The sequence below is a fragment of the Mastigoproctus giganteus genome, chromosome 7 (assembly GCF_048544385.1).
Source record: "Mastigoproctus giganteus isolate SK-2022 chromosome 7, ASM4854438v1, whole genome shotgun sequence".
NCBI lineage: Eukaryota > Metazoa > Arthropoda > Arachnida > Uropygi > Thelyphonidae > Mastigoproctus > Mastigoproctus giganteus.
This window is the reverse complement of record NC_143581.1, coordinates 59698234-59770322: the sequence shown is the minus strand read 5'-3', so window position 1 is coordinate 59770322 and position 72089 is coordinate 59698234. Positions and strand designations below refer to the sequence as shown.

At 37.4% G+C, this 72089-nt stretch overlaps 1 protein-coding gene and 1 non-coding gene across 2 annotated transcripts; one reads left to right on the top strand and one right to left on the bottom strand.

Moving 5' to 3' along the window:
* The first annotated feature begins 13154 nt into the window (after positions 1-13154).
* Positions 13155-26353, top strand: LOC150082938 (uncharacterized). The gene is made up of 4 exons (XM_090376922.1): positions 13155-13264; positions 15233-15970; positions 20804-20952; positions 26107-26353. Exons 2-4 carry the CDS (start codon positions 15240-15242, stop codon positions 26262-26264), a joined length of 1038 nt encoding a protein of 345 aa, XP_090233048.1. The 5' UTR covers positions 13155-13264; positions 15233-15239; the 3' UTR covers positions 26265-26353.
* An 11924-nt stretch (positions 26354-38277) lies between these two features.
* LOC150082937 (5S ribosomal RNA) lies at positions 38278-38396 on the bottom strand. Its single transcript, XR_016547242.1, has one exon. It is a non-coding gene; the product is annotated as a 5S ribosomal RNA (ribosomal RNA).
* Between the last annotated feature and the right edge of the window lie 33693 nt (positions 38397-72089).

Here is a 72089-nt window from a genome sequence, read left to right as displayed (position 1 = left end):
CTACAGGATTTTACAGATGTTACAAAAGGTGTTCAAAATGTTGTCCTTGCATCCGTACGCAGCTTTGTAGCATTCTCTGCATTGAGTTGCGAATCCTCTCAGGCATTCCTGGGTCATTTCTGATTTGCTGAAAGGCTCCTTCAACCCTACGCTGCAATTCCTCAACTGTGTTAATGTCAAAAGTGTACACCAAGCTTTTTAAATGACCCCAGATTCAAAAATCCATAGGATTTAAGTACTCTTCGTTGCTGTAACCTCTTTCCATGTTGACTATACTTTGACAAGTACTAGTATGCCTGCTACGTTTCAGAGCGTTGAGGGGGGGGGGGGAAGGGAGAGAATGAGCATAACCTAACCTAAACAAACAAGTCAGTGGTGGATCCTAACTCTGTACAGTTCACCTTGTCAGTGGTGGATCCCAACTAGAAATGTGCAATATCTCGAAAACGATTCACTTAAGGAGCCATGAAACACCCTGTATAGTGAGCAGAATTAACATAGCGAGTAGGTAAAATATATACAACGATCCAGCACAAGGATCTCAAACAAAAGCAACAGTTCGTTTTCTGCACCTTATTACAAATATTACTAATTATAAAATGTGATGCAGTAATCCAAGGATTTTTAATTAAAATACTGTAAGAACATTGCAAAACTGATTGCAAAACACTACAACTGACAACCCAAGTTTCTTCAATTTGCTTCTGAGAAGACAGTGCACGTGACTGATATCAGAGACGTGTAGTATGGTTTGACAACAGCGAAATCTATTCCCATTAACTGTAAGTTGAGTCTGAGAAGTGGAGTTTATATGAAACAACTGAGAACCGCTGAAAGCCTGGCCTTAACACATCATTTTAACATTTGCCTCTAATGATAACTTTCTTGCGAATTTTTATCCACACGAAAATCTATTTATTTCTTCAACTGTTTCTTGTAGTCTGTGAAAAGGTGGAAGCTGACGAGAAATTTTTCTGTGTAAATTTTCTTTGCACGCTGGTGTACGTTTTTTGTGCACTCTAGTGTGGGCTTGAAACATTGATCTAGCATAATTAATGGGAATTGGAATTTGTACATTGCAATAAGAGGAATTAACTGGGGAAAAAAAAAAAAAAAAACATGACAGCCGTTTCCTCTTCAGAAACACTGAAATTTGTTATCCTTCAGGAATATCATATCGTTTATAATTCTCTTATTAAAGCCGACCAACCCTGCACCATCCCAAAATAGAAGACAATGGCTGGGGTCCCAACCACTTTGGATTTGAGAACCAACAGTTTTCAAATGTACTTATCCATCAGACAGCACACATCTGTGACAGAAACAATGTTGTTGGGTAAATCAAAATGTCCATTCACATGAAAGTTGGTTTGGTTTGGTTTTTTTTTTTTTTTTAGGAGCATTAGCAACTAAGGCCATATTGCTCCGGGGATATGCGGTGGTTATTTCCTGACCTTTCCGCATCCTCCGTATTTGGTGGTCACGGGCTCGAACCCAGGTCTAATCAAGAAGCGTGTGCTACGCACTACTGCTCCTGCCCACCTGGCTACGGAGGCGCCTTCACATGAAAGACAGAGAGCACCAGTTTCATTTGTATTATATGAAAAAGGACAGATGTTTTCTGTTCTTTGTTCTTTAAATTAACATCAACAGTCCATGAGACGTCAGTGAGGTGTCTCTGAACTGCGTTATGAGACCATTTTAAGATAACACAGAGAGAGAGAGAGAGCGTGCGTGCGTGTGTAAACCACGCAACCCTTTCCAGAGACTGATTAAAGTTCCTCCCATAAAGACGGGATTCTCATTCAAAGCCATTTTCATAAATGAGGAAGGAAAGTGATCATAACCACTGTGCTAACCGTGAGAGCAAGAAAACCAAGATAAAAGTTTCTGATAAAATGGGAAACCATGCAACATGGTCTACACGTTTTATGTAATAGTATTCTTCAAAGTGCACCAGAATTTAAATCCACATTAGCCAGAGAGAATGATATCAGGTAATATGGTATTACCTGATATCATTCCCTATATTACCTGATATGACTTGAATTATGTAGATATATATTCTCTTGATCAAAAGTTACTAATTCACCACACGAGAGTTTAATTTTTCAGATTGAGGTTTTTTTTTTTATATGCACTGATGCAAATAAGCTTTAACCAACTCGTAATAATCTGAATGTTCATTAGCGCTTATTGCGCTAAATTATAATATCTGGATCTCTTATCCAATGCCACATTTATGTAGTGTGGGGTCTTGACGCACATATTTTGAGAGGTTCTAAAGTCACGACGACCCTGAACCAGACTATTGTTCAGGGCCCCACTCTGAATTTTTTTTTTTTTTTTTTTTTTATGAAAACCCGAAACATGAGAGGTATTAGAACCTTTAGTACCGTGCTTGGATTGCAGATTGAGAAGGCGAAAGAAGATATTTGTTGACATTAGACTTGAACTTCTGTAGACTGTAATTTTCATATACGTATGCAGGAAATACGTATGCATGTTCCAGAAAACGGCAGTTGAATGAATAAACGAGGAAGATGAAAAGTTGGTTCTATGAGTTTGAAGTTGGACAGTAAATGGATGTTGGCGGCACGTGTTCGGACTGTTTTGAAAGTGAGAGCGAGAATTATAGAAGCCAATTCAGAAGAACAGTGCCCATAGAAATATCTGTAAAAAAGGCATGCAGCAGAAACCGTACGTCTATGAGAAAGAGAATGGAGAGACTCTGTTAGAGATGAGTGAACTTAGGTGGATATAGGACTGAAGAAACCACCATTGCATCTCACTGAATCCGGCCTTGCTCTTATCCCATCATGTACACTTTCCTAGCCAAAGGCTGTTCAAGGATGTAACTGCTTTGTAAATAAACTCATTTAACTCATTTAATAATAACTAACGCCATAAGGTATCGATATATCGTGCCTATCAGTTTGACAATATAACAGCCCAAGCAATCTCGCACGAGACCCGACTAATTCACCACACGAGAGTTTAATTTTTATGATTGATAAGATCTGTGGTTAAAGACCCGGTCATTACTATCTCGACAAGAATGGTATCCTAAATGGATCTCAGCATAAAGCAGTTGGGTTTAAGAAATAATTGACATTATTTATCTAGATTTTAGTAAAGCTTTTAATACGGTTACTCATGACAAGTTATTGTATAAATCAGAGCAGGTCGGGATAACAGAAATGATCCATCAGTTGATTAGGGGTTGCTTGAAGTACAACAAGCAGAGACCGGTAATAAATGAGAATTCTTCAGAATGGATTGGAGTAGCGAGTGGGGTCCCTTAGGAGTCAGTGCTCCTACTTTTCTTGTTTCTTATCTTCCTAAGTGATACTAACGAGAAGGAATACAGTGGAAGCTGACGAAGTTTTTGCTGGCGACTTTATTAAAAGCTAAGAGTATGGTTAACGATCAGAACTAGGTTCTTTTGCTTCGGAAGAATTTGAACCGACTACAGGTATGGTCTGAAAAAAAAAAAAAAAAAATAATAATAATAAGACAGCTAAAATTTAATGCTGCCAAAATCAAAGTACTGCACTTGGGGGAACAAAAATCCCGGAGTAGTTTACTAATTAGATGGAGGGAATTTAAAGAATGTTCAGGATGAGAAAGACATGGAGTTCACAACATGCAGTGTAAGTAAACTGCAAGAAGGACACATGGTGTTCATGATTTATAAATTTGTCAAATAGACAGAAGGGGTTATTGCCCCTCTCTATAAGACGATGGTGCGATCACACTTGGAATACTGTATCCGAACCTGTAGGCCGCATCTAAAGAAACAAAATTTATGGAGAAGATGCAACGAAGGGATGTTAAATTAATGAAGGGTGCTAAGCCCTATTTCACAGCTGCTGAAGGATTAGCTTGCCTTAGAAGATGTGGTCTTCAGAGCTTAGAGACTATACATCCGGGGGTAGGAGATTTGATTGAAGTGTATAAGGCTTTGGGAATTATTTAAGTGAATGAAAAAAAAAAGGGATATTTACACTGGTGGGTGAGACAAGAAAACCAGATGGTACAAATATAAAATCATAAGGAGTAATAGTAGACTTGATCTCATGGCGTTTACCTTCAAACAGCGTGTCGCGGAACGTTGGAATAAGTTACTTGCAACGTTGGCCAAGGCGCAAGTTTGGGAAAAATTAAAGGAAAATGGATAGACACTTTCTGATTTATCATTTTATTACAAATATTAACACTAAAATCGAAGTCTAAAGTCTTTTCTAAAATAATATAGTAGTTTTTGGTTATTTATTTCTTTATTTAGAAATCAAGTATATAAACAGAGACGGAGATCATAGAGTACACAATAGCATAACAAGCAAACGTAACAATAAAAGAAAAAGTTAAACAAGAACAAACAAGAATAAAAGTGCAATTAGATACAGCAGTTTCCTTTTGTTTAAGGCCCTACCAGGAGGAAACCAAGTCCATGGTGCATTAGTTACTCTGTTCTAGTTCAATTATCTTGAGAAGCGGACAGTTTTCTGAGAGAGCTATAGTTGACATATGTTAGCAAACGTTCAATTAATGAAGAATTTTTTGACGTCTAATTTGGTAGGAGGATTATGAAATATAGGCATTTGATTGGTAAATGAACACAGGAAGCAGATTCAAAAGTTCGATAGGACCAGAGATGATCTTTTAGAATTTGATATCAAAGACTGATCGTAAGAGTTAAGTTGGTTAAGAGGTCGTAAGGTATTCTTGTTTTTTGAGGCGGTCTCCAGGGTTTCCCCTATGTACCGCATTAGTGTCTGATAAACAAATTTGCCAAAGCCGGCAAGTGTGAATAAGTGTTGGTGTGTAAACTTTGTGTGTGTTTGTTGAGTGCCGGTGCTTAGCAACTTCGCAGCCAGAGGGCAGTGATCCCAATAAATAATGAAAAGGAAGGAACATAGCGTAAGAAGTAGAAGTAAGGAAATGGATGTAAAAGAAAAGGAAAGGAAAGCAAGAGGATGAAAAATAGGCATCCCCAGAAGAGGAAGTCATCAAGAGATTAAAGATTAAAAGATAAAGCTTACACAATTCAGTAAGGCCACATTGCCAAATTAAAAGTAAAACTAATATACTCATTATTTATAAGGCCAACAATTTTACATTTCTCTCAACTAAAGAAGAATAGACAAAGCACTATTTACAGCAATAAATAAATACCAAATTTGGTTATCAAAACTACAATCACTTTTGGAGATAAATTTAATTTAGCTCTTGTAGGAAAGGCGCTTTCACTCCTGCATATGGGAAGAAATCAGAACACTCATATTAAGACAGTAAAGAAAACTAACATTCTACAACGAAGCAATAATGATGAAATCAGCTTTAACAGGTAAACTGCATCCATTTTAGAGGATACACTTTCGTTAACCCTATCAAGTAAGTTAACCAACACACATACACCTAAAAGAGAACAACATACACCATGTATCCTTTCCATGCTTAAATCGTCAAGTTTCACATACTGCCAAACAAAACAACAATAAACACAAACAAATCAAACCTTATCCTAAGTTTGGTCCTTGCAATCAACTCAAGACCAAAACAGAAAAAAAACATTACTCACTCTAAGGTAGATACAGAGACCTAAGGATCTTGTCTCATTCCTAACTACAGCTTGGACAAACCAATTATGAGTTCCCACAATACTTCTATGAGCCAAAGTCGCATACATGGAAGAGAAATCCAACCATGTACAAACTAAGTCTCATATAGAGTAACTAAGTATCAGCAGTGCAATCCAGGTTCAATAAACATAATACTCAATAACATATCACTTTGGAAAACAATAAAACCAATCATCTAGGCCTATAGTTTAACGTTTTGCAATACAGTACAACAAAAATACATTTAATACTCTTTAATGAATACATTTAACAATCTTTCCAAGTTTTATTCGGTCCAAAGATTATATACAACTATGTACAATGTTCCATTCATGAAACAACTATCTCATATCCAATCATTGTCTATTATTAATCTTAGAATCCAAATACATACTAATAAAGTAATGCATCACAATCGTGTTAGTCACTTCAAAGTATATCTCTACTCATTATAGATTTTCTTCTGTTAAACAGCTTACCTGCATATTCATATAAAGCCATAAAACTATTCTTGTTCTCTAAAAACTGAGTCCAATTGAACGAATTAAAATCCCAGTTAGGATTTGTAGCTCACGTCTAATATCCAAATATATATTACAGTCAAATAACAGATGCTCCACAGTCTCAGGGGCACCACAATGACAGAGGAGAGTTGACCAAATCAAAAGAGAATAACTTGCTGTTAAGGTTCCCGTGGCCTGTTAACAGAAACGTAACATTAAGACCAAGATTAAACCAGTTCATCTGTTTATTATATTCCGAGACACGAGGAATGAATTTATTTGTAATTCTACCTAACTTTGATTCACTCCAGTCACTCCGAAGCCTAGCAATATCATTTTTTCCGGTAAACAGAGATTCAGAAAGTAATTCCCTAGAAAAATTACCTCATATTGTACGGGCATCCAACAACAGAGAACCTGCAGAGCCACGGTCGAAACCGTCCTGCAGGCCCTAGATACAGCCAAAAGGAAAAAGCGCTGCGCATGAAAAAGGTACTTTCTAACTGAACAGTGATTAACTTTGGAGCCCCAGGCACCAGCAGCATAGCAAGTTATTGGTAAAAATAAACAAGTATAATACAATTTGCGAGTAGCGGGCTTAAGGCCCCAGACATTTTTGGTGATACTTAAAATTTTACCTGTCAACAACCTTGATCTTATGTAATACATATTTAGCATGATTAACAAAATTAAAGTGGTCATCCAACATAATTCCCAAATATTTATAAGTACGAGGTAATTTTAATTGCTTCACAATGAAGCTTAATATTGGGGGGTCGATTTAAATTTAAGTAGCCTTTTAACAACACCTGATTAGTTTTAGGGATTGAAATTTTTAATTCATGTGTTAAACACCAATTCTTGCCTCGCTTAATGAAAACTTAATGCCACTCGAATGAAAACATATTCGGCTTTATGAGCAGTAAAACAGGAGATCTCCAACTTCCATAACCCAGACTTTATCAAATACATTCTTCGATGCGTAATCCCAATTCCTTTATATGCCTCGACTATATTGTCCTCAGCACCTTTATCATACCAAGCCAGGTTCCATTCCCTGGAATACTGGATTTTGAAATAAATAAATAAATTTTCTGTTTATACTCTGGCACAACAACCAAGTCAGTAGAGTTTACAGTAAATCGTCAATACAAATATTTATCGTATTTAGTAGTCGCAGGCTTGAACCCCGGTCTACTCAAGCAACGCGTACTATGCACTCTCGCTCCTGACCACTGGGCTACGTCAGGCCTAATGGCTTAATAAGGTTGCCGGGCTAACACCTACAATCTCAAAATCTGTTCTGGTAACCAATCTTAATACGCTTCCTTGGAGGTATCACATCATCTCTAGGAACCTTCTTATCCTCTCTCAGCTTCTATCCGGAAAACTGAGCTCACCTGATATATGGGATATCATCGCCAGACCTTCAAGACAGGAGAAGATGCCGGACCAACACATCCCCATACAGATCGAAGCTGCGTAGCATGTCCTCCCTGGACAACGTTTCCATATAACTCTTTCCAAATATTGAATAGATTAGCCATAGACGTTGAGAAGCTCTGCAAGAACAGAACCAACAGATCTTCCATTCTTGCAGACAATGTATGCCCTCGTCATGCTCTAGGTGGACTCTCTGAGATGTCCGCTATCCACGCTCTGTTGTATCTGTATGTACGTACTTTTATTTGTTGTATCTTTATGTATCTTCACCAGAGGCTGTTTAAGGCCATGTATTGTATCTGGGCTCTGTACAGTACACAATGCATTTGTTTGTCATTTATATTTAATCTCTGTATGTAACTCGTGTCCTCTAGCTGAAAAGGGACATTTCTTCGGGAATAAATTGATATTAATAATTCAAGTCATCCAATATATCATTAGCTCTGTTTTCTAATTCTGGCCTTGATTCTCCAAAAATTAACATAACAAAATCATCGGCTTAAGCAATTTTTAGAACTTTATCCCGGTCCACAGAAAGCCACCCATCAAGGACCACGTTCCAGCAAACAGGGCCGAGAACGGATCCCTGAGGGCTGCCCCTAGTGATAGGTCTGGTCACAGAACAATAACCTGAAGTAATAGTAACAAATTTATCACTAAAGTTATTGGGTTTTGGGTTGTTTTTTTTTTTTTTTTTTTAGGAGCATTAGCAACTAAGGCCATATTGCTCCGGGGATATGCGGTGGTCATTCCCTGACCTTTCCGCATCCTCCGTATTTGGTGGATCATGGGCTATCACTAAAGTAACTTGAAATAAGCCAGTAAATAAGAACAGAGACCCCAGCCTCCTGGAACCTCACCAGGACACTTTGCCACCAAAAGTTTGTCAAAGGCCCCTCTCAAGTCCACGAAGAGGCCGAGAACATATTTAGACTGTGAAGAAGAAACTGAATCAATGATCTTTATAATTGCATCTATTGTGGATATTCCTTTTGTAAAACAAAATTGCGTTTTTGCATTTAATTCCTTAGCCAAATAATAATTTTGAAACCTTATTACAATTGATTTCTCCATAACCTTACTGAGAATCGGCAGAAGGGCGATAGGCCTATATGAAGTAAGTACATTTAGCGGCTTGCCAGAATTCTTTAATAGCAGTTTCAGATTTGCTAGTTTCCATGGTTTTGGAAACACCCCTTCATTTAAACAAGTATTTAGTAAACTTATTATGAGTTTAGGACAGACCTTCCAAACCCTTTTTCAACACCGCAACTTCAAGTAGGTCAACTCCGGGACATTTTCCATCTTTCATTGTGTTTATTGCATTATCGATTTCAATTTATGAGAAAGGATTCTCATAAATGCTGCCAACATAGGTTAAATGTTCAAGTCCCATTATAGTCTGTTCATTACTTTCAGGGACAGTAGCATCTCGATGAACGATTCCATCAAGCAGAGCACTGATAGAATCGGACATTAGCCGAAATTACAATAGACGAAAAAGTTTCGCTTGGATGTATTTAGCACGTTGATAATTTCTGCGAGCTGTCTTTAAATTTTTTCTGAGAGATGTGAGCCCCTCTGTCCACCAGGGAACAAAAGTTTTCTTATGCTATTTATTTTGCAATGAGGCATCACAAACTTTGCTTATAAATTTTTGTACTTCCACCTCCTGCACACTGGCAGTTAACAGTCCTATATTTTCAATGTCGTCTGGAGAAGTGTATTCACATAATTTAGCGTCAAAAGTATTCCAATCTGCCCCCTTAGTTTTATAACGAGGGAAATCAAACGAACATCTCAAGGAACGCGAGTCAAATTGATAGCAATGTCAAAAGTTATGGCATTAGTCACTGAAAGCCCACGTAGTGTGGACTATCCAGTTATTAACACATTGCCCAAACGCTGAGTTTGAAATTGTAATATCGATAAACGACTGGCTCTGCGATGAAACAAAAGTGAGTGGATGACCATGAGTTTCACAACGTCAGATTGTTAGTTCTAAATAATTCTTCCGATAGTTCTCCCTTTGGTTCCGTCACCGGACTATTTCAAAGAGTGGATGAAGCGTTAGCGTCCATCATAATAAGCACTCTTTTGCCAGACAGTCTGATTAAGAGGTTTTCAATACAGTTAAGAAAAGGTTCTATAGCCTGATGGTGTTGGCTACACCGTACATACTAAGAGGTCGTAAGTGAAAATATTTGCAAAGCTGATGGTAAAATATGGTTCTCTAGAAAGTGTGGAAAGAATAGTGGTATCATTAATAGAGCTGATCGCACAAAAATGAAAATCTTGAATTTCAGAATCCTTCAACAATCTAGATTATTAATATAAAAAAACTCTGAGAATGGGAGGAGACCAAGAGATGATCCCTTTGGAAAACCGTAAAGTATAGTTAAAATTCAAAGCAGATGAATTTTTCTAATATAACTGTTTCTTACTGGCGTTGATTTTTTTTTTTTTTTTTTTTTGCCGCTGTGTTAGCTGACCTCGGGCAGTATTCGGGAAGTTTTTAACTTCCCGAATACTACCCGAAAGGCAAGAAATCGGCTGCTATAAATAAATAATAAATATTCATTTATTGCAAATGCAGTAAGCCCATCATAGCACATGGCTATGGGGATCAGAAATTCAGCACAAAGGAAATAAAATATAAATATTATATACATAGCAGAATCCATATAAACATTAATAATTATAAATCAACAGGGATTACCTTTATTTTAGATATAGGAAGCTTCTTTTCCAACTAAAGGTAATCCCTGTTGATTTATAATATAATAGAATATAGGAATTATCGAGCACTTAATAGTTCTCAATTATCAAAAAAAAAAAACATTAATAATGAATAGGAATTATACAAGTAATAAAAATAATTGCAGAACAGCACCGTTGGGTTTCAGTTGTAATTACTGGGTTGGAAGCAAGCTGCTGTTTTATTTCTTTTTTATCTGACAGGAAATGCGAGTCCTGTAGGCGTCACAGAATTGAGTATCCTTTTGCAATCAATGTTATGATGATTTATGAGATGAAGAGATGCACTGGGGAACATTCTGTTCATTTGTTTGAGCCTGGAGGAGTTGGATTTGAATTATTGGTTTCCTGAATTTTCTTTATTGCTGCTAAGTACGGTACAAGTACTAGGAACAATAACACTCCCCACGGCCAAGAGTTTCTCTGTTGGGAGCAGCTATTATTTTGGCTACGTTTGGTGAATCGCTTGCAGAAGTAATTAACTTTGCAAGAAGCATGATTCCAGACTCGTTAATCATCTGTTGAAGAGACTTTGTGTTCAAGTTCTCCTAACACTGTTGCCTGGAAATTGTATGGGGAAAAAGAAGTTTACTATTCAGCCATCTAAGAACCCACTATTCTAGCGCAAGTAATTTCTTGACAGCTACTTGCTTCTCAAGTAGCTGTCAAGAAAAAAAATCTGGTAACCGTAGTGTCTGGTCTAGACAGACACTACGGTTACCAGATTTTTATCTGCTTCTGCCATACCATAACTGTAAATCATCACATACTTCAGTCCTCTGTAACAGTATACTGATTTCGCTCTTGTCACTCATTCGAAGAGGTGTGGGCTCGAGACCGGCCATAGACTAGAAATTTCTAAAGCCTTTTCAATTGGCCTGTACATCTCAGGCGGGACGTAGAGCTTCTACTGCGATTTATTCAGAGTTTTTAGCCCGCAAAACACGTAAATGGGCCCTTGGCGCGTACAGATATATTTAACGGAGCCGTATGGTCTATGCACCTAAAAACTACCAACAATAAGAAGCACTTAAAACTTTTTTTCCAGGTAAATATTCTGTAACATTACATCATGGACTCTAGCGAAATAGTAAACGATGACAGATTAGCTTACACCAGTACTCTACTGCAAATGTGCAAGTGGGATAAGGCAAATGTGACCTCTGCCATGGGCACGGAATGGAGTTAACGAAGGCTCAGAATAACTGAATTTATGATTCATATTAAAAATATCCACTAAATTACGAAAGTTTTTATATAAAATCTAGATTTAATAATAACTAATCCCATTTGGTCTTAGTGAAATTATATGGAGTTAGTAGGTCTATCCTGTACTTATTTTCTTCGCACCCAGTACGATTTATCCCAATGTAATGCAAACAAACTTTGCTTCACAACCAATCATCTTATTATTTAGTCTTTCAAATACATTTGATCTGAAAGTAGTGCCATACCAGGCAACTCGCTGGACGTCAAAGTTTATTCTGATGTTAGTATGAAGTCCATTGTATTAATTAGAAAGTTTAAATTTCCACTGGCCACTAAAAAATATAACAGACTAGTCCTCCTAACCTTATATTATTTAATAATTATTTTAATAAATTACTGATAATAATAATTATTATTAATTCTCTCCCCGGAAGTGCAGAATAGTATATCTTTATTTTAAATATTCTTTATACTGAAATCATTTCGGCTTCTATCTTAAAGGGAGGAAATGGTAACCTTATTATACACATAATTTACAAGCACAACACACTAATGCCTCATTGCCGTAGTTAAACCATCGAATGTTGTTCCCATATCTGGAATGTTTTTTTTTTTTTTTTTTTTTTTCTGCATATATTTCTAGTGGTATTGTTCTTTTGAACAAATATCAGCAATTTGGTGACAAGCCAGAACACGTACCACCTTTTTTAAAGTGCTAGGCTCTTTGAGATTTTACAGTGAATCCACGGTTCAACTTCAAAGTTTCTTAATAAATAACCTTTCCTATATTTCCTGAACTCTATATATAAAAAGTTTCTTCTGGCTTTTCATCCCACAGTGTGCCCATTTGAGGTATGCCATACAGGCCACCAATATTTTGTGTTTACGAAGACGAAGTTTTTCCCTTTTCGATAATCATAAATAACAGAAGCAAGCATGGTAGTTAGCTACACAGTTTACATTTTGTTCAAAATCTAATGATCTGCGAATGGAAATGAGAAATTCATAAATTCAAGAAAAAATAACACTGAATATGAAATACCTTAAATAAATAATCACTGCATTACAGAAAAATGTCCGTACTAATTACTAAAATTGTATAAAACTTAAATAAAATTCTACACAGAAATTGAATACTCCTAGAAAATAACTTCATAAAATATGTGATTGAGCGCGGATATATTTGTAATAAAACTGGCGTTACTTTTATACACAAAAATTGTACAACCCAAGGCTAAAGTAAAGGAATAGTGAATCATAAAATTGTAGCATTTTTTTTTTTTTTTATTCAATAAATTTTCATTGGCATTTCTGTTTAGATGCGATATATATCTCTTTCTGGTCTTTCAAAGGGTGTTTGTTTACATGTTTTTGTTTGTGTGTGTTTTGAATATCGTATTACGGGAACTTCGACCAGAGTAACAGGTCATGAAAAACCGCCAGTGTGATAAAGCAAAAAAATAATGAAATAAAATATAAAAATATATATAAATAATAAGCAACTATGTTCAAGAAAGTAACAAACAACTCAGTTAGTTTTGGTTTTCCTTTCAAAAGTAACACAGTAAAGTGGGATGTCAGGGTTATGGCCTGGGAAAAGGATGCAATATTCCATAATTGCTGATCATATGTCAGCGTTTGGGAGCAAGCCAGTTTAACGAAAACAACTCATCCTTGCTACCAAGATATACAGTTTGTGGTCTTCCATCTGTAATACGACTAGTGGAAGTAAGTTGTAGTTTAATTTAAAACTTTAGTGATAGCTGAAGGAATATTTTTTCCTTATCTAAATGACAGAAGGCGAGTGAATGGTTTCGGATGATAAAGTAAAAGTGGCTGTAGGCGCTGTGCATATATTAATGACGAGTAATACGTTGTTGGTGTGTTTTTCGGTATATGCTAGCGTAATGTTATGAGAACTATAACCATGACATTTTCTGGGGACTAGGAAGGCGGAAGAGAAGTTCTGAAGTTTATGAAAACTTTAAATATAACAGCTGAACTATTTTAATCGCGTCTCCACTCATAATGAGAATAAAGAGATAGACTTAAGTAAATAGTAAATAAAAAGTTCAGTGGCGGTCATTGACCGGTATGTCCTCAAAGCTGTAGGGATGTGTGAAAGGATAGAATTTTTTTTTTTTTTATACATAACGTAAACAAGTATAATATTTAAAAAAAAAAAGTAAAATGAAAAAGTAATGATAGTAAAAACTAAAGAATAGTTTTGGATAAATTTTAGTATGGAAACGAAGTAAATAGTATGGAATCGAATAACTTTTAAAAAGACTGAATTAAGAAAATTAATACGCAAATAAAGTATACAGTAATATAATAAATAAATCGTTGATTTGTGAAGCTGATAAAACAAAATTATAAATATTAAATATAAATTTACAATATAATTAAAAATTAATTAATAAAAACTATTTATACATCAAATCTTGTACCTCCGACATTACTGTGGTATAAAAATATACAATACCGCCAACTAAAATATAATAAATTAAAATATAGTATTGTTTTTTTTATTTTTTAATGAAAATCAATCAAACTAATCCACTGAGTTTGATTATTAAAAATAATTTAAACAGATGAAAGTGAAGATAAAATTAAAGTTGGAATAGAGAATTAAATGAAATGGAACTTGTGAATTCTCCATTGGAAAGTTTACTTCACCAATAGTTCAACACAAATGTGCTTAAACGAACGTCCAACTTCAATTGGTTAAAAGTTCGGAGTGAAAATTAACTGAACCTCTATAAAGTCGTAGCAAAACTACAGAATCTGGGCCTCCCCGCAGGATTCACAAAAGGGCCCTGCCCTTTATACTCAAAGTGCCCTGCCCTTTATACTTTAATCAGTAGTGATTAAAGAGATATCATAAATCTCTTTAAATCAGTAGTGAAACTACCATAGCGCCTAAGCTATGGTATTTTCATTACTGATTTAAAGAGAAGAGTTTCGATCCCATAATGCACTAGTATTAGTTCGCGCGTGAATCTGAAAAAGTTGACAGAAAAACAGACAATAAGAACATTAAAATGCTAACATAATTGTGCCTTTTGTTGTAACTTTAGGAATAAAACAGTTTCATTCCATTATAAAATGGAATGAAAACCCCGACTCCTGTCTCCCGCTACGTCTTACGCTGTCAAGCATTGATTCCCTGAGGAACATGTTTCCAGCCAATTGTCTTCGGATCTTCAATAAATTTAGGATCCACCCTGATAGGTTCTGTGAAGACAAGATCTACAGGAAGGAAATCCTCAAGAACTGTTACCAGATTATGAACCTATAATACTCACCTGCTTCTGGACAGACCTTTTTTTTTTTTTTTTTTAACTTGCCTATTTGTATATGACAAAGGCTTTCTGTCTTCATGTAATCATGTTTATTACTGTATATTTTGTACATTATTGTTTATTTAATCCTGTAAAAGTCTCGGGTCGAGCACGAATGTACCCTTGTTTATTGTACATTGTGTTCCTCGAACCTTAGTCTGTATTCACACCCTTCTGGCACAGAGCCGTCCCGGGGTGACCCAAGGTTTCTTGGGAAATAAACTGATTTTAATAATAATAATAATAAAAAAATGGACATAAAACTATCGTTGTTCCATCATTTACTTACATTGTAATATCAATTAAAATATTTTAATCACTTTATAACAAGAAATCTTTGCTTTTTTTTTAGGGAAACGATGTCGCTGGCGAACTCTAGGATATTGCTGTTGATTTTATCTATTAGTTATGGTCGTGTTGCCACATCCTGCCCATCAGCTGGAGACATATACCCTTGCGTTTGTACCACAGTTTCAGAGGGAGGAGTTTACACGTTAATCATCTGTCCAGACATACATAATGCCACCCAGTTAGCACAACTTACGGAGCCAATGAAGAGTTATGTGATAGATCGTTTCCTAATTCTAAACTCTTTTAAAGCAGCATTGAAAAATTCCATGGGTTTTAACAAACTGCCACACACTTGGCTGGCTGATCTTCGAGTAAAGGAAATAGAGATTCAGGACAGCATCCTTTCCAACTGCTTCCTTTGTCAAGAGCCACTAGTTGGTCAAGAGGATTTCCTAACTAGTCTGACGGTTGCGTATTCTTCGCTTTCTGGGAAACTTTGTTCTTCTTGCAATTCTGTTCTTGATTCGGTGCCCACCAGAGAACTGGAGAAGACTCCTAAACTCAGAACGGTCGATTTTTCGGGAAATTACATCCCTGTCATAGAAGAGTACGCCTTTCCAACTTTACGTGAACTGAAGAAAATCAACTTATCGAATAACAAAATATACCAGATTAAGGACAATGCCTTTTCCAATCTCCCTCAACTGACTGATTTGGATTTGTCTCATAATAAAATTAGTTCAATTTCGCGGAAGATCTTTGCAGTTGCGAATCATGTTTTGAAGTCAATCGACCTCAGGTAAAATTATTCCTTGCTATATTTTATAAACATTTATTAACGCACATATCGCAAAATGTTGGTTGACACTGAAGAAAAGCAATACCTATTGCAGTTTTATTTATAGGATGCTGAAAGATACTAACATTTCCCTAACCATTATAAAACTCATTAAACATTAAACTCAGAAGCCAGAGGCAGTTTCACAAAAAAAAAAAAATAAATAAATAAAAAAAAACATACCTACGTGTCTCTCTCTTAAGTTTCCTGTGAACCAGGCAAATTTTAATATCCTGAAAATTTCCTCTTCATTCATTTTACACACAGTGCCGTATAGATCTCGACGAGATTCCTTTAAAGCAATGTTTCCCAACCAGTGTGCCGCGACCCTTTTCAAAGGCGCCACGAGATTAGGAAATACTCCATTGAGTTCAATGTTAATCACTATTTACGTGTGCCGTAAATATCCATCTTTTAACTTCAAGTGTGATTTGAATGACAAAAGATTGGGAACCTCTGCTCTAAGGTATCTAGTTATCAAGTTCTGTAGTTCACATATTCAATGTTTCTTCTTATATGGAAACTCTTCAACCAAGCTCACTAAACGTGTTTCCGTCTTTGGACAGCTTAGCAAATCTCTCATTTTAAGTGCGGCCTCCGTACGATAATGCAGTATTACAAGTGCGATCTTCACAATTGCCTCATACAATGGTGTCATAACCTCCTTTTCTCTACAAGCAACTTTTCGTTAAACTGTCCACAGGATACCACGGATGTTTTTGTCGCCTGCCTGCGCTGAACAGAAAAAATTCATTTCTGCTAGTATCGTAATCCACAAATTTTTAAAGGTTTTTAAATATCACGTGGGAAAACCGTTCAGAAATCACGTGGAAGGATCAGAATTCGTAGTTATGCCTCTGCAATTAAACACACGGTCATCTACGGTTAGTTAGGCTGTTTTCCAGTAAGCTTGGTTGATTGATTTTGAGTTATTTGGCCAATCTCCGGCAATAGCCCTAATGGCCTCGATGTCAGCTTAGTGAGCACGATACATCTCCAAACGAATGGCAAATTTCCCACTCGATCGGAGGGGTTTGAGTTTGATTTCCCGTCGTTGACTACAGTAATTTCTAAAGTGCTCTTCAATCGAGGCGATAGTTAGTTGATCTCAGGCGGAGGAAGTAGTATTTTCCCTTGATTTATTCCAGTCCGTACGGCACATAAATTGGCCCGGGAACACGCACTTTTACTAGCACAATACATACCTATTGATATGAGCGACTCTGGTGTCGTGAAAAAGACTGATTTCAGTACTTTACAATACAATTTAAACATTTTTGTACAAATTCAGAATTTTAATTGGTACCAAAGTCTAAATAATATGTCAGTTCTTATGACACTAACAAATGGGCCGAGTTGCATGTCGTATGGATTGAAAAAGTTAAAAAACCTACTCGCTCCGACTCGGATCGAGTAACTACAGGCCTAACAGAAGAGGCCTTTAAGAATTTGGCTAGTCTCTGACAGGACTCGAACCCAGACCTCTCCACATGAGAGACAAGCGATGACGAAGTCACTAGTCTAACGGAGGAGCTTCCCGTACGAACTCCCGTCCAAAACTGAAGGAATTATGAAAGGCCTCTTCAGTTCGGTCTGTAGCTAGCTAATCTCAGGCAGAGAGAGCAAGCTCGCCCCTCCCCATGAGACATTCCCCAACGCACTAAGGTAATATATTGACACAATACTGTCTACGATGCTCAGGAGTCTTAAAATAATAATCACGGTGTTTGTTTCCGAACGGTGTTATAGTTCTGATGGTATGAAAACATGAGCCAGTAACCAGAGCCGGTTCCAGAATTCAGAGACACTTGTAAAAATTAATGTTAGGCTACCTAGTCTTCTTTAGGGTCTGAGTATCCCTGTTTGTTTATATTTGGGGCTCTTTTCAATAAAGAACCAATGTGCGTCGCACCCGATGCACCCCATCGCCAAAAGCCGGCCCTACCAGCAACAAATAAAAGTATTCAAGCAACGTCAAGGTATGCATTTACTTGAATGTTTTTCGCCTGATCGCTACTTCGAAATTCAAAATTGCGACGCATCTTTTCTTCCATTACAAACTATGGATCCATATTATTGTAATACTTTAATCTCACTTCTTTTTTAATTATTTAGAACATACTGAATACTAATGACAGCCAAACAGCTTTGTTAAAACAAGGAGTGAGACAAAAGACTGAAATTCCAAAGTGGAAACCATGATTCTAAGTTGATTTATCAGTTTTAGCCAGTTCTTAGAGCAATCTGCATAACGACGTTACGTCGATTACTTTTAGCCATTCTTAATAAATTTTTAAATGAAATTTGATGTTCTGATATAATCAACGTAATAAATTCAAATATAAGGGGATGGTTGAGAGGGAGAAGACATTATAGAGTGGTAATAAATGGACACTGCTCTTCGTGGACTAATGTTATTAGTAGAGACCCCCAGGGTTCGGTGTAGGGCCCATTGTTGTTTTCTGTACTGTATTTACCAATGATATTGATGAAGGTTAATCAGGGTTAATGTCCAAGTATGCAGACCATACGAAGAATGGCAAGGTTGTTAATAACAGTTATAACAGTACGCTACTGCAACAGAATCTAGAAAAGTTGAACAAATGCATATGGGTAGAAATAAACCCCAGAGTAACGTACCAACTGTGTGGTAATATACTCAGGGTAATGGAGAATGAAAAGGACCGGGGGGGGGTAATTGTCCAGTCAGATATGAATTTTTCTGAGCAGTGCAGACAGGCTGCAAGAGTAGCTCATGGTGTCTTGTCAATGATATACAAGAATTTTGCTAGTAGGGATAAGGATGTGATTATACCCTTGTATAAGGCAATTGTGTAGGTGTAGTACAGGTCTGAAGGCTTCATTTTAGGAAGGATATTGAGCTGCTGGAACGAGTACAGATAATGGCAACAAGATTGTGAATGGAACAAGGGGTTGCTGTTACCAAGAAGGACTTGAATTCTGCAAATTGCGGTGTCCGGAGACTACGCACCTGCGATGTGATCTGATTGAAGTGTATAAGGCTTTGAATAGTTTGAGCAAGCTCAATGCTGATGGAATTCTTCCTCTTGCTCATATTACTCACCTGAGGAGACAAATTCCAATTGAGGGAAGACAATTGTAGAATAGATATGTTGAAATTTTCTTTTAGCCAGCGGGTGGTTGATAGTTGGAATAAACTTCCATCTGTCGGAGGTCGACAACTGAAATAAGTTCAGGGAAGAACTAAACAAGCATTTAGTGTGAATGGATGGGTGAAATGGGAAGTTTTTTTTTTTTTGGCTGATGCTATATAAGCTTGCTTTCTTGCATCATATGCCTCTACTAATGCTAAATGAGATTTTATTTTTTTTAATCCACAGAACTGAATTAAAACAGCATCACTCATTTCTAACTTATATGGTGCGGAATGAATCTGATTAGGTTTTCTTTTTTCTGCAGAAAAATAAGACGTAATCTCTTTTTTATGTACTGGAAATATATGCAAGGTCGCGAGAGGTAGGGTAATACAATCTGAAAAATAGTTAAACTGCGATTCGAAGGGCCTCGTGCCAACTCTGGCGTGGATAACATATCGCCGTAGACGAGTGGTGGATTTACATCATATTGTAAAATACCGTTTGAGTTGACCGTGGTGCTGGTCCACGTAACTGCTATTTTATTATTAGCTACATGGCGCAAGGAAGCCTGAGGCTTATGCTGCACCAGCCAAAAAAAAAAAAAATTCCCCGAGTTACACTGAGAGAGAGAGAGAGAGAGAGAGAGAGAGAGAAGGGAATCACCAAGAAAGAGAAGAATGATGATATCCAGCTCAGGACCCTGGGTGTGCCAAGCCCATACTCACCAGATGTGAGCCCCTGGAGTTAAGCTATATGCAGTGCTGTTCTTGCATTTTCTCTATAAACTCCTCAGACTATGTGATCCCAGTGCATAAACAGAATTTATTTTATTTATATCCGAGTTCCATTATATAGGTATATTATACGCTAATGCATCATATGGTTGGTTGATAGTTATTCGAAATAAATTTTCGTTAATGTTCTACAAATAAAAAATGACTTAATTACGTTAGGAGGTAAGTTCAGCTCTTCCACCACATCTAAATTTCACAAACAGCGGAAGTTCGTTTACAGAAAAGAAATTAACTTTTTGGGCACATATACGATTGATTTCAATTTAAAAAAAAAAAAAATTAGGAACAGAATTTTGAATTTTACAACCAGTGTTGGTTGTAAAATTCATTTGAGATACACACGTGTTACAAGGAGCATCATGGGAGTATAGATATTTCTTTTAAATACAGCACGCGCTCACTCTCTACTCAACTTTGCCAACTGAAGACGTTTTTAACTAAAGGAAAGTCCAATAATGCTTACTTTTATAACATTAACACCAGAGAGTACAATTAATTTGTATAAGAGTCAGAACTCTATTAACTATATAGGCCGCCGTAGCCTAGTGGTCAGGCGCGCGGGTGCATAAGTACACGTGCCTTGAGTGACCGGGGTTCAAGCCCGCGACCACTGAATACGGTGCTGTTGTTTCTTGTATTCTGTCTATCTTGTGAACTCCTCTGACCGTTTGGTCGTCCCGGAGTATAAACAGAAAATTTATTTATATTCATTAATGCTTAATTCCTTACTTATTGCGAAAATAGCATTCTTATTCAATGTTACTTCATTTTGAAGTAACAGAAAATTTATTTATATTCATTAATGCTTAATTCCTTACTTATTGCGAAAATAGCATTCTTATTCAATGTTACTTCATTTTGCCCTTATTTTTCTCTTACAGTTGGAACTCACTGTCTTATCTTCCCAAAGATATATTTCAAGTTATGACAGGATTACGGAAGATATCTATTGGCTATAACCATCTGGACACTTTGTCATCAGATGTATGGATGAAACTACCTCCAGGACTTCAGCAAATTAATGTCGAAGGTAAAATTTATCACAGCTAGGTGTTTTCGTAAAGTTTGCATGAAGGGATGTTAGGAGTCAAAACTGCTATTCTAGTAACAAACTGACAAACATCCTTTTTTTTTTTTTTTTTTTTTTTTTTAACTAGTCTGTTTCGTTCCATTTAAATCTCCTTACTCCATCTGCATTCTTACGCTTCATTGCTAGTTTTTATCCATAGTTGGCTAGGAACAGTTTTATCTTATGCATCATACGGAACATCTATATGATGCATAAGATAACGCTGATCTAGCCGCACAAATAACAATAGCCTTAATTCCAAATAGCAAATGCTTAATGTACGGTACTCACCTTATACAATCTGCAATAGTTATTGGGTGAATTGATGGCTAAATTTTGGGTTGAATAATTTAAATTAGTAAATTAAAAAGCGAGATAAAAAATAAATTAATTTGACGGAATTTAAAATAAGCGCACGGAGGCAGCAGTGCACAACTCCGTCCCTGGTTGTTATGAAGGATAATTAATTTAAAAATCTCTGAGTAACATAAAAGTGATAAGCCAATAGTCATAACGATGGACTTTCGTTTAGTTAAAAACGTCTTCAGTTGGCAAAGTTGAGTAGAGAGTGAGCGCATGCTGTATTTAAAAGAAATATCTATACTCCCATGATGCTCTTTGGAACATGGGAATCTCGAATGTGAGAGATTCCAGACCGGGAAAGATTGAAGGGGAACTTTGCATTTATGATGTTAAGTTTAGAGTGGTGACGGAACCATTCAATAATGAGAGCCTCATATTGAGAATTTTGTAGCTGGTTTTTAGTTTAACTATAGTAATGGCGGAATCAACTAGGGGGGTGTGGTTGTGGGTATGGGCATGTATTGTGAGCTCGGTGCCAGATTGTCCTGTTCTAAAACTGTTATAGTGATAGTATGCATGTATTAGAGGTTTTTGTGGAACCGAACTTTGTTGTAGTGCTTCCAATATAGCAAGCATTACAGTTTTGTTGGCATCTGATCAGATATATTATGTTGTTCATATCGCTTGTCGGGTACTTGTGTGTATCTTTATATGTATTGAATAAAGATCCGAGTTTGTTGTAGGCTGAAAATATGAGAGTGATATCTGTGCCTGTAAATACCCGACGGAACTGTCCTGCGAGTTCACTGTGATAGGGAAGGATGACACGTGTATTTGCTTTAATAATGTGTTTGGTTGAGTTGTTGATATTACTTTTTGCAATTAAAATAGTGTGTTGAATTAGTTGGGGTGGATAGTTCCTAGCTATAAACTTTTTTGTGAGATATTGGAGTTCGTAGGATGAGTCATCTTGTGAGGAGCTATATTTTATGGTGTTATGGATTTGGTCATAAAGGACGGCTTTTTTTGTACCCCCCTTTGTAACCACACCCCCCTAGTAGATTCCGCCATTACTACAGTTAAACTAAAAACCAGCTACAAAATTCTCCAATATGAGGCTCTCATTATTGAATGATTCCGTCACCACTCTAAACTTAACATCATAAATGCAAAGCTCCCCTTCAATCTTTCCCCGGTCTGGAATCTCTCACATTTGAGATACACACGTGTTACAAGGAGCATCATGGGAGTATAGATATTTCTTTTAAATACAGCACGCGCTCACTCTCTACTCAACTTTGCCAACTGAAGACGTTTTTAACTAAAGGAAAGTCCATCGTTATGACTATTGGCTTATCAGTTTTATATTACTCAGTTTTTTAAATTAATTATCCTTCATGACATGACAACCAGGGACGGAGTTGGGCAATCCTGCCTCCGTGCGCTTATTTTAAATTCCGTCAAATTAATTTAATTTTTATCTCGCTTTTAATTTATTAATTTAAATTATTCAACCCAAAATTTAGCCATCAATTCACCCAATAACTATTGCAGATTGTATAAGGTGAGTACCGTACATTAAGCATTTGCTATTTGGAATTTAGTCTAACAATCACGGTATTTTAAGAACTCTATAATTTCTTATATTGTTATCATACTTTCTTACTGGAAGTGCAAATAACAATATATTAAAGGCAATATATTGCCTTTAATATATTGTTATTTGCACTTCCAGTAAGAAAGTATGATATTATTAGAATGAATAATCACCGAGTAACAAGTGGCTAAAAACTGAACACGCTACACCGAAGCGATAAGTACAACTGTTTTTTTTTAATATGCCAGATTAAAATAAAAAAATAATAATAATAAATAAAATACATGTCCAAATAAAACAGCTGGAAATAAAGCGAAAGCGTATACGTACAGTATTTGTCTGGACCGTATTTTATGTAATATGTATTTTTTATCACTTAATTTATCAATTTTATAATTCATCCATATTTCATATTAAAAGAATTAATTCTTTAATATTACATAATAAAAAGTCATAAAAAGAATCGCTCTTTAATATCAGTCATCAAGCACACAGGTTCTGTTTAGCAGTACGAGTAACTAGTAAAAATCTTTTTTTTTTTTTTTTTTTTTTTTTCTGACGAAAAAAGGGTAGTTTTCATTTAACAACGACCCTCGCATCAAATACAGTCATTACGGCTCTCGTCCTACTAGAACAAGATTAATCTTTCATCACTGTAAATATAATGTCAGTCTACACGGATTCGGTGCCGATACGTTTTAGTCATCTTTCATGTTTGTCTAATAGATTTCAGTGAGTGACCTAGATGAATTGGACACTTCAAAGGTCTGAGTTAAAATCCCGTCGATGGCTGGAGAAATTTCTTAAAACTTTTCAGTGGGATTGTAGTCAGCCGGTCCCAGATGGAGGTGTAGATATTTTTTCATGCATGACATCCAGGCTTTTTCATCCCTCAAAAGCATGCAAACCGAGCCCATAAACACACACTTCTCCATATATACAGTGGCCGACAAAAAAACAGCATCAAAAATATCATAAAATAAAATTTGTAGTGAAACGTATAAGATATTGTTTGATTACAGTCATTTTGTTTGTTGCAAAGCAAAAGGTATTGCGTCAAATAACGCTTATATTGCATCAGACAGTAAGAAGCGGCTGATGCAAGGTATTGCATCAGCCGCTTCTATAAATACGGCGTTCGAAGGGTATACACGCTCATTAGTATCCTGTTTTGCGGAGGTGTAAGCATGGCTCCATACGTTCAGTTGACACCAAGAAAAAAAAAAAAAAGTGTAGCTGTTGCTTTGCCTTAGGAAGGGTTTTCTACGCATGCTATCGCTGATAAAATAGGCTGCCACTAGTCAATAGTATCCCGGGTGCTGAAATTAAAGCGTGAAACCGGTGATGTGAAGATTAGACCTGAATCAAGCCGTAAGAGAGTGACTACACCTTCCCAAGATCGACATTTGAAACGGCTATGCCTTTGTAACCGCCATGCTAGCGCTCCTTATCTAAAACTGGACTTTAAGATGGCCTCTGGTGTTGAAACAAGTGCACGAATTATCCAAAAACGGCTTTCGGAATGTGGTCTGCATGCCTATCGGCCCAAGAAGACGCCTTTGTTTACCCAACGCATGTTTCATGGATAAAGGAGCAATGGGACACCGTCACCTTTTCTGACGAATCGAAATTCAACCTGCATGGCCCGGATGGGAAGGTATAGGTCAGAAGACGAAAATCGGAGGTATACCATCCTGACTGCATAACACTGACTATAAAGTTCCCCGTCGGTCAGATGGCCTGGGGATGCATAGCCAGCAAAGGGGTGGGCGAATTAAGTTTATTAACGGAACGGTGAATGCAGAAACCTACACTGCTATCTTGGAGGTGTGCCTGAAACCTATTATTAGGGATCACCACACAGACGTTAAAAACTGCATTTTTCAACAGGACTCAGCACATTGCCACACAGCAAAATTGGCAAGTTTATGCTATTTAGATTTAATGATGTTTTTAATGGTGTATGTTTTAAGCCTCAGAAGGCTTAAAATATACAATGTTTTGCCTCGTTTTTCTCCTTTAAAGTGCAGTCATACCTCAGAAATGCTGGCATTACAGCGTTGGACTTGCCCGCCAACAGTCTAGATTTGAACTCTATCGAAAATTGCTGGTACATAATGTCGTCTAAAATTGCTCAGAAGCCAACAAGTAAGATTCAGCTGTAGGAGAGCACTGTAGGGTGTGGTACCACGAAATTGGGCAACCGTATATTCAGAAGTTGATTAACTCTATGCCAGATCGTTGCAAGGCTAATTGCAGCTCGAGAAGGAACAACAAAATACTGAGGACTTATTTTGCTGATTTACAGTAGTAATACTATTACGCTAACTTGTCATTTCAGTTTGTACACGTAAATGCAAATAAAATGTATGTTTGATTGTCATGATTGCCATTTGCATGATTTCTCATAATTTCCATTAATTATGCGTTTTACCCTTTGGGAAGATATTTATGGCAATTAGGTATATCAGGTGGAGTCTTTTTATTGGATTTCATTCACCAAGATATATATCCCATCTAACAAATGCATTTCGAACATTTCTGCAACCCACAATGCAGCGCAAAACACATTTGCAAAATTCACGAGTGATGCAGTTTTTTTGTCCGCCACTGTATACACGCATTCTTATCGAGGATACATTAGAGGAAATCGCTTGGTGGTGGCTTTCCTCAGATTCTAGTGGAGAAACTATTGGACAGGATAATCTAATAAACAAATGTTATTATCCTATTCGGCGGTATTTGCATTTAAATTTAAGAGAATCAGACATCGTTCGGAAAAATGAACTACCAGCATAATCGTCAAGTGATTCCTGCACAACATCTGTGATGCAGCTCAAACACGAATTAATATCGTGGTAATTTGTAACCTTAAAAAAAAAAAAAAAAAACAACCAACTCAAAAAGGACGGTTATTTCTTGGGGCAAAAGGATTTTGCGGGGAAAGGAAGGGAAGAGACCCAATAAGAGCATATTTGCATCACGTAGAAAGAATTTATACTGTAGATGTGGGGTTCATTTTGGCAATTATTATGGAAGTGAAAAGTATTTTATATTATTGACAAATTTGATTTTTTATTACATTCGCTCACTAAAGAGATGGCGCTACTCAGCCATTTATATACTGTTAAGCCAAATTAGTATTTAAAATGTCAAACTTATTTTGATGCTTATGAAAATATTCAAGATTCGTGTTGCTTCTATTTCTTTTCCAGGCAACTTCTTTGTTTGCAACTGCAGCATTTCGTGGTTGTCGCAGCATTTGCAGAAGGTAAATATTATAGGAAACTGTGTTACTCCTAGAGAATTTAAATCCCACGACCTCAGAACCATTGCTTCCAGTATAAGGAGAGACTGCTCAAGCATCAGATAATATGTCTATTCTGATCATTATGGTCTTCACGTTGATGTCTCAACTTTTATGAATGAACTATAGGGTTTGATACCGTTCGTGTTTGGTGTTTTATGGAAAAAAAAAAAAAAAAAAAACTTCAACAAACGTAGAATAAGAACAAATCAGCCTGGTTACCAGAAAAAAAATTATTTAAATGAAACCTTGTACACGATCAAAACAGTAATATCGTTTGGAAAAATTCGTGAGCTTCACCGATTAAGTTGGCACAAGGGTTTGCTGCTGCTGCAGATTTAAGCATTTGGTGTAGAAAAGTTGCATTTAGTAATGCCCGGCAAGGAGAAATAATAAAAAAAAAAGTGCTCCTAACAAAGTGTTCACTCTGAATCACTAGTACCAAGGAAAACCATCATCAGCTGTCTTTGCCTGCATTCCTATCTCGTCGCGAATTTTTTTTACGACAAAAACTGCTTTCAGGAAGAAGGGCGTTTACTAGTTGCAGTTTTTCCCAATCCTCTCATTTGTTTTAAATTGTAGTCACTATGTCTCTTAATTATATAATTTTGTATTTTATTACCTCATTCTTGCATTAATAAAAAATACTAAACGAATGATATAAATGATTAATCAATCATATATGTACACAATATAATGCGTATTATGTACATACACATCCATAATTAAAAATGTTACTAAAATTATAAAATAGAAGGTATTCCCCCCACCCCATTACGGTAAAATATCAAGAGGAATAATAGGTTATAAAAAAATAGTGACTAGGGTATATCACATTTTTCTTTTACCATTGACTGATCACATAAAAAAAAAAAAAAAAAAAAAAAAAAAAATATTCTGCCTAGAAATTTTATAATTAAAAAAAAAAAAAAAAATTATTTGCTTATATGTACTTCAATACGGACCTAAGAATCCAGAGGAGTTCAATTTCATATGACTATGTTGTTTACCGTGGACCGTGCACGTTTTTTTTTTTTTTTGGTACCAAGCGAGGTTACAGTCGTAAATGAAAAGCCGTTTCCACGTACAGTACCAGAAGCTTTTTTACCCGAAATTAATAAATAAATAAATAAATAAATAAATCTTTATTGTGAAGTAGATTTACAGCACAATATCCCATCACGGCGACGAGCGCCAGGGGTTCACATATAGATAACATAAGTACAAATTCAAATGGCTACAAAATATAGCGAACACATACAAAAGGCTACAAAATACAGATTACAAATGCAAAAAGAAATACAAATACATCATAAAAACAAGGAGCTGAACACAAATAAAGAAAAACAAATACAAGTTGGCAGTGATTCAGGTTTCAAGAGCTTTGATAAACTTGTGTCTGTCCTTCTTTTTACTTATTATGGTGTCGATGTCGGCGTCCACACGGTTGAGGGCAGCGAGCATCTGCTTGGGCAGAAATCTTTCGGTGAGTACAAGCCTGTTGTGGTGAGCCACAAGTGCTGGTACCGACCTTAGGCTTGGCTGTGGAATCCTCCAAGAGCAAGCATTCCAAATATTTGGAGATGATATTTGGCCTGAGATGAGTTTGGCTGTGAAGACCAGCCTCTTTTCAACGATCAGGAACTTCAACCTCGGGATGTCGAGTGCTTGTGCCATCATGGTAGTTGTGGTAGCGGGAGGTAGCCGAAGCTTGTTATTCGCCCATTTCAGTAGCCAGTATTCAGCAGTGTACACCCGCTTAAGGTTTGTATGTGCAGCAGAGGCCCATATTTCTGCACCATAGAGAATGGCAGGGTAGACGGTGGAGGTGATGAACCTTTTAACAGTGGCAGGATGTCGGACGTGTAGCAGCTGCTGCTTTGAGATCCACCGTACACGAGAAAATCTGGTACTGAGTTTGTCGATCTGGTGGACAAAGGACATCTTTTGGTCGAACAGAACGCCAAGGTCTGTGTGCGAGGGTACGTTTGGTATTCGTACCCCTGCGAGTGAAACGTTGAGTACTGTCGGCATGGATTTAAGGGAGAATATAACCTGAGCAGACTTCAGAGGGTTGATTTTTAGATTGAAGTTTGCCAGGTACAATTCTAGATCCTTAAGTTGGGAATTGATCCTGTTGCTAAGCTGGGCGGGGTCGTCGCCAGGGTTAATTGGAGTCAGCAGTTTGAAGTCATCGGCATAGCATAGGAGACCATTCGTTGAGGCAATAATGGGCACGATGATGGCTGTGAACAGGACACCAGACAGGACACCCCCCTGCGGTACTCCAGCAGTAATGTCGCAGGATAGGGTATGTTGCTGCCGATGGAGAATAAGTATTCTGTGACTGAGAAGTAATTCCAAAAAGCACAGCATATCACCTCGAATGTGAAAATTCTCCTTAAGTAGGAGGAGCAAGGCCGGAATCGACACGGCATCAAAGGCTGCGCTTATGTCGAGGTATGTGGTTGCTAGCTCAGCTCTTTGTTCGAATGCTGAGAGAATACGTTCTGTGGTGGCTGCCAAGTTAGTGATTGATGATTTTCCTGCGATAGCATAATGGATTTCAGGTGGTTTCGTCTGGAGGATTTGTTGAGTGATTGTGGGTAGCAAAGCCTTTTCAAGAGTTTTTAACAGACAAGAGGCAACTGATATGGGTCTGAACTGGCTGACGTTTGAGGCAAATTGGTTTTTGGGGATGGGGTACACTCTGTATTTATTCCACTGGGGTGGAAAATAATGCTCAGCGAGGCATCTGTTGTAGATCGAGAGAAGAGGGCCTATGATGAATGTGCTTAAGCATTTGATCATAAATTGTGGAATTCCATCCTCCCCAACAGTGGCTGTTGTGGGAAGGGAATTGATGGCACGTATGAGCTCCTGTTCCGTGATCTGGATAGTCCCTAGGACATCTGAAGGGTTTTCATAGTCAGGCTGGACAACTGTAGATGGGACTGTGGTTGTATTTGAAAATCTGGCGATGTATTTGAGCCATTCTTGAGGATCAAGCATGTGATTGAATCCACCATGTGGGGCAGCATAGAATGGCTTTCCTTTCCTCAAAGTGCGGTTAAGGTTCACTTGGATTGCGTCAGCTTTCTTTCGATTAAAGTGGGCCCTGGCACGGGAAAAGGCGATTCTGTCTTTACTGTCATTTGTATGCTTCCATTTCTTATGTAGGACTTGTTTCATTTTGAAGCTGTTGTTAAGATCAGCAGTCCACCACGATCTGGAACGGGGAGTTACTGTTACTCGTTTGGTGGCAGCATAGTCGGTGACGGATTTAATCCAGTCAGACAGGAGTGTCACTGCAAGGCTGAGGTCGCAGTCAATGAAGACATCCCAAGGAATGCAAGATGCTGCTTCTACACAGAGTTGAGGATTAAGGTATTTAGGTGCTGAAACGTATTTGACTATTTTGTTGTCAGGGATGTTGAAGTTTGGCACCTGCAATGACCATGTCAACACTATAGGCTGGTGATCAGACAGGAAGAATGCGATGGGATCATCCTCAGCTGTGCATGGTGTTGAAGCAAAAGCGAGATCCAGTAGGTTCAATCCCCTGGTGGGGTTCTCATTGACCCGTATCATGTTGATGGATTTGAAGAACTCGCAGAGCCTGATAAAGAGGTGATGTCGGTTTGGAGGCAGGTTAAAATCACCACAAACAAGGCGTTGTGCAGACGGACGAAGATGGTTTAAGAGCCAATTCCCCAAATCTTCAATAATTTCAATTGTAGGCCCTGGGGGAATATACACAGATGCGATATCAATGTGGCTGGAGTGGAAGCGTAGCGAGACTATAATCGCTTCGAAATCTTCAGTTGTAGTTGAGGTCGAATTCTCATATGAGAATAGGGAGGAGTTGTACAGTATGGCTACTCCACCGCCTCTAGATTGCTCCCTGGATGCAGACAGCATGTTGTAACCAGCAATAGCTGAGCAGAAGAGTGTATCTTGATTAGGTTGAAGCCACGTTTCTGCGAGGCAGACCACATCAGCGACCTGGGAGAGAAAGATCTGTTCTGCTGAGTCTAGTTTGTTCCTAATGGACCTGATATTTTGGAAGTAGACCCTGATGACAGGTGTTCGACGAACTTCCGTCCTGATTGGAGGTGTTCTGAGTTGGCGTGTTCGAAAGCGAACGGCTCGACGTCCTGACGAAATATGGACTGGTATTTTATGGGGTCCATCACCTAGGGGACTCAGGATACTCTTATCATGGCGGAGTGGTGCCTTAACTGTGGGGTTTGGCAGAGCAGTGGTACGAAAGGAGGACTGTTGAGATCTTTGGAAGTTGTCCGGGAACAAGTCCAGTCAGCTGTGGGTAGTGATGTTGCAGACTTGGTTTTGGTGCAGAAGTGGAGGTTGGGGAAGGTGACTGGTTCTCCTATTATAGTAGGGTCGAATAATGGTGCCAATAGGCCAGATAGATTCGGTTCCAATTAAATTGAACAGGTCCTGTGCGCATTCAACCCTGAACGATGCGCAGCGGGGGTTCCTGGTGTGAAGTTGCTGCACCTTTAGTCGAAGGTTTAGTTGATCACGTAGAACTTCAGCAACATGATTTGCTGTGGTAGTTGGGGCTAAGCGAGATACGAAAAGTCCGCTAGAGGATCTGGACTTCTGCCGTCTGGGAGGTGTGTGGGAAGGCTGCAGTTTGGAGTTGGTCGATGTGCCAATTCGAAGCCATTCACGTGAAGCCGTACTTGTTCGTTGGCTCACTCTGAGGTTCCTACTTGTACTTTCCTCTGGTTGCATAGAATAGGATGGATATGCAGTGGGGTGAACTGGGAGTGGAAATTGTAATGTGGAGGAATCCGCTGGTTCGAATATTGAATTCGCTCCGACACTTAATCCCAGGCCTTGTGAATATGAGAATTGCGAATGAGGTATGACAGGACAGGCATTGCCAAGAGTTGGGTATGAAGGTGGAAATGATGACTTTTGCCTCATTGGCATAGAGGTAGAGAATTCGTTATTGCAAGTAAGAGAGTTTATGCATGCGGTGCCATTGACCGTAGGTGGAGCCTGCTTCTGTAATTGTGGAAACCTCTCATTTGTTGAGTGGTGATTAATATCAGTTGCCCTTTTCAGGTTCTTCTTGAGCGCACGTGAATGATGCGCTTTTGTGGATGATTTTTGTCCTTTCCCATCTGTTTTTAGAAGCTGGCTGGAGTGAGGAGATGGCGCTCGACGAAATCCTATGTTTAGCCGTTTTTCAGATTCGTTCCTACCTGGAGCTTCTGATGGAGGACTGGGGATTGATTTTTTGCTACATTCGTGGCAGACTGATACTGTAATGGCCTTTGGATAATTTTTATATAATCTACGAAGTTCGTCTGAGTTCAGAAGGTTAGTGAGTTTGCTCGGATCTGCTAGCTTACTCAGTTCGATCTTATTATAGATATCAAGGAGTATAAATTTCATCTCCTTGTTTTCTTTGTGTAGCACTGTGATGTCGTCTTGTAGCTCTGCATCCAGTACCCCTCTCGAACCAAACAAAGAAATCGTCCGCCTATCAAAATCCGACACAAAATGCGAATCTATAATACCAGTAAATTTATTTCTCCTAGAATATGATTCCAACAAACCAATATAATTGGAAAAGTCAATATTAAATAAATGTATTTAGTATTAGTAGTAACTAATGATAGAAGAAAGCAAGCTTATAAAATTATCACTAAAAAAACTTTCTACATCAACTGTCCATCCCCTCCAATAGTGTCCAGTTTGAATATATTCTTCTTGAATATATTCAAACTACCCACTTCCACCACAACAATAGATGGAAGTTTGTTCCAACCATCAACCGCATACCGACTGAAGGAAACCTTCACACATTTAAGATTATTACTATAATTAATACCACTCATATACCAAGCGAAATTAATTATATAGTTTATTAACCTATTATTAACCTAATCTCCTAAATTACTATACAATTTAGGGTGACGTTTCAGACATCTTACCGATGATGAGTATCGGTAAGATGCCTGAAACGTCACTTTAAATTGTATAGTAATTTGGGATTTCGATTTGGTTTGGATTTTATTGGCGCATTAATAAGGCTATAATGCGCCAAAACCAGAGTATTTTAGGAGATTAGGTTAATAAACTAGATTATTAATTGCATCTGGTATATGAGTGGTATTAACTACAGTAATAATCTTAATGGAAAACAACCACGTAACATCCTTCCCTAAGGATAGAGATGTGCTTGAATTCCGCACAACTATCCTTCCTCGACAGGAATTTATGCCGCCTCATGTGCGTACTCTGAGCAAGAAGAGCTTTGAATGATTGAGCAAGCTTGCTCAATCATTCAAAACTTTAAACACCTCAATCAGATCACCTCGCAGGTGCCTAGTCTACAAGCTGCAATTTTCAGAACTAAAAAAATTCTTGATAAGACCACCCTTTTGTTACCCTAACCAATCTTGTTGTCCTCATCACCCTTTCCAGCAATTCTACATCCTTCCTAAAATGAGGCCTCCAGACTTGTTTGCAGTACTTAACTATGGCCTTGTACAATGTGATAATCACCTCCTTATCCCTGCTAGCACAGTTCCTGTACATCATTGATAAAACTCCATGGGCTGACCTAGTAGCCTGTCACCAATGCTCAGAGAACTTCATATCTGACTACACAGTTACCCTTTTCTTTTTCATTTTACACTACCTCGAGTGTAATATCACACAGTTGGTTTGTTAATCGGGAGATTACTGCTGTACACAAGCAGTACCTTGCGACTGTCAATACTAAACTTCAATTGCCATTTCTCAACCAATCTGGCTAATTTTTCGAGCTCTTGTTGTAGTAGCAGACCACGTTTCCTCTCCTCAACCAACCTGCCAACCTTTGTATAATTTGCAAACTTAGACATTATACCATCATTAATATTGTTAATAAACACAGAAAACAACAATGGGCCCACATCGAACCCTGTGGGATTCCAGTAATAACTTTGGATCATGAAGGGTACATTTATAACTACTCCCTGTTTGCTCCCACTCAATCATCCCTTTATCCATAGTAGAAACTTGCCCTTAATGCCACACGGCTCCAATTTGTACAGCAGTCTTTTGTGTGCAACAATATCAAAAGCTTTCCTGAAACCCAAATACGATATCAAAATTATTTTTTGCATCCAGTTCTTTTGTTATTGCACGATAGTATTCAATCAACTAGTCACACAAGATCGCCTCTTAAATCCGTGCTGTGACTGCAGTATAATTGCATCGCAGTCTAGATGTTCTACATTACTCTTTTTTTTTTTTAATCACACTCCATTATTTTCCCTGAAACAGAAATTAATCTAAGAGGTCTGTCATTATCGACGTTACCTTTTGTTCTCCCCTTTGTTAATTGGAGTCACATTCGCACATCTCCAGTCCACAGGGATTTTTTCTTAATCCAAAGACTCTCATAATTATGGATAAGGCTTTGCTTACGCCCTTTGCTGCCCTCAGGGTAGCACCGTTGGTAGAATCGCCGTCCATCCTCCCCAACACGGCTGAGTTAGCCGGTCTCAGGCGAGGGTAGCATAGTTTTCCGCCAGAAAATCTAGTTTTTCGCCCATCAAAGAGAAAATCCATCACAGAACGCACGCAATTTACAGACAGTATCTTGCTGCCGGAGCAATATGGCTTTAGTCGCTAATGCTCCTAAAACCCAATAACTTCCTTTGCTGCCTCCTTTAATATAATTGGATAGATCCCATCAATCCCAGGTTCCCATTTTATATTTGCCTTCAAAAATTACCTTCCACCTTCTTTTAAGTTATCATAAAATCATTTAACTTCCTGTTTGATAAACTTCTAGCATCAACTTCCTCAAAGAATTCTTCATGTGTGAATGTAGATGCAAAATGCTTATTCAGTTTGTCAGCAATTTGAACAGAATCATAAATAATAAACAGTCGATTTCAAGTGGACCAATATGATTCAATCCCTTCCTTCTATTGTTACTATAAATAAGGAAGTCTTTGCTGCTATTCTTTGCCAGAGATTTCTCGTAATCTGACTTAGCTTTCGTAACCTCCTTTGTGATTCGATTGCAGAGTAGTTTATATCTACCATAGGCTTCTGTTATCACTGATAATTTTTATGCATCCCATGCATTTTTCTTCTTTACCACAAATCTCATTAGTTCATCTGACATCTATTTAGTTCTCGGACTTGAACAATATTTCTTAGTAGGTATGAAAAGCCTAGTAGTCCCTTCTCTTCACCCATGACAGCCGTCTTTAAGAAATCCAACATGCCCTCGTGACAGCACAGTTGGTAGGATGGCCGTCCTCCCCACACCTAGTGGAAAAAAAAAAAAAAAAAAAAGAGTTCGAATCCCGTTCATGACGGGAGGAATTTTAATGGGCATTTTCGCAACGTGGCTGAGTTAGTCTGTCTCAGGCGAGGGTAGCGTGGTTTTTATCTCCGGGAAACTCGGGTTTTTCGTCCGGAAAAAAGAAAATCAACCTCAGAAACGCAATTTTTACAGACATTATACACGGAGCAACATGGCTTTGGTTGCCGATGCCCATAAAACCCAACCAACCTCACATCTGGTGAATATAGGCTTGACACATCCAAGGTCCTGAGCTGGATATCATCATTCTTCTCTTTCTTGGTGATTCTCTCTACTTCTGATTGTTTTCTCTTTCTCTCTCTCTCTCTCTGGGTAACTCAGAAATTTTTTTTTTTTTTTTGGCTGGTACAGCATAAGCCTCTGGCTTCATTGCACCATATGGCTAATAATAATAACATTAATACAAATGTGATCTGATCACTGCCACCTAGTGGATCTTTTACCTGCAGATCTTTAATGCATGGAGAATTGCTTTTGGCTACAATTTTCTTTGTGGTAATACAGTGGCTGCCTCTGTCTCTCAATTCCAATTGGACCTTAATGTACAGTCATCCCTCCACACAGCGGCAAACAGCATGAATGGATCTGATTGAAAATGTTTCATCAGCATCCCTTCATCTCATCTTTCAACACGCGTTTCTTATTTATTTAATAAGGTACAATTTAAGATATATACCGGTAGATGGCGACTGTTTCCCGCTCACTAACTTTGTTTTAAATTTGATGTGAAAACTTCTTTGGCGGCACACATTAAATTTTTCAGACTGAAGTAAAACCGATTGGCAACGAAAATGCGAAACGGAAATGACGCAAATAGTCACTTCCTAGATGATGGTCCCTTGGGTGGGACCATCATCTCCCTTAAATATTATCAATGGTTGTTTGATCAGGGCACACAAACGTACAGTATTCGCTATTTCACGATGTTGATGTGAGATCCAGAAGGTTGAGGAAAGGCTGCATGGCCTAGAAAATATAAATGCTGAGATTTTGAACTGCATACATGGAATCGAAAATTAAAATAAAAAATATACAGTATATGGAAGGCAAGATTTAATTTATAAAATGAAATCTAACTGAGACTGGTACGGATTGTGGACATTTATTTATCTCCGATTATTCACAAGAGCTTATTTAGTTATGTAGTGAATGTTTTTGATTTGCGTCCAGAATCATGCAGTCAAGTACGTACTTTAGTTGTTGAAATAAGGTCGACTTGTAAATTCACCACTAGTAGTGGGATCATACGAGCCTTTACATCGGAACTTTGAGTTAAGCACTGCACACCGATATATAGACCATGGGGATCACACATCAGTACAGCTTTCCCATAAACCACAGAATATAAGCTTTTCTCAATAGAATTGATTCTCTTGTTTCTAATAGAATTGATGACTTCAGAATTTTCGGACTGTTAATACTGGCATTCCATTTTTTGAAGTAGACAAAAAAAAAAAAAAAAAAAAATTGTGTGTGCCGAGCACGCATAGCGGAAGTTAAGTGAAACTACTTTAGAATCTTGCACGTATACGTGCTCTATATGCCTCACAATGCTCACTTTTAGTCTTCGGCATGTTGAATTATAAATTTTTTTTTTCGTCGAAATTTTTAATGAAATACGGTAGAGAATGACGAAAGAAATATTTTGATTTTTAAAATCGAACTGATAGAAGCTGAGATATAGCGATTTAAAACGTAAATGCGACACGCATGCGAGTTACACCGCGGCCGCGCTGTAGGGGTACTGATTGTGTCATACGTCGCTAGTACGTACGGTGCCGTGTCGCTCGTGCCTGGTACAGAATGGTACAATGGTGGGGGCGATGAATCATTTCGTGTCGATTTTTGTCAATCCACGAACACAAGTTATTCCCATGTGAAAAACTTGCCTGGAGACGGCCTAAAGAAGTTTCACTTCAAAAATAATTTTGATATCACATAACGTACTTGGATTTCAGGAAATATTTTGCTACTCTTGCAAATAAAATACTGCTGTGCAAATTGGAGCATTGTGACACTATGGGTAAGTAGCTGCTATCGATAAAGGGATGGTTGAGTGGGAGAAGACAGTAGTAATCAGTGGACTGATGTTATTAATGCAGTCCCGCAGGATTCGGTGTTGGGCCCATTATTATTTTCTATATTTATCACTGATATTGACGAAGGTATATCCGGCTTAATGTACAAGTTTGCAGACGATACGAAGGTTGACAGGTTGCTAATGATAGTACGCTGCTGCAACAGGATCTAGAAAAGTTGAGCAGATGGGCTGAGAGGTGGCAATTGAAGTTTAACATTGACAAATGCAAAGTACCGCATGTGGGTAGGCAGTAACCTCAGAGTAACATACGAACTGTGTGGTACTACACTCAGGTTAATGGAAAATTGAAATGGTCTGGAAGAAATTGTTCAATCGGGTATGAAGTTCTCTGAGCAATGCAGACAGACTACCAGGACAGCTCATGGGGTTTTTTGAATGATATTCAGGAAATTTTCAGCGGGGATAAAAGGAAGTGATTATGCCATTGTATATCGCAATGAATGCCACATCTGGTAATAAACTCTACATGTACGAGATTGGTGAGTACTCTTACCAAGAAAGGGTACTCTTACCGAAGGGATACTCTTACCAAGAAAGTTTCATTTCTGCAAACTGCCGCATCTTGCGACTACGCTAGGTGATCTGATTGAGGCGTTTAAGGATTTTAATGGATTGAGCAATCTCAATGCTTATGGGATTCTTCCTCTTGCTCAGGCCACACATAAGGTGGCACAATTTTATACTGAGGATTTTCGGTTGCAGAACAGATGTGTATAAGTTTGCCTTTAGCCTGTGAGTGGTTCATTGCTGAAACAAACTTCCAATTGTTGTGGTAGTTGATAGCATGAATAAAAAACTGGTCTGACCTAGCCGAGCGGTCAAGAGCGCGAGTGCAGTAGCACATGCTCTTTGAGTGGATCGGGGTTCAAAGCCTGTGACTACTAAATACGATTAACATTTGTATTGATTGATTTACTATAAACTCCACTGACCTGGTGGTCGTGCCAGAGTATAAACAAGAAATTTACGGAAGAACGGACAAAGTACTGGAGGTAATTATTATTATTAGCCATATGTGCAAGGAAGCCTGAGGCTTATGCTGCACCAGCCAAAACAAAATTTCCGAGTTACCGAGAGAGAGAGAGAGAGAGAGAGAGAGAGAGAGAGAGAGAGAGAGAGAGAGAGAGAGAGAGAGAGAGAGAGAGCGCAAAAAGAGTCAGAAGTAGAAAGGAATCACCAAGAAAGAGAAGAATGATGATAAGCAAGCTGAGGACCCTGGGTGTGCCAAGCCCATACTCACCAGATGTGAGGGTAATGAATAGATTATTATTTTTATTTATTTGGGGGGGGAGCTGTTTAAGCTTCCTTTCTTGGCATCAGTTTCCACTGCTAATAAACTCTACATATACTAACAACTTACTGAAAGAGAGAGGTGCCTGAAAAGATAGAAAACGTTAACGCTTCCCAACATTAATGGCAGCTAAGCGCGCATGTAAACATTATTAGTTGCAGGTAGTCAACAGATTATTGTTGTAATTGCTTCCTTTTCACATTAGTCAAATATAAGTACAGTATTATGGATAAATTAAAAAAATTATGAAATTTAATTATTTTCAAAATCTAGTATAAATATTAACCGCAAACAGCTGATATTTTAGCGGAGGTAAAAAAGCCAACTACACCCGGTATTCCCAGGTGGTCACCCTCCCAAGTACTAACCGGGCCTAACGCTGCTTAACTTCGGTGATCGGACGAGAACCGGTGCATTCAGCCTAGTATGATAGTTGGCCGATTAAAGCAGCTGGAATGTGATTACTTATGGAATAGATTGCAATGGCATTTCGTTACACATTTTAGAATTGACTTTTTTTTTCACTCCACGAATGCAAATTACTCATGTAAAAACTACCTGTGGCGCGCCTAAAATTTAACTAAAAAAAAAAAAAAGCGACGTTGTCTGAACATAAGAATTGTTACACCTAGAGGGCGCTAGCAGTGCACTGATATACTAAGGTGTCACTGAACTATCACACGACTTTTTCGTACGAAGTATAAGATTAGATTACTTCTTTTCTCGTACTGTTCGCAGTAGTTCCTCCTTTTGTGTTATTCGCTTTGTTCCTTAATATTTATGGAATTTTGTTATTTCAGCGAAATGGACTGACAAACATATCGAATGCGAAGAGTTATCATTAGGCCAGCTGCTTGAGAATGAAACAGATAAAAATGTCGAATATGACGGCTATGTCATCAGCTGCGAAATGTTGCCTCTCTAACAGGCAAGAGCAAGTTTCATATTGGGGGCGGGGAAGGAAGAAAGCCATTGTTAATTAAAAGTGCTAGATCAAGCAAACATAAAAATACTTATATTATCATCCTGAAAAAAAAAAAAAAAAAGAGCCGAGAAAACCTATACTCCGAAACGAAACTAATTTGAAATACAACAGACAAATTCATTATTAGAAACTGATCGTAAGGATCAAAGTTCCGTTATTGTGACCCCTCTCCCTCTGTTTCTTAATTACTTCGATTAGAATCCGGAAGATGATAGTTTTTGCTCTGGATTGATTGATTTGACGTTAGTTTTCGATGGATATATTAGTTAGCTGATAGTTTTTGCTCTGGGTTTGATGATTTCAGCATTTTTGTAGAAATCAGAGTAATATTAAACTATAGATCCTAATCATTATGTTGTACTTAAAAACGGCTGTACCAATAAACTACGATAAAGCAATATTATATTATGTAATATTTAAAATATTATTTTCATTTGCTGAGGCGCTATGGATGCAAATCTACACCGTATGGCAATTACCATGAGTGCTTTCCTCTTCACCTTTGCACCTAACTAAATTAGGTTGCTGTGAAGTTATTTCGATAATACTCAATTCTTCCTTTCGGTGCATATCGAGTTATCACATGGGGGGGGGGATACACTGGAGCCGCAACCAAAGTACAGTACGTGTAAAATTTCTAAAAAAAAAAAAAAAAACAATTGAGATATGTTTTTAAATTATTAAACCACGTGATTTAGAGACAAGTATTGAAATAAGAGTGCTTCAAAAAAAAAATAATAATAATAAATGTTCACACGTATGGGAAATAATTTGATTTTCTTTGCAGCTGACTGAAATGGCAACGAGATTGACTTTGGAGCAAAGAAGAAGGTTGCTGCATGGATGGAAGCCTTCTAGTCAGCGGTTCGCAAAAATATACAGACCATTTCAACTGCGACCCGCCTTAAGATTGACCATTTATCGCATTTACAAGTTCGTCAAAACCGGCTCAGTTGCTGACAATTAAAGAGGAAACCGCGGTGGACTACGAACAGGCCGATCCCTTATTAGACATAGCTGTTACCAGGGGCGAGGCACCCGGGCGTCAACGTTCAAGGGGCGCCTGAAAACCTGAAACTTACATACACATATGAAGAAAATTTTAAAGGTGGGCGCCAAATTTCAATTGGCACCCAGGAGCTATATACCCTAGGTACGCCCCTGGCTGTTACACAAAACGTTTTCTTGCGTAGCCCAATGAAATCAACCAGACGATATAGCGCAGAATGTGGTCTTCTCCGGGCAAACCGTGTAGAGAATCTTGAATAAGGACTCGGAAATGCAGCCACTGCCGATCGTGCAGGCCTATTAAAGCTACTCGTGTTGATGCTTGCAACATTTTCTTGGAGAAGAAGAATTTGAAACCCGACATTTGCAAGACAGTGGAATGCAGCGACGAGGCAACCTTTCACATGAGTGGACGCGTGAACAAACAACTGTCTTCTGGAGTACTGCGAATCCTCATGTCGTGTGTGAGCACGAACAAGTCATTCCTAAAATTAATGTATGGTGTTCAGTCACTACAGCAGAGAAGGCACTTTCTGAGAACACCACAATCAACAGTGACGACTTCTTGCACATGTTAGAGAACTACGGAGAGGGCAACCTGCCACTACGAATCTGACTTGGCAGATACTTTCAGTGGGACAGTGCTCCACCCCACTTTGTTTTGAATGTCCATGCCCATCTTAACAGGAAATCTGGACTGAGATTGATTGGCTGAGGAGGGCCTCTTAAACCTTACACCTTGTGATTTCTGGTTGTGGGGTACGGTAAAAAAACGTGTTTATGCTACCATAAACACGTGTTTTTGGTAGTGATGTGCAAGACCTCTGACCTAAAATGTGATTGTAAGAATACCGCAACAAATGTGCCTCCAGGTTCTGGAGACCACCTGAAAAAGATTCCAAGCACGTTGACAACGTTGATGAACAGGTGGAGACAATCTATGAACATAAACTTGTTATCATGATAGTTATTATCCGTTCTGTTCCCGTGATAAGCCCATATAAGTGTTAACATTTTTTGAAGCATACTGTATAAATACATAAAATATTAATGCAATCGAAAACTGTTATATATTTCAAAATATTAATTAAACAGGGGTGGAACGTTCCGTTAATATATATTTTATCCAAGCTTGTAAGAATTAAGGGATGTAAAATACTAATCGTATTTTATATCTGACATAAAATACTAATCGTATTTTATGTCAGATATCCTTTGCAGAGGTTTTTTTTTTTTTTTTTTTTTGTTATCATTCATTCTTAGCAATTTTGATACCAAACGTACATTTGTAGTCTGGAATCTAATTTACTTGATAATTTAGGGGCTTTAATAGTTGCCAGGATCAGCTGCAGTGTTGAATTCAAAAAGGATTCTGGTAGGAGAAATGTTCAGAAATCCCTCCGGAAGGGAATTGAAATATTCCCTCCCAGAAACCTTATTATTTTAAATAAAACAAATATCTTTCTCGCATTAAAAAATCGTGTCACTTTGTGGTTTGGGCGTTAACTGAGAAACAAAAAATAAAAATTAAGTACGAGGAAATATAAAGAACTTAACTTAACCTTACTTCTCGAAAAAAACATTATTAAAAGAAAATATTATTTCACATATCTAGAGACAAACACTAGGCAAAGATGGGAGTTTCTAATTTAAGAAAATCAAATGCACACGTTAGACGTGTTTTGTTTCTTAAGTAGGGCGGCTCTCAACCGCTACTGCAACTCCGCCGTAATACACTGTGCTTGATACGAGTGCTCATACATAACTGTTAATCGACCAGAAATTACTGTAGTGCTATGCAGTGCCGGATTAAGGCACGGGCTAGCAGGGCCCTTTCCCGAGGCGTCATTTTTAAGGGGCGCAAATTTTACAAAATATACAGTATATATATCCTTAGTAAAAGGGGAGCCGAAAAACTTTTCTGCCCGGGAAGCAAAAATACCTCGGTTCGGTACTCGTGCTATGTTCGTGCAGTGTGTATTATTTAGGAGGCAGCAATTACCAGGATGGCCATTTCTCAGTACCCGTTCATGCCAGGAGGCGGGCCATAACTATACAAGTACACTCCTACCTTACGACAATGCTAGCGCCCTCTATGTTGAACGATGACGCTCATGTTCAGGTACACAACGTTTCGCCTTTTTTTTTTTTTTTTTTTTCCCTACCACGTATGTAGAACTAATAAGATCCTGCCCAGAAGGGGCCAGCAAGGATAAAATAAAAGTAATTAATAATAAATAAGAGAGTAAATAAACAAAGAAATCGAGTCTTCAGCGGGACTAGCAGCAACTCAACCCAAAGGGAGGGGGCGAAATACCACTGCTCCGTGATCAAAAGGATGTAGCCTACAACTCGATTTAAATTACAATCAATACTGAATTCATTACACTAATACTATAGTAGTATTACATTACAAAAAAAAAAAAAAAAAAAATATATATATATATATATATACTGTATATATGAAAACACACACACAACCTTTAAAATATGCATATGTTGAACTTGGGTAATCTGGGGCTCTGAAGCACATATTTAGACCTTTACGCACATTTAAAGAACCTAAAATTTCATTTTACGGAAATAGGCAAAAAAAAAAAAAAAAACGTTGTGTACCTGAACGTGAGCGTCATCGTTCAACCTAGAGAGCGCTAGCAGTGTCGTAAGACGTAAAGGACAACTCGTCATTTGAACGATTCGGCGATTTATTGTACAACGTGCAAGATTAGACTGCTTCTTTGCTCGTATTGTTATCTTTATGGAATTTTGTTATAGTTATTGGGATATTGTTCTTGAATTCCCCACATTGTATTGCAATATCAACTGTCACACGGTCACCTGCTGTTGGGCCCATACAAAGCGCTGCACCCTTCGCTCACCAGGAACATCCACCTAGCGTAATCCTTTACAGTTCTATCGGCGTAGTAGTAGTAGTATTGGAGGCACGTGATGCAAGAAAGCGAGCGTATGAGCTTATGTAGCATCAGCCAAAAAAAAAACTTAATTTCACACATCCATTCAACTTGCTCTGTTCGAGTCAGTTCGACACTACTCTTTGTACACCTTAACTACAGTGGGCTGTGGGCAACCGACAATACGTAACGTTTTCGATATGGGAGCACCCAACGCAAACAGCACCCACAATCATGCCCTTTTGAAATTCCGTAATATCTTTACTACATACCATAACTGCTATTTATCACTATGACTTGCACGACCAAATGCAAATTACCACTGCTCAATCATGCCCTTTTATACTGTGAGCTACGCGGAATATTCCATTACGGATGGGGTGGTCACAATTCAGTGATCACTGAGTGTAAAATATTTATACTGCATTTTCATTCTGAAGAAATAGCGAAGAAACTTTATAGTCCAAAACTAATTTGAAATACAATAAACAAATTCTGCATTATTGCAAACTTTGAGACGAAATTTTGATTATAAGGATCAAAGTTTCGTGTTACAGTTAAAAAAAAAAAAAAAGATTTATCAATCGTTTTTAACACTAAATCAAAATATAACAAGATTACTTATAAATTAAATCAAAATAGTATAACAAGAGTACTTCATGTAAAATTTAAATTATTATTTTGATTATTGAATCCCTTTACCTGAGGGGGCCGTATTTGCTAATCTGCACCTCGTGATAATTAGCTTCTTTCTTCACCTTTGCACTGACTACATTTAAATTGCTGTTTGCTGTGAAGTTGTTCTGATGGCACTTAGTTCATTCTTTTGGTGCTTATCGAGTTATCCAAGTGGTGAGTGAAGTTCGGGAAGGCATCGCCGAAAGTGCAACAGTACATGTAAAATTTCTAAAAAAAAAAAAAAAAAAAGTTTGGTCTATTGGGATACTGTACAGTTTTAAAATTATTAAATCACATGCTTTCTATACAAGTATTAAAATATAAATGTATAAAATGGTAAGATAATTTGAAATATTTTTAAACAGTGGCGAAACGTTAATATATTTTGTACATGTTTTTCCAGCCCTTCTCAGAATCTCCTCAGAAGGATAAAATATCAAGCATTGCCTGAAGTCACATCACTATTTATTAAATAATTAATTACAAAATCATATATATCCTATTATAAAACTAAATTACACGAAAGCGAACAAACGCTTACTAAACACTTTTAAATTTAAGGTAACCTAACCTTCTTTTTTGAAAAAAATAACTTTAAAAAAAAATTATTAGCTAACAAAACTTTTGTACACTGTTGAAAAAAAGTTAACCCACCAAACAAATACAACTGTAAAAACAATTACAAATTTCTTACATAACTTGCCATTTAAAACTATCATAGCATAGAAAGCAAACAAAAATTCGAAAACACCTTTTGCATATTCCATTTTTCAACAAACACAAGCTAAGGGAACATCTTATTACAAACTAATACTATTTAGAAAGAAGTTTCACCTAACCTTCTCTTACAAACAAATACTACTTTAAAAAAAAATTGTGCGCCAAGCACTCATAGCGGAAGTTAAGTGAAACTTCTTTAGGCGAACATTTATCATTTGACCGAGGATCCCGTATTACCCCTGTGAATGCCGCAGGCGACGAAACTGCATGAATGGGAGTCTCGGAGATATGAGACGCTCTATTACCAAATCTAATTTCGGCAAGTGCTGCGGCATCGAATGATATTTAAAACCATTTGACATCGATAGAGCTGGAATCACTTTGTTCTTGGGAGAGCCACGACAGCTGTTACAGGCCGATATTTGACTTACATCCTCATTTAGAAATGCTGTTTGAAGAAGAGTGTGATCTCGAGCTGCCACAATATTCACATCGTTCTTGAACGTAAGCCGATCATACGCGGAACAGAAATCATCATCCAGGAATGTATGTTTAAACTGTGTGTGGATGCTTCAGTGTTTCTAAAAATCCTATTCTTTACGCCTACTATCGATTTGATGGAGTACTTCTGGCAGTCGGTTTTGGGTTCTTTGCTTTTCGTTACTTCACGTTTACTTCTAACTTTAACACATTCATGTCACAATGAACAAAAGAAAATAAATCGGTCAACTACTGAGGCCGGGCACGCGCGATCGTTTTCATTTGCAGTATCAACTTCCATGACTCCTTCAAAATTCACTTCTAACATTTCTGGGGAGATGTAAGGATCTGAAGATGTGGAAGGACCTTCTCCGGCTTCTTTGTTCAACTCCATCACACGCTGTAATTTCTTCTGCTGTCAAAATAGCTTAGATCTCTCCTTTGTACTCAATAGAGGTGGTTTCGGTGGTTGCATTGCACGTGCTCTATACGTCTTACAACAATCACTATTAGTCTTCGACATTGAATTATAAATTCTTTTCTGTCGAAATGTTTTATTAAATACAGTGGAGAATGACGAAAGAAAATGCATGACGCAATCAGTAGGGTACTGATTGGGTCATGCATCGCTCGTGCATGGTACGGAGTGGTCCAATGGTGATGAGGGGGATGAATTATTTCGTGTAACATTTTCTTGACGATTTTTGTCAATCCATGGACGCATTGCATGTGTACTATACACCATACAACGCTCACTACAGTGGATCCCCGCTTTATGATTTGTTCACTGTACGAACAAATCATTTTACGATGGACAAGCCATAACAAAATACTGTTCGGTATACGATATGTAGTAAGCGCCGGTCATTCCCATCACGTTTACGAACTGAATTTTAATTCTATTAACGGCAATTCTAACAAGCGAAAGTAGGAGGAATATTAAGCACAGGCTATAAAAGTAAGGACAAAGCACAGATTTACACTTTATTACCTTACCAATTAACAAAATTAAATGATACGTGAAAATCGGAAGAATATTTTCCACAGGTTAACAAAAGAAAGGAAAGCAAAAAGTCAATTACACCGCGTATTCCCAGGTGGGTACGGTTAATAATTGGGGCCTTCCTATTTACTAACCGTGCCTAACTTCTGTGATCATACGAAAACTGTGACATTTAGCCTAGTACGATAGTTGGCTGTTCAGAGGGCCTGTAATGCGTTTACTTATGGCAACGGTCGCATTTTTTTTGTCAATCCACGAACGCAAGTTACACCCATCTGAAAACTGCCTGAAGCGCGCCTAAAGAAGTTTCACTTCAAAAAACACGGTTAGTCTTTATAATCTGGTACTCATTCCGATTGATGATCGTTGCGAGTAGCAGTGAGTGACATGCCTAGCTCGATACGGTTAATTTGGATTTTAAAACAGCGGCAAGGTGAGGGGGGGGGATAAATACCCAAACTAACATTAACTGTAGCGGGCTAAGCATGTCAATCACTGCTACTCACAACGATCATCAATCGAAAGGGTGCTAGATTGTAAAGGCTAACTTTAACACATTATTTCCGTTTAGTGTCGTTAAAAGAGGAACATTTCTGAAAACGCTAACAAACCTTTTGCATACTCCATAACTTTAAAGTATAATTACTCGACATTCATGTCACAATGAACAAAAGAAAATAAATCGGTCAACTACTGAGGCCGGGCACGCGGGATGAAGGGTCCTTAGTCATGAATGGTCGTTAGTGTAGTATCTCAAATAGAGAGCTTTATGGTAACTGAAAAAAAGTTTCTAGCACCCCAGCTTGGCCTAAAACTGAGGAACTAACGAAAACGTTGTCTATTTGAGTATTTCCAGTTGTTGTGAATGACAATGGTGGGAGAAGCGACTCCGACTTCTTCCTGGAAAGGCGATTAAAGTCTTGGGGGTGAAGCGACTGGCAGGTGAGGGCCGTGCAAAACCCCGCGCAGGCGCCTCCCCACCACCGCACCTCAACACTGGCTCTCTAAGTACCTCCTTGTTGGGACAACTCCAGCTTTGAAAATTGTTAAAAAATACTTCTCGTCGCAAGCTTTATAAATGACCTTTATAGAATTATTAACCAACTGTTTAGCAACCGTTCTGTACCAAAAGGAGAGTTACTTACTACAAAATAGCGCGCTATCAAAGTGGAAATTAAAAATTGTTTTTTTAATTTTAACACAAAAGTAAATGATAGATTTCAATCGGAATAGTTTTTCTCTTGATAAGCATCGAACAACGCATAGCTAATGTGATTTTTAAATTTTTAGTTCCATTAGCTATGGAAATAGAGGGGGACACGAAAATTAATCACATTTTGCTGTTTGGCGCCGCCATTTTTAATTTTAAAAATATTTTTAAACCTATTCGTTGAGCTCTTTCCAACGGTGTATAATTAGCTATAGGTTGTCGACAACGTTTCTGCCCCCCCCCCCATTTCTCAGACAAATTTTTGTCAACAACGATAAATATGGCGTTATGTTGGCCCACATGATGTACAAACCCATGCAAAATTTCAAGTCAATGGGTTGAGAAGAATGATGATATCCAGCTCAGATCCCTGGGTGTGCCAAGTCAACACGGTTAGAGAATTTCGGTAAACTCGCAGAACAGGGTATTTTTGAGTTCTGTGGGGGGGGGGGAATCCTGCTATATATTGGATGTAATTTTTCAACATTTCCATTCTTTTTGAATCCCCGCTATTGACTCGCTAGTCAAAAAAATATATATTGAAAAATCCCTGTATTTTATTTTGTTGGGAAATCCCCATGTTGCATTCTGTGCAATTGAACTTGTGTAAAAAATCTAGATTTCAGTTTTATTACTATTAGATAGCACACCAGGGGGCATCCAAAAAATTTAAGTCATCCAAACGTTGATGTTTTGTTCCTACCACCACACTTGTACTACGCTAATACAACTTCTTTCATTCAGCCATTAGATCAAGGCATATTATATCCACCTTTAAAACTCATTCCATCAGAAAATCGTTACAATGGATTTTGGAAAAAAATTGATTCCGAATCTATTTAAGTAATGGAGGCATGGAAACATTTCTCAATTGTGGACTATATCAGAATCATATCGCTGAAAGAAGTAAAACCGTCAACGTTAAATGCGTGGGGGAAAATGTATGGCCAGAATCAGTTCATTCAGGAAATATGGTCGAGCCGGCAGAAAACGGAATCGGTGTGATGCCAGAACTTGCTTCGTTGGTAGGAGGGGAAGGTTTTGATGATATGACTGCTGAAGCCCTCGTGGGTAGCACAGTTGATATAATCGCCCTCCTCTCCCACACCGGGTGGAAAAGACCTGAATTCGAATCCCTTCGATGACGGGATGAATTTTTATGGGTATTTTTCACAGCGTGGCTGACTTAGTCGGGGTTAGGCGAGGTGGCATGGTTTTTTCTTCAGCAAACTCGCGTCCAGCAAAACAGAAAATCGACCTCGGGACACACGCAATTTACAGACAATATACACGGAGTAACATGGCCTTAGTCGCCTATGCTCCTAAAAAAAATTAAAAAAGAAATGATTACTGAATACGTTTCAAGAATTACTGGTAGAAAAAGGGGCTGTTGAAGCAGATTTGGTGAAAATGGCATCGGAGGTAAAACCAAATCAATTCAGAGGATGATAGCGCAGATGAAAATTCTAAACTTCCAAATTTTACACTAAAAAGCATAAGGGAAAGGCATAAATGTTAGCCGAGCAATTATAATTTTATTTTTTGAATGCAGATTCTTGAATGAAAGGAACCCCAAGTTCAAAAGGGAGCTTCAAAAAATGCTTAGTCCCGTACGATGAAATTCACAAAGATTTATCAAGCAAAAGCAAACAAACCCAGATTACTGATTTTTTAAAAATATCAGTGGCGTAACTAAGTTTTTTGGGCTCCTAGACAAGAAATCATTTTGGGACCCTTATTTTTTTAAAATAAATTTTAATTCGGTATAATTAAACAAATTCAACAAGAAAAATAAATGTTGAATCATTTTAATTACATAAATATGTATTTCATTAACGATTTCTTTATACTTTTACAAACATCAAAAACATGAAAATTAATATTACAATATGATACTACTTATTAAATACAATTTGACAAACATAAAAAATTATACTATAGCTAATAAATTTACGAAAAAAGTTAAAATGTTACTTTTAGCGCTTTTACATTTGCGAAATCATTAATGGAATTCATTTTACTGGCATATTTATGCTCAATAGCTAACACTGCACACTACTTTGACCAATAGCATTTCTTTTATAATCTTTTATTATTTGTAATTTACTAAATGATATTCTTTTGGCAGAGGCAGCTAGCACGGTTAAAATTAATATAAATAAAGTAAAAATATCTGGAAAGTCAAATAAACAAAAATTGTCTGATAGACAGACATGTCTGCTGATAAATGAAGATATTTTACATTATTATATATCCAGTAGTAAGAACAAACATTAATTATAAAATTTGCTAATGAGAATAAAGGTGTTCATCAAGCAAATGAGACTGAACTGACGTAAATTGTTTTTCAGAATCATAATGTGTCTACTTACTTTAAACAGTTATTTTGGAAAGCTAAACTTAAGTCATAATTATAAATACATGTATATACGGATAAAATTTATAACGATTTATGTGGGAGAGAGAAAAAAAAAAGATTCTGCAAGAGTTATTAGAATTTTGTGTTCAAAAGATTTACAGAATATAAAATATAGCTTTTCCTGTAGACAAAATCACTTTACTCTGTGAAAATTGAATTTAACTAATACAGTCAGGTCTCCGTATTCACGGGAGTTATGTGTCAACACTTCCCGCGAAAATCTGTACTCTCGCCCATATAGCCCCAGATATTTTCTACGTATGACTAAACACTTACGCTGCCATTTACAATTATCAGAAAAATGTTTCTCTATCCCTTGTATTTCTATCAAATACAAGCTCACCTTGTGAAACTTAAAAGCAAAATGAGGCAAGTAAAATTCTGTTGGATCCCAGGACATACAAGCATTGAAGGTAATGAAAGAGCTGATCGAGCAGCAAAGAATCCTACAAACACAAACCGAAGGTTTTGCAAAGTTCCATATACCGATTACAGACCAATCATAAAACAGTTTCTCCACAATCAGTGGTCACAAATGTGGCAAAATGAATTAAACAATAAACTGTTTCAAATAAAACATGAGCTACAGCCATGGAAATCGAGTCTTCGCAAGAATCGGCATGAAGAAGTCATTATATCCAGATTACGCATTGGACATACACATCTTACGCACAATTATTTACTCACCAAAGCAAATCCTCCAGAATGAACTCACTGTTCTTGTCAACTCACTGTAAAACATTTCCTTATAGAATGTCCACAATACCACATGGCGCGACAATCAGCTTTCCATCTCCCTATAAATTTCCAAGATTATTATTATTATTATTATTATTAGCCATATAGTGCAAGGAAGCCAGAGGCTTATGCTGCACCAGCCAAAAAAAAAAAAATTCCCGAGTTACCCTAAGAGAGAGAGAGAGAGAGAGAGAATCAGAAGTAGAAAGGAATCACCAACAAGAAAGAGAAGAATGATGATATCCAGCTCAGGACCCTGGGTGTGCCAAGCCCATACTCACTAGATGTGAGCCCCCGGGGTTATTCTCTAACCTTATCACAAATCCTAGGCGATAACTCCAACATTGAAAATATATTTACATATTTAAAATTAATAGGATATTTTGACCAGATATAAATCATATTTAAGAAATACAAATGCCCTTGTCACTAAACATTAATAGATAGGCGCAATATGGCCAAAGTTGCTTTTGCGCCAAAAAAACCCAACAACAACCAACCGTGCCTAGTTTACAGAAACTGCAATTTGCAGAACTGAAGCCTTTCTAGGTACGAGCACCCCTTTTGATCCCTTCACCAATCTGGTTGCCCTTCTGTGCACCCATTCCAGCAGATCTACATCTTCCTAAAGTGGTCTCCAGAGCTGTATACAATACTGAAGATGTGGCCTAACCATGGCTTTGTACAAAGGGATAATTACCTCCTTATCTCTTGTAGATCTTATTAAATTTTGCATTTTAATTGACATCACTTTATTAAAAAATAGTCTTGAAATATGGCATACGAGGTAAAATATGAATTACTCAACAGCTATTTAACTAACAGAAATATTATTGTTGACATAAATAATAACAAAGAAAATTTAAGCCATTTCTAAGCATTGTACAGAAATGGCTTCTGTATTATTACAACCAAAGGATTGGTCTATCCTTGTGCATAGACTAATCGTTTTGTTGGTCAACACATTTAATAAGATCTATATAGAAAATTAAGATTTTATATCTATCTTTTTATTACATTAAGGACAAACTAAATATTTCGGCAAAAATGTCAATTTACTTTGGATTAGTAGACACCTCTTTAAATTACGTAATGATTGTCTGGGATAGAGCTAATTTAACTGAACTTAAAATTATAAACAACCTAATTAATAGCACACTTTAATTATGAAAACAGAGATTTGGAATAAAACTGAAATAAGATGACAAGTAATACTTAGATACAAAATACTGTATCCAATTTAAAAAATATATTGTAATTTAATAATTAAAAATTTAAAAAGGATTTTTGAATAGACAGTTATTATAGTAGGCTTGACGTACAGCTTAAGGCTGAATGTGGGTATTTATGTTTGGATTAACCTGTGCCATTGTAGAATTAAAGGGGGGGGGGGAAATATATATATATATAAGATTACCTTACACATCCTAAAATCTGAAACAAGTATGGAGAAAGACATACTATGAACATTACCAATGAATTTATGGCAAAAGTTATTTTAGAATTATAAAATCATATCAAATATCGAAACAGAAAATATTAATAAGGAAATACCTCTATAGCACATTGAAGGATTAATTATTATAAAATAAAGAGATTCTTGCGCTCTGTATTCAAGGTGCAATAACTTTTATTTTTCAAAACATATGAACTAGCCCCCCCCCTTTTTTTTGGAAAGAATAAAGTGAAATAAAGACAAAAGAGTGATATAAATTATAAATAATGAACTTGTTGATAAGGAATTAGAATTTCCTTTATCAAGTCTTCCTGTATAAATATACTGAGAAATAAAAATAAAGATTATATTATTATTGTCGAGATGTAACTGTTTGAACATTCCAGTGCAGCTATTTTCAAGGTTCAAGAATTCTGTAATGACTGGTTTTGTAGAGATTTACAATCATAACACAAAGAACTTTCCGCAACATAGCACTACAATGCACAAACACCAATACGTTTGTATTGGTGTTTGTGCATTGTACAAACACCAATACGTTTGTATTAATATTAATAGTGGAAAATGATGCAAGAAAGCAAGCTTATACACCATCAGAAAAAAAAAAAAAAAAAAAAACCTTCCCACATCACCTGTCCATCCTCCCCCTCCAATAATTTGTCTAGTTCTTCCTTGAATTTATTTGAACTGCCCACTTCCACAACAATAGATGGAAGTTTGTTCCAACGATCAACCACCCGCTGGCTGAAGGCAAACTTCTGCACATTTATCCTTCCTTAATTTGAATTTATGCTCCCTCATGTATGTAGTCTAAGCTAGAGGAAGAATGCCATCAGCACTAAGCTTACTCAATCATTCAAAACCTTAAACACTTCAATCAGACCACCTTGCAGGTGCTTAGTCTACATACTGCAATTTTCAGAACTGAAAAATTTCTTGGTAAGACCACCCTTTTATTATCCTCACCAATCTTGTTGCCCTTCCCTTCACTCGTTCCAGCAGATCTACATCCTTCCTGAAATGAGGCTTCCAGACTTGTATGCAGTACTCAAGATGCAGCCTAACCATTGCCTTGTACAATGGGATAATCATCTCCTTATCCCTGCTAGCAAAGTTCCTGTATATCGCTGACAAAACCCCATAAGATGTTTTGGCAGCCTGTCTGCACTGCTCAGAGAACTTCATATCTAACTGCATAATTACACTCAGATCTTTTTCATTTTCCACTACCCTGGGTATAGTACTACACAGTTTGTACATTAATATGGGATTACTGCTACCCATATACATTACCTTTCATTTTTCAGTGTTAAACTTCCAATTGCCACTTCTCAGTCTATCTGCCTAAGTTTTCTAGATCTTTTTACCTTGATTACTGTTGTTAACCACCCTGCTAACCTTTGTATCATCTGCATATTTAGACATTACACCTCATATAGCTTCATCAATATTATTAACAAATGTAGAAAACAACTGTCACAGCACTGAACCCTGGGAAACTCCATTAGTCCATGAAAGGTAGTGTCCAAATGGAAACCACTTTGTCTTTTCTCACTCAATTATCCCTTTATCCATAACAGAAACTTGCCCTTAATGCCACACAGTTTCAATTTGAGCAGTCTTTTATATGCAACAGTATTAAAAGTTTTCCTGAAATAAAGTATATGATGAAATCAAAATTATTTTTTGCATCCAGTTCCTTTTTTACTGCATAGTATGCAATCAAATTGGCCAAACAAGATTGCCCCTTAACAAATCTGCGCTCTGAATGCAGTATAACTGCACTCCTGTCTAGATGGTCCTGCTTTATTTCTTTAACCAATGTCCCCATTATTTTCCCTGAAACTGAAGTTAAGCTAACTGGTCTGTAATTACTAATGTCACCTTTTGATCTCCCTTTGTGAACTGGAGATACTTTTGCACATCTCCAGTCCACAGTAACCTCCCTGAATTCAAAGTTCAAAGATACCCTCATTATTTTCTAAAAATTGATACCTCCTTTGCATTGTGACTTCATGATAATTAGCATTCCACACTTACATGGCAGGTTTGGCCAATTAGTCGAACCATCCCCATTATAAATAATTAAATATACAAATAAATAAATATACAAGGGCTAGTTGTTGCTTATATAAGTGACAGTTGAGCTAATGAGATGGATGTCAAATTTTCACTACCTATCTGCTTAATATTACTATCTATGATTTCACATAAAATAAGTATGGATTACTAATGAACACACACACACACACACACACACACACACACACACACACACACACACACACACACACACACACACACACACATTATTATTAACACTACCTGAGAGCAAACAGGTCCCCTCTTTACCCTGATTGGGGCTATGCCACAACAAATCCTTTACAGCTTGTTTGTTCTGGCATAGCCTCAATAAGGTATCAAAAACTCCAGGGGCTTATATCGGTGAGTATGGGCTTGGCACACCCAGGGTCCTGAGCTGGATATCATCATTCTTCTCTTTCTTGGCGACTTCTTTCTACTTCTGACTGACACACACACACACACATACTCTCTCTCTTGGTAACTCAAAAATTTTTTTTTGGCTGGTGCAGCATAAGCCTTGGGCTTCCTTGCACCATATGGCTGATGACAATAATAATAAAAGCATGCTACAGGGATGCTGATCCATATTGATTCAATTGGTTCTCCAAGCTCTTGCAAATTGGATGGTTGTGGATCTCTACTCCAAAAAGTGTGTTCAACCACATTTCAGAAGTGCTGAACTGGATTGTGAGCTTATGACTTGGGAGGCCACCACAGTAGGCCAAATTAACACTTGTGTTTCTGGAACCAGTTCTGTACAATTCATTGTCTTGTTGGAAGAACCCATTCATAGATGGATACACTTCGGTCACAAAAAGATTGTAAAGCCTAATTGTAAATAATTTCCAGATAATTTGTCACACTGAAATATTGCTCCACTGGTGTCAAGGGGGACCAATAACATTACACTACCACCCCTGTCTACACCGTCTACACCTTTGACATTTGGCAGGATGGATCCATAGATGCATGCTGTTTTCATTATGTTCTGGTCTCTCCAGAAACAGCAACCAGGATTCATCAGACCAGGCAGCATTTTTTTCTAATCTTCCATGTCAAGTGTCAGTTTTCCCTAGCTCATTGTAACCATATTCTCTTCCTTTTTGCTAAAAGGAGTGTGACACAGTACAGGTGTTTGCTGTAATATGCCATCCGTGACATTGTTCGAAGCATTGTGAGTTCTGAAATGCCTCTTTAGTGATCACCACTGTACCAGAAGCATTACACTAGGTTGTTATTTGGCTCACCGTAGTTGTAGTCTTTCTTTAACCCTCCATAAGTATTGTCACCCACCCTTCGTTGGCCTCTCTCTCATCAATCAGCTGTTTCCAGCTACCAGATTGCATTGACTCCATGTTATTGAACCAGTCTCAGTACACCCAACACCAGTGCTGTAATCATAAAATTAGCAGAAGGTATATTCTATGAATGCTACGAAAAGCAGAGAGTATCCTGTGCACAGTATACTCTCTTTATTAAAAAATAATAAAACTAAGTATCGCCTAAGAATCAAATTCTAATAAATTTATTTTTTGTAAACATTTTAATAATATTTGTTTTTTCAAGTCTTTCAAAAACCAGAAGGTATATGCTATTCACCTAAAAAATCAAGAGGGTATACAATGTATATCCTCCACTACAGCACTGCCCCAGACACAGTTGCATGCAAGCCACAGCAGGGTTGCAGTTTCTGAGATACTCATACTGGCTTGTTTGGCACCAACTACCATGTAAAGTTCAAAGTCACTTAAATGTTTTATCTTGCACATTCTCACACTGAATTTCACACATATAGCACCCCTAAATATCTGCCTACCTATTTAAATTGAATGGACGAACAAGTGATTCTCTTACTGAAGGAGGACTCCATTTCGTGAAAAGGGTAAATGTATCTAATAAAATTGCCATTTATTTTAAAATGAGTACGTACGCATGACTGCTTCCAAACACAACTTCATCTCAACCATATCATTCTGTGAAGATCATGGTACACCATAATGCTCAGTATGTATGTAATAGCATGTTTGTGGGTGTACTTTTTTTTTTTTTTTTTTTTTTTTTGGCTGGTGCAGCATAAAGCCTCAGGCTTCCTTACACCATATGGCTAATAATAATGTTCTATACTGGCCATTTTACTGCAGAAGAAACAATCAACATGAAAGAAGTTTCCTGGTATCTCGTGCTGCCACAAGGGGGGGGGGGAGAGCATTACTACAAGTACAGATCTTTCAGGGCACAAACGTGAATGGAAGGATTCAAGTGATCCCATAACAGTGAGAAAAGTGAAAAGAGGGCTCAAGTCAAAAGTTTCCAGCAAAAGAAATCCCACCTCGAATGACGTTATCCATTCATATAATTGCATACTCTAGCAATTTGAAAAGTGGATATAATACCACACTCCTTACACTCTGATGAGTGGAAAAGACCTTGGGTTCAAATCCAATCAATGAAGCAAGAAATTTTTGTGTTTTTTTTTCCTCAAAGTGGCTCGGGCAACGGTTTAATGTTTTTGTTTTCAGAAACTGTTTTTTTTTTTTTTTGTTTTTTTTTTTGTCAAGCAAACAATACAAATCAACCACAGAACACACACCATACACAGACACAATATACTGATGCTTCATGGCTTTAATTGCTTTGGCACTTAACAAATACATAGAATTGCTCATCTTCCAGTCTAGGATAGAAGAAATGGAAACAGCCTTTTGAGACATCTTTTAGGATGTTCAAGCTCCTCAGGAGGCCAACTATTATGGTGCCTTTGAAATGTGTACCTCGCACAGTGGACCTGATGACAAAGAATCATAAGGTTGTTACTCCACCCATGTGCGCAAGGATGTCGTCTGAGGAAAAATCAATGTAAATCTTGTAGAGGAGATGAAGCAACAGATGCAACTGAAAAAATAAAGGCCCTCTGATTGCTGGAACAGAGATCGTCTACAGTCCAATTACAATGCACAAGGAGAAAAAAAGAAGAACTGTCTATATTAGCCTCACCAAATAATGAGTTAAAAGTCGAGGGTAAACCCAGTTTGTTCAGTTCATGATTAATAAGCAAAATATCCTTGACTAATGTCCCTTAAGGTCAGTAGTCTCTGAGTGCCAAAGAGAAGATTTAGTATTAATTTTTACCATGATGATTAAATGGGCAAACCTAATGAAAGAAATAGCTTGACCCAATTAGTGCAGATATAATGCAAGATCAGAAGTTGGAGGCAATAAAAGGACATGAGGGGAAAAAACTCAAAAATTCCACAGACGTTAATGCATACTTCAAACAGATTAGTTAGGCTGGAAATTTTAACAATGTTCAAAGAACTGTTCACAACAACAAAGGCAGAGTGAGGTTCCAGATGTTTGGCCTAAATAACTAAGTGAAATCAAGGCAATCCAATACTTTACCATCCTTATAATACAGCTTTTGAAGGGAAATATCAAATGTTTGTTCATCTGTAGTTTTACAAACTTTGTCACCAACCAGACAGAAATGATAGACATTGAGCTCTAGCAATTTGAGAGACTGAAAAGAAAGTGTAGTTTCTTTTCAGTGACTATCATCTCAACCATATTATAATTAAGAGAAAGTGTAGTTTGGTAGATACTGAAGAAAGAGTGTAGTTATTAACTGCACCTGCTATAATCCGTTCAGTTCTCAGGAATTATGACAGGAAGGATGGTGGACCAAATGTCTGGAGTTCCACTTCCAGACCCAGCAATTAACACACACAGGTTGGTCAACCTTAGCAGAAGTCACTGAACATGTCCCCAACAGGAACAATGGTCACATGTGGCAGACTCGTGTACCCAGTCCCCAAACACTTGAATATCTCATAACAACAACAAAGGGTCGAAAATTATGGGAGGACCATCCCAAATCTGCATGCTACAAACTAATAATTACATTATAAATTCTAGGGGAGAGCCTGAGAAGCCAGTGTACAAAATTCTTTTTGTTAGCTTTGGCGCTAAACCTAAGAAATGTCTTCTTTTGAGAAATCTTTCTCTATATAGCATATAAGAATGCAGGATCCATAAACTTAGAAGAGGAAATAGCTGTATGTCTGTCAGTCAAAACAAATAATGATGCCATCTTAGCCAATTCTTCTTCTTCTTCTTGTGAGTGAATCTCAAGAACAGCCTTTACTTCTCAAAGCTTTAATTTGAACCTCTCCGAGGTTTTCTTCAGCACTCTGGCGTCACAGCAGACCTCAGCACTGGAAGTAAAAGAGGATTCATCTAAGGCTTTCAAAATTAATGTAATTTGACTGCATTCACAGATGGCTGAGGGAAAGTTGAAAATGCAGGGGACCAGACAATGTAGATAAAGTTTCAACATGAGCACAAACAATATCAGCACAAGCAGAATGGCCTTAGGATTTTTGGTGCCTCTAGGCAGAAATGTATTTGGTGCCCTTGAATATTTTTATTAAATATTATTATAATAAAAATTTTGAATTTTGCCATCCCCTGACGTTGCCGCCCCTATGCCCTGCTTATCAGGCTTACCATGTTGTTGTTGTTTGGTTTTTAGGAGCATTAGCAACTAAGGCCACATTGCTCCGGGATATGCGATGGTCATTTCCTGACCTTTCCGCATCCTCCGTATTTGGTGGTGACGGGCTCGAACCCCGGTCTAATCAGGAAGTGTGTGCTATGCACTGCTGCTCCTTCCCACCTGGCTACAGAGGCGCCGGCTTACCATGTTCCGCCGGCCCTGAGCATAGGTGAGTGAATATCAGCATAGGTGAATGAATGTTTTTAGGTGATGACCTCCAGTAAATCCTTCCAAACAAGTAGAAAGTCTATCATGGTTAATCTATTAATCAGTTGTTGATCCACAGGTGTAACAGAGGCAAGACATTTCCATTTCCTCCAGTCTGGTCAACATCCTTTCATTGTCTATAATAAGCTTACTTCAGGCAAGTTCCATTCCACTACAATTGTGAAGTACTTTTTGACAAAATGCTTTGTTACCTTGTTTTGTTCATTAAAATGTAGCCCTCAAGGTACTTATGCAAAGAAGTCACCACCTCCTTGGAAGGAAGATACAAAAAGAGAATAGGCAAAGGGTTTTTAGGTTGCTGAACATAAAAAGGTTAAATATGGTCAATTCCCCACTGTGTGAGATTACGTTGCATTGAAGGCAACTAACCCAGCAATTCAAAGAAGTGTAAGCTCCATCGATGTACCTGGAAATAGAAGGAGTCAACTGAACAAAAAAGCTACTAGAATCGGCAATTCAATGCACATTACTGCTATTGGTAGACCTGCACACAGTGGAAAGTTCCAATCCACAGGAAAAAAAAGACGTGGCTCAACAGCACCAGTACAAGGTACAAATGAAACAGTTCCAGAGGCAAGGAAGTGTTCACCTCAAGGATCAACAAAAATAGGCTGTTGTGTCAGTTGAGAATCAAGATGAGAAATATTAAGCCTAGTCAGCAGGGGCATTCCTAGGGTATGTGGTGGCTAGGTGCCAAATTAAATCTGGCACCCCCCTTTAAAAGTTTCTTCATATGTGTATGCAAGTTTCAGGTGCTCCTTGAACGTTGGCGCCGGGTACATCCTCAAAACGGCCCATCCCTGTTGGTCAGAATAGCACAAAGTGTCAAGTTCATCACAGATTGCCCATTGTTCATAAAAGCACTACTGTTGTCATTTAAAATTGTCACACAGTCCATCTTTGGCACAGTCTTGTAATAGATCCAGAGGAAAAGCATCCCTTATAGTGGGTGACAGATGAGAACCATCAACACTATTCCACAATAACAAAAAAAAAAAAAAAAAAATTAACTTAAATCACACACCTTTAACATTATGTAATACAGTAGTATGTTCTATATATTACAATAGCATAGTACATTAACCATTTAAAGTTGTAGCAATGTTTAACCAAGTGAACCACTGGGTAAAAAGGTCATAAGCTGTGTACTTAGTAACATAATATTTGGTAAATAACTAAAAACAATAATGACCCTTACTCAAAGGTAACTGAAACACTTGCCACCAGAGGTTCAATAAATATCCTTATCACATAACCCAAAAGGTTTATACAGGGTGTCTCAAAAATACACAGCATAACTTCAGGAATGAGTTCCTCATATGTAGACAATAAAAATATTTTATGTCAACATAGTTCCAGAAATGCTTGGTTCCAGAGTTATTAACCGGAATGTGTTATCTCCCGCAGGTAATTTCCTTCATCACAAGGTGCTGACAGAATCTGGTGGTTTTCCATTCCGATCATGTACTCAAATCAGGAGCAAGCGGATATGCACTTTATGTACGGTTTGGCAGACGGCAACCTCTGGAGGCTCGTCGTTTGCACACCAAAAGGTTCCCAGAACGAAGATGTCCAGACAGGAAAACGTTTGAAGGTGTCCATCGCTGCCTTTGTGAACATGGGACATTTACACCTCGTGCTGCCGACAGAGGACAACGAAGATCTAAGACTCCTGAAGTAGAGGGTTGGACCAACTGCCTGGCCTCCGTGCTCACCTGATTTAAACCCACTAGATTTCTTCTTGTGGGGCCATTTAAAGTCATTGGTGTATTCGACTCCAGTAGCTGATGTGGAAACCCTCCACAATTGAATTGTGGCAGGTTGTGAGACAATACGAAACATGCCAGGAATTTGGCATCGTCTTCACCAGTCCATGAGACGTCGATGTGAGGCCTGTATTCAGGCAGAAGGTGGACATTTTGAACAATTACTATAAGGTGTCATAGACAGATCTTCAAAACTCGGAAACCAAGCATATCAACATAGATATAAAATATTTTTATTGTCTACATATGAGGAACTTATTCCTGAAGTTATGCCGTGTATTTTTGAGGCACCCTGTATATATCGGGAATGATATGTACATAAAGAAATTAATACCAGAGATACAAATCTGTAAAATTATTCCAAAAATTTAACAGATGCCATCCTAAAATAAAAGTAAAGCTTATTTACAGAATAGTCATTTTCTTAGGAAGAAAATCAACAGGAGTTCCCTGAAAGGGTTATCTTGGGTTCACAGTAAAAAGTCCCAAAAATTGGCACAATTTTAGAGTTGTAGCAGAGTTACTAGAGTAAAATTACATTGAAGAGCGTTTCGGATTCAGGTCAACGAAGACAATTTTTTATTAAGAGAAATATGACATGTGGAGGCAACAAAAATATTAAGCATTACTTTCAGGGTCTAAGAGAACTGAATTAATTTTTACAGAATTTTAGGAGCAATGGTTAAAGAGATATTAAATTCAACATGATTAGCCCAAAACAAGCTCAAATACGTATTGAAGGAAACTTCTTAAAAGTGGTGTTTAATTAATAAGGCCGTTCTGAAGACTTTCAATAAGTGGCGTGCTGAGGGACCCAAAACAAGCCCAAATACTTATTGAACGCCACTTCAAGAAATGACTTAAAAACATTTAAATCCTCATAACTGGCCCTCACACTTTTAATTGTCACACACAGAAACGACACGTCACTGTAAACGGCACCTGGAATAAACTTAAGTATTTTTATTAAAAATTAATCGGATACACCATGTGCCCCGAAAAACAGAAAAGGGCGACCCAGTTTGTAGTTTTCCTCCAAAATAAAATGGAGGGTAGGTATTACGTATGTTTCGAGTCAAAACCAATCAGTTTTGGGGAAGAAGCAAATGCAGCAGTAAACATTATGCACAACACTTTAGCTGAACAGTGGTTCGGCTAAAGTGTAAAAATCATTAACCATCATTAAGAAATGTAGTCCAAATAACACAATGACAGTTTAAAATAAAGGGCTACTTAAAGTGGCCCACAGTGTACCCGAAGTATCACACTAAACAACAACCCTTCCCCCAAAAGAGAAAGACACAGTTGCATTCTAAATTACAAGACAATATTTACAGTCTGTAGAAGTCAGCCACGTTAAAAAAACATTAAAAAAAAAAAAGTCACATAGACTATACCTTGCTTAGTACAGAAGTGTTTTAAACTAAAAACATTTATAACAAGGCAACATCTTCACAAAATGTCCTGGAATTGCACTAGTCGACTTACCAACCTTTCTTAAAGTCCAATAACATCACCACTAAGTAGTCGGATAGCCAAAACCACACTAAAAATAATATAATCCAAGAGCATAACGTTAAGCTAACACTGTAAGACGTATTAGTGGGCAAAATGGCTTCACAATAAAAAATATGGAAAATAAACATACATATACCGTTCTGTATTTCCAGGGACTGATTTAAATAATAATGATTATTTTTAAATAGATTAAATTGTTAATAAATGAAGATATGAAATTACATTATAATATTAATTAATGGTTTAACTAATTTTAATTTTAATTGTTTATAAACTGAAATAAAGAGATTATAAAAATGAAATAAAATAATTATTAATTAATTATAAATAATTAAAATAATTATTAAAATTAATTATTATCCTCTTATGAGGGCTTTTTTTTTTTTTTGCGGACAGCAGGATTTAAATTACTCTGTTAATAATGCTGACGGTAAAACAAACTTTGCCCTCACCAGTCCACTGGTATTGCACTACCTTCGAATAATGACTTCCTTCCTTGTTGCACTACCGTCAATAATGACGCATTGAAAGATATGTATAATGCGCCTATTATCTTTACTATGTCCGTCCGCATGTAATAACATGGCTCCTAGAGGATGGATTTTCATGAAATTTTACATCTGGTCCCTTTAGAAATATTTGTCAAGCATCCAAAATTTCATTAAAATTGGACCAATATCAGTTCGACAATTATTATAGATTATTTTTTAAATACATAATCATATAGGCTATCCATATACAGTATCATACATTATAGTTGAAGCACTGGATATGTTGCCATATGCTGGTTGGAGGAATGAATGGACAGATGCGCAAAGACGACATGTTCTCGGTTTACGCATAATAGTCGTTGTAGTCTACTCTTTTTTTCTTTTTCTTTTTTTTTCTTTTGTTATAAATCATTACTTATTACTATTTGCTAACGCCCCTGAAATGCAATACACTGCGTACATTAATAATTAACTTACTTTTTTTTTTTCATTAACTGCGTACTGCGAAAAAAAAGTAAGATAATTAGTACTGCGTACATTAACTTATTAGTTAATGTACACAGTACTAATTAAGGTGGTACACGGCGAAGTAAATCACTAAAATTCAAAAGACACGAAATTTTCGGCGCCTCCGTAGCCAGGTGGGAAGGAGCAGCAGTGCGTAGCACAGGCTTCTTGATTAGACTGGGGTTCAAGCCTGTCACCACTTATTAGTTAATGTACACAGTACTAATTATCTTATTCTTTTTCTCACATTTTCAAAGCTTTGTTATGTGTGAAAAATTTCCCCACTGTTGCAGATCCATGCCTGTCATAATTCGGAGACAATATATGAACAACACGTATATGAACATGTACCCTCAGTGTTGAATCCAGTGGGGGTGACCCTGGAGTGGAATAAAATTCCCCCCAGTGAAAAATATTAATTTTTATTTTATAAAACACGAATTCAATAAATTTATGTCAAATAAACACAACACGAAAAATCACATCAATTAATATGGTACTTGTAAGGTGGTACACGGCGAAATAAATCACTAAAATTCAAAAGACACGAAATTTTCGGCGCCTCCGTAGCCAGGTGGGAAGGAGCAGCAGTGCGTAGCACAGGCTTCTTGATTAGACTGGGGTTCAAGCCTGTCACCACCAAATACGGAGGATGCGGAAAGGTCAGGGAGTGACCACCGCATATTCCCGCAACAATATGGCCTTAGTTGCTAATGCTCCTAAAAACCAAAATAACAACGAAATTTTCAAAATAATTAAATGGGCAATATTTTTGGCTGCGCAAATTGTAACTAAAAGCCACTATTTCAAGTGTCCGCATTTTCGTTTTATGGTTTTCGGGTTCCCTTTATTTTCATACGAAACGTCTGTTGATAGTGTTTCACACAAAGGGCTACTTGTAACTACCGGTAATTCTTTGTTTGTATATCGCAAACAAGATTGCAGGCCGCGAATAGGTATAGGTTCGCCTGAATTCGTTCCTGACAGATGTTATTGTAATTGTAATTATAAAGTGCCCCATGGCTTTCAGGGGAGTCTGCAGCCATTAATTCAATCGTCAGCAGTTTCGCTTTATGGTTTTCACGTTCCTTTATTTGTTTTTTTTTTTTTTTTTTTCACAGCAAGGTTGTACTTGCGGCTAATTCTTCCTTTTTATACCACAAACAAAACGGTTTGGTCGCAGCCTATAAACAATACATTTTATATCCTTTTTATTATATATTCATCAGGGGCGGCTCGTTGGAACTGCAGCCCCCAGCTTTTTAAATCTAAATTTACAGTCAGCGACGTTATATGAAATTTTGTGAAGAACAATGGAACGCAATAAATATTTTTAATAACAGGGGCTCACATCTGGTGAGTATGGGCTTGGCACACCCAGGTCTTGAGCTGGATATCATCATTCTTCTCTTTCTTGGTGATTCCTTTCTACTTCTCTCTCTCTCTCTCTCTCTCTCTCTCTCATTGTAATAGGGAAATTTTTTTTTTTTTTTTTTTTTTTGGCCGGTGCAGCATAAGCCTCAGGCTTCCTTGCACCATATGGCTATTAATAATAATAATTATTATAATTATAATAATAACAGGTCCCGCAGTATACAGTATACTGTAGTATACTCATCTTCTATTTCTAATAATCATTTCAATAATAAACTAATAAAAACACGAGATTGTTTTCAACTTTGAAGTTTAACCGTATTTCACATTTAGGCACCAGTGGTTGAGTCAATGCTTAGTTGACAGATTCCCAATACAGTACGCAATTTTAGAGGCGATAAAACGAGTCAAAGGAACTGCGGAGCGAGCAGTGCTGATTTGAACAGTGCACCAAACTTGAATGAAAAAGTTATTAATCTATTTTCAACAAATAAAAATTGAAGAATGGATTTTATTTTTAAATAAAATTTCGAGATTACTCAAGTCTGTTAATGGTAAGTGTTCAGTTAATGTTTTGTAGTATTTTTAACCTGCTTATTATTATTATTTCTCCCTGATTAGGGGTGCCACCTCGTGAAGGGTATTGCTACCAAGTACGCAGGGGATGTTGTTATGTCTGGTGTTACTGTTGGTCGAGGAACTCTCTGACTATCCTACAAGTGTTCAGGATTGCGACTTTCTGGAGTTCCTTGTAGGTGTTCGTTGGAAGACCTATTGCTGCTACGCTGTTATGTAGGGTTTTTGGCACCATACTTGTAGTTGACACGATGATCGGGATGGTCGTTAGTTGTTGCATATGCCACATCTCTTTGATCTCCTGTCTTAGGTTCATGTACTTCGTGATTTTTTCCCCATGTTTTCTGTAAGTTGCCAGCGTTGGGTACCGCTACGTCAATCAGATAGGTAGCCTTTTCCTTCTTGTCCACAAGGGTTATGTCCGGTCTGTTATTATTATTATTACCATCTATGTCTACATGTCTTATAACCAAGGCAATTTAATGTAACTTTAGGAAGCAGTACCCCTCCATACATCAGTCACGAGCCGCCACTGATATGCATCTGTACTGTAATATTGAAAGATTGCATGAACATAAGTTTAGAAGGCCCGAATGAGTTATTGGAAAAATTAAAAAATGAAAAAATACACGTGCAAAGAAAAAAGCAAAGAAGAATAAGATTATTACAATATAGTACTTGCATGTTTGATTATAATTTGTATATATATATATATATATATATATATTTTTTTTTTTTTTTGCAAATTTGAAACTGTGATTTTCATATTATTAAACTGTGATTATTGTCAGTAATTAACCCCAGGGGCTCACATCTGGTATGGGCTTGGCATACCCAAGGTCCTGAGCTGGATATCATCATCCTTCTCTTTCTTGGTGTTCCCTTTCCTCTCCCTCTTTGTCTCAGGGTAACTCAGAAATTTGTTTTGCCTGGTGCAGCAAAAGCCATAGGCTTCCTTGCACTATATGGCTGATAATGATAATAATGCGGTTTTTGTGAACTGATTATTAGTATTTAAATGTTAAATAATGAATATTTCCTTTTGTTTCTTATTTTGTTTTCTCATATTCTCTTATTATAACATTCATAAATATGCATAATACTGTATGTATATTTATATTTATGCATATTATGTATAAATTTATATTTATGCATAAATATAAATGTACAGACTTGTTTGTAACATCAATATGTTGCAAATATTAAATAATAATAAAAAATATACTACATGTACCCCCGAAGTTTACATCCCCCCGGTGCAAACGCTCTGAATTCAACACTGCGTACCCTCAACTGTAATTTACATATAGTGAACAATTTTTGTGTAATTTTTCGTTTACTAACCATAATCCCGATGCGACGAATCCGATCAGCATTACAGTCATTGCGTAAGAGTGATGAATATAATGTGTGTGGGTGTGTGTGATCTGATCCGTGAAATTATTAGTTGCAGTAGTTTCCTTTCTCGCCAGACATGCAGTCGCCAAGCATTCTAGAACACCCAACAATAATTTTGCAAGTTAAAACTTATTCCACTGCATTGTAGTGGAGCTAAAAGAAGGAACACAAGTATAAATAGGGCATATGATTTTCGCGTTTCAGGGTTTTTAAATTTGAGCTATCCTTTAAAATATGGTTTTGTTTTTGGAAACATTTTATAACCAACAATCAATTCCGAAAATGTTATTATGCCAAATTTTTGGCTTCAGTACTTGGAAGTCTATGGAGTGAAGGAAGACGTGTGATACTTGAGAACATTTTCCGGAAACAGTAATTTATTGGAGTGTCAAACTACGGGCCCTAAATAATAAGATATTGTCTAGTAGCGATGGTCATAATCGATTATTTCGATTATGCTCTCATAACATTCGAATTGTATAATCGAATTATATCATTCGAATTGTATAATCGAATTATATCATTCGAATTGTATAATCGAATTATATCATTCGAATTGTATAATCGAATTATATCATTCGAATGATATGACCTCATTACATTGATATAATCTTAATCGAATATATCATTTGATTATTTCATTAAATTATATCATTCGAAAGATATAATCGAATGATTAGTAGTTACTAACCATTCGATTATTAAAATCTCTCGATTTGGAAATCATTCGATTTTGCCAGTCACTAGAGTCTAGGTTGTGTTATTGGTTCTATATTTTAAACTAATCAATTCGCCTCAAAAACTGCATTTTTTATGATATAAAAAATTTTTAATCCAATGTTTCTTTGTTTTCCGTACTTTTCAGCTTTCATTTCGTTTGTATATTATATATTTATTAGTGATTGCAATTCGGAGACAATATACACTGAAAAGACAGAATTCATGGGATACCTGGTTCTTTGGCAACGCGATGCTGTCACCCCTCTCGCTAGTAGGCAAACCCACCGATTGGCGGGTATATAGGTACATTGCATTCACGTAGACAGTAATTCGATGTCAGTATGGATAAACGTCGTGAGTTAACTGACTTTGAAAGAGGGATGATAGTAAGTTCCCGATGCATGGGTCACTCTATCGCGGAGGTACTACAGGGTCACTGTATCGCGGAGGTACACTCGATAGTACAGAAATTGCACTATCCCCGTTTCACAGTATCAAGAGTGTATCAGGAATTCACCATTTCTGGAATAACATCTCATCGTGGACAGCGCTGTGTGTGTGAAGAAAGGTGGTGGATGAATATGGCAGTCGACGTCTGTCTCGCATTGTTTCAGCCAACCGGAGAGTGACAAATCACTACCAACTTCAACGAGGAAGGTGCCAGAAACGTCTCCACCAAGACCATCAGGTGATCATTAGTCACAATAGGTTATGGGAGCTGCCGACCCACCAGAGTCCCATTGCTAACACCACGACACAGGACTCTACGCCTCAACTGGGAAAAAGAACATTGGCACTGGACCTTGGATGATTGGAGACGGATCTCCTGGTCCAATGAGTCTCGTTGCTAGTTATTTCGAACGGACGGGAGGGTGCGTATCTGATGGAAACAGCACGAAGCTGTACATCCGTCATGTCAACAAGCAACTGTTCAGGCAGGGGGACGGTCGATAATGGTCTGGGGCGTGTTCAACTGGCATACTTTGGGACCTCTGATACGTCTAGCCACATACCTGAATGGTCCAGGTTATGTGTTCTTCCTTGCAGACCATTTGCATTCCTTCATGTTCATCGTGCACCCACAGGGAAATGGATCCTTCCAACAGGACAATGCGCCTCCCCACAGAGCCGTTGTGACTAGAACATGGTTCAAAGAGCATTCCGCAGATTTTACCACCGTGGAATGGCCTCCCCATTCACCAGACATGAACCTTGTGGGGAATCTTTGGAATGCTGTGGAAAGGTCCGTTCGACCTTTGGATCCTCCACCCAGTAATGCGACAGAATTATGGACAGCAGTGCAGCAAGCATGGATGGAAATACCTGTGGAACGCTTTTGTAAACTAATGAACTTAATACCTCGCTGTATGACGTCCCTTATCCAGGCGAAAGGGGGGCCTACCACTTACTAGGTAGGTATCCCATAATTTCTGTCCACTCAGTGTCAATGTATACTGTCTTCGAATTCTTAAATCTCCGAATATTTAAATTCATTTAAATAAAATAAATTACAAAGTTATACACAAATTTATATACAGCTCGACAAATTTAACAGAACACGTAGAAAATCTGGTGTAACTCGTGCAGCTTGCGATGAAACGAGACAAAATTTTATACAGTGGTGTACCATAGAATAACGATGAAGGGAGGAGCCAGCGAGAAACTTCGGACAGATATAAAGGATATTTATAAGGGTTGAATAAGAATTACCAAAAACCAAAAAGGCCACATTACAGAAGTCGATACAAGATGCTCGAAATATGGTCATATGACATCAGTACGGCGTATCATACCATCCAACGGCTAAACAGGCCTGACAGAAGTTAACTATGCTCGATATAAGGATGTTTAAAAGATTGGGCCAACATATCTTATTAGCATAGGGTACAAGGAAGCCTGAGACTTATGCTGCACCAGCCAAAAAAAAAATTCTGAATTACCTTGAGAGAGAGAGAGGGCAAAAGAATCAGAAGTGGAAGGGAATCACCACAAAAGAGAGGAATGACGATATCCAGCTCCGTACCCTGGCTGTGCCAAGCCCATGTTCAATTACATTTCAGTCTGTGATCATGCCGGCCATGGTAGTCGTTGAATATCTTCACTTTCAAGATGTTCTCCCCCACTTGAGCTCTATGTGCAGTGGCGACGATTTCGAGCATGAAAAGAAAATCTGGGCCAACCGCACCCCTAAAAAGTTGCACATAGGGGTTCGAGGATCTGTTCTCGGTACCTCTGAACAATTACGGTATTCCCTATAAAAAAATATGAAGAGGGGTGCGGTCGTTGATCATTATTCCGCCCCACAAGAAAACACCGCCTCCACCGTGTCCTTTTCTCTGTTGTTGGAGGGATGGTATATGGCATTCCTCGAACAGATGAAATAACGTCTAGAATCTGTTTGTAGGCTAAAATGAGACTTATCAGAAAACAGAACTGTACCAACCCCATTTGTCAGGGTTGTCAAGTCACATGTTTATGGTACAGTTTCGACGAGCTCTGCAGTGGTTTGGGGTTAATGGGATACAAACCTGGCTTCTTCCTTGCCTAGAGTCGACTTGAATTGAACCTTCTTAGCACAGTCCGGTCAGAAATGTTTTCACCTATGCCGCAGCAACCTCAAGAAACAGTTGATGACAGGAGATCGTATGGCTCTTGCTATTGGAGCCAGATAGTGGCCTGTTGTGGTTGATGTAACCGTCGTGAGACATCGGGTAGTTCTTCTTGTAGTGGTTCCCGTCTCCTGAAACTGCTTCCATAGTGCCGAGACGACACTGCGTGATATATGCCACCCCGCTTGCGACTGCCCGGCTTTAAGTTGTCCAAAGGCTCGCCATTTCAAAGAATCATCTAAACGACGATGACTTTCTATCCTGGGTACTGGAGGGCGTGGCCATCTCATTGAGCAAGCCAAAAAGCGGGAATGAAGCGATGTGATCGGAACCTGTGTTTTTACAGGCACGAATAATTTGAATAATGTGCGGCTCTCTAAGGTGATAAATCGATTTCTATTGGATACTCGGAATTTGCATGCCAGGTTGCCTATCATATCAAATGTTCTCATTCGGCGACAGTTTACAATAAAATATTCACGAAAAACATTTTCTTCTGTTAATTTTGCCTAGCAATGTATTTCTAATATATTATAAAACCAGTAGTTCGCAGTACTGAAACCTTTTTTTTTTTACTGTTTAACTTTATTATTTATTTATGTTTTAATGGGAAAAAAAATCTTAAAAGCATAAAAAAAAAAAAAATATATATATATATATAGATAGATATAGAAGATTATTATTATTATTATTAGCCATGCAGTGCAATGAAGCCTGAGGTTTATGCTGCAGTAGCCTATAAAAAAATTTCTGAGTTACCCTGAGAGAGAGAGAGAGAGAGAGAGAGAGAGAGAGAGAGAGAGAGAGAGAGAGGGGAGGGGTCGCCAAGAAAGAGAAGAATGATGATATCCAGCTCAGGACCCTGGGTGTGCCAAGCCCTCAGCACCGGAAAAATCGAAAGTAGTGTAGGCAATTTTGGCCATATACGCTAGCTAGAACTGGTACTTGAACGTATTTCCCTTATATTTATTTATTTGACATATTTTACCATATTGGAGGTTTTGTAAGATACAGTGGATAGTTTTTAATTAGCATGCAATGACAAATGTAATTTAAACCTGTACACAGGTTACACATCATATACTGGAATTATTTATTGATTTAATGTCAACTCAATATGTTTCTAAAGTGATGTCATACTTCCTCTCTGATCATGGCGGTTTCCAAACAATCTAACAACAGCACGGCATGAAATTTTAACGGAAACAACTTGCAAATTTACTGTTTTTGTTGTTTTCTATAAAGGCCTAAAAGTGTCGATTTATGTTTCGTGAAATTAGTAAGTTAGATGAAGTTTTTTATTTCTAATCAGGTAGCTATAAAAATGAATATTGATACAAAAGCATTAATAGACAAGGTAATGAATGCAATGAAAATATTGATTCACAAATTATTGAATGCATGCACAGTCGTGCAATTCAGTACATGTACTGGAAAAAAACTATATGTAAGAAATCATAAAAGCATATATAGGCATATCTATACAAAACCTATAGAAAACTTTACAATTCTCGTTTTATTGCGAAGTTTTCTTAGTTCCATTTGCGCAACAATCACATCTACATTTCTGCACCAAAAAACTAAGTATTCATGTAGCTATGCTTATACACGCTAGTGAATCACTTCATACGTTGCGTAACCCTGTATTTTCGCCATATTCCCAAAACAGATTTTTACACTTAGTTCTTTCAATAATTCATGGACATAATTTCTTATTTTGCCTATGGCAAATGGTTTTTATGGTAGGCTTACCATATTTTCCACAAAACAAAAGTGAAAAATCATGAATTGCATTTATTTGAAGGATATAACATTAAGCATCTTTGCATATCGTCTTTCTTTTTCGTGATTCAAGTTATTCCTCCTTCGATCGGAATTGTGTTTACTCCAAAGCTTACTAGCAACTGAACTACAAGTACCTTTGTTTATTTTCACAGATAACATTCCTATCTCTAAGTCTGTAATTATATTTTCTGGAATCTATTTCATATGTTGTAGATGCATAATAGTTTTACGAATATAATTTGTAAAATTAAAAATTAAATTAAAACATTGAATTAAAATAAGATAGCATTTTATCTCACTGAGTGAAGATGAAGATCAAAGTTTCCCTTTTGACAGCGTTTAGAAGTATCACACCCACTGCATAGGAATTGTTTAAATACTGTACCAGATTTCTTTCTGAAATCAGATAAATGAGTTTTTAAATTCATTTATTGATTTCAGATCTTTAAAAAAGGAAATATATGAGTTTTCTTTATGTTTCCCACTCATTTCCGTTATATATATTGTATATTGCCCGCTGATTGTACACTGATATAAAATGGAGCCTAAAATACAAGAATACACAAACGTTCGCAGATTTTCGTTACCCAGTTTTGCTAAGAAGATAGCACCTAATGATGATGATTGTACACTAATAGCTATGAGGCATTTATTTTATATCAAAATTGCAAAAATTAACGAAAATAAACCTTAATATTTCCGACAACCTAACAAAAAACTCCTTTTTAAATCAATCTCAGTTAATGCAGTGGCGACTAGGGGAGGAGTGTGAGAGGGAAAGATGTAATTGTGTTCGGGATTTTGTATATACAAATACGGACCATTACACAGATTTTGCTTATACAGACACGGACCATTACATGAATTTTGTATACACAAACCTGCTCATGACTTAGTCTAGCATAATAGTTCT

What these genes read in the sequence shown, in the direction of transcription:
- LOC150082938 (XM_090376922.1), top strand. Translation starts at nt 15,240, where the DNA reads ATGTCGCTGGCGAACTCTAGGATATTGCTGTTGATTTTATCTATTAGT. An exon ending in TTGAAGTCAATCGACCTCAG is followed by an intron (nt 15,971 to 20,803) that starts GTAAAATTATTC and finishes TTTCTCTTACAG; the next exon opens with TTGGAACTCACTGTCTTATC. An exon ending in TCAGCAAATTAATGTCGAAG is followed by an intron (nt 20,953 to 26,106) that starts GTAAAATTTATC and finishes TTTCTTTTCCAG; the next exon opens with GCAACTTCTTTGTTTGCAAC.